At 35.2% G+C, this 68132-nt stretch overlaps 1 protein-coding gene, 1 long non-coding RNA gene and 1 other non-coding gene across 7 annotated transcripts in view; all 3 read left to right on the top strand.

Moving 5' to 3' along the window:
• Positions 1 to 24497: 24497 nt before the first annotated feature.
• On the top strand, positions 24498 to 54304 carry Kpna4 (karyopherin subunit alpha 4). 3 transcript variants are annotated; one of them, XM_033759452.1, is made up of 17 exons: positions 24498 to 24552; positions 25365 to 25454; positions 25567 to 25596; positions 25884 to 25936; positions 28742 to 28837; positions 29470 to 29555; positions 33558 to 33644; positions 35789 to 35958; positions 36133 to 36177; positions 39346 to 39477; positions 41826 to 41954; positions 43438 to 43542; positions 46958 to 47029; positions 48585 to 48747; positions 51096 to 51190; positions 52289 to 52427; positions 52492 to 54304. In XM_033759452.1, the coding sequence occupies exons 1-16, from the start codon at positions 24511 to 24513 to the stop codon at positions 52385 to 52387; spliced, it is 1494 nt and encodes a 497-aa protein (XP_033615343.1). In that variant the 5' UTR covers positions 24498 to 24510; the 3' UTR covers positions 52388 to 52427; positions 52492 to 54304. The 3 variants fall into 3 exon arrangements, with proteins under 3 accessions (XP_033615343.1, XP_010621481.1, XP_010621479.1); XM_010623179.2 differs by lacking the exon at positions 25884 to 25936 and adding an exon at positions 25684 to 25736 and having other exon boundaries at positions 52289 to 54304; XM_010623177.2 differs by having other exon boundaries at positions 52289 to 54304.
• LOC117284542 lies at positions 42203 to 42526 on the top strand. The gene has a single exon (XR_004515653.1).
• Positions 54305 to 55162: 858 nt separating the features above from the next.
• LOC104861659 overlaps positions 55163 to 68132 on the top strand; it is a 21159-nt gene continuing 8189 nt past the window's right edge. For 2 of the 3 annotated variants that reach the window (XR_004515524.1, XR_004515525.1), the window contains exon 1: positions 55163 to 56463. This is a non-coding gene — a long non-coding RNA (uncharacterized LOC104861659). Of the gene's footprint in view, positions 56464 to 58974; positions 59597 to 68132 lie in introns of those variants that run through there. The other variant, XR_780083.2, reaches the window with a different exon arrangement.

Raw genomic sequence — 68132 nt, forward strand, 5'->3', positions numbered from 1 at the left:
CGTGTGGCGCCGCGGGAAGGGGTTTGCGGGGACGAGCGTGCGGCGGCCGATTGGGGCTCGGAACTTCCTTAGCAAGGCCCGAGGCGTCTCCACTTAGAGGCAGAGGCGTTTTTCTCGTCCTCCGGGCTCCCGCTTTATCCCTGCCTCTCCGCAGTACCCAAACTAGGGGAGTCAGCTTCTCCATTGGAAAAAAATAAAAACAAAAACCCACCCCCGGGTGAGAGGCCAGCCTGATAATGCTAACAGTGCTTCCAGCGGCCTGTGTTTTACCCTGGACATAGCTGATTCTAGATGTGGCTCACGGTGTGCCCTCTTCCAGGCAAGCGAGACCCTTTATTTCAGCTTGTCCACAAATCTTCACCCTTTCCTAAGAGACCACCAGCTGCCTTCTGGAGAATAAAGTCCATAGGGTTATACAAAGCTGTCATCCTGTAGTCTACAGTATCCTTTCCCTCCACCTGCTGGGGTGGGGTGGGATATGGGATGGCACCATCACGCTTTATTATTTGGGGGATCCTGCATACAGCTCCTCAAGTTTTAGTCTAATAGGGTATATGTTAAAACACACACACACACCAGTGGGATTTTTTTTTTTGATGCAACACTTGCTCCTTTCAGCTTTTAAGAATTTGTTTTGTTTTTTTTTTTAATCCATTCTGAGTCAAGAATTTAGCTTTCGAGAGAAAGTGGTAGGTTTTTTTTTTTTTATGTTGATCCTTTGTACATTTTTATACTGTGATCTTCAAATTCCCGTGGTCTGTTTCTACACTTGAGCATGTGCTTGAAAAACTGTATGTCCATTGTTGTAGTTACTGTGATTTTTTAAAAGAGGTTTACATGTGATATCCTTGTCCTTTTTCTCATGAAAAAACTACCTTTATTGAAGTAATTCACATGCCAACCTTTTAAATACCCAATTTATGACTTTCAGTAAATTTATTTGCTTCTGCAACAATGTGATGAAAGATATTTTTAGTTAAGAGTCACTAGTTGCAAAATTTACCATACACGCCTGTAATCCCACCCCTCCTGTAATCCTACCAGAGGCAGGAGGATCACTCTTGAGTTCAAGGCCATCCTGCTCGCTACCCTAAAAAGGGAAGGAACCCTGTATCCAAAAAAAAAATTAATAAATACCACAGAATCCAGAAAAATAGTAATGAAGTACCTGTCAAACTCTATACCTTTTTTTCCCCTCTTTGCTTTACATTTCTAGTAACTTCACTGAGATTTTAATATACCACACAGTTCTCCCATTAAAATTAGCTTTGGCGTATTCATAGCTGCTCAGCCATTACCAAAATCAATCTTAGAACATTTTCACCACCCAAAGAGAAACTCTTGCTCATTACCAGTCAGTTATTTCCCAGCTACCTCAGCCCCAAGCAACACTTTTCCCTCTCTTTGGATTTGCCTTTTATGGACACTTCATATAAATGGAATTATACAAATGTATGATCTTTTATGACTGGCTTCTTTCAATATAGTATAATGTTTTCAGGGTTCATTCCTTTTGTAACATTGTGTCAATATTTCGTTTCTTCTGGATAAATGGTATTCAAACATAGGGATATACTGTATCACATTATCCATTCATCAGTCCATGAACATTTGCATTGTTAGTATTTTTTTAGCTACTATATACATAATGCTACTATGAACACTGAAGTATATGTTGTGTGGATGTGTGGGTCACATGGAAACTTTCTATTTTACCTTTATTGGATTTCCAGACTTTTTCTAAAGTTGCCCTTGTTTTTAAAATTGACCTTTTTCCCTTACTATGTATTTCTTGCCACATTAGTCAAAATCGGATTAAGTGCAAAGTCTATGTTAGAATACTATATGATTTTAAAATAAAAATAAAATTTTTCAAACTGTTTGACAGATGCTTTGGGCACCTTCTAGTGACTGATAGCCCTGTATATACATTAGGAATGTTTTCACTTTTCCATTTGAGGAAATGACATTTGATGCTAATGGAAAGTCATACTTTCTCCTCACTGTGACTTATTCAAAATCACATATACCAGGCATAGGTAGGTATCACATACATAGATAAGTGATAGAGTGCTTGCCTAGGGTGAAGGAAGCCCTGAGTTGGATTTCCAGCAATGAAAAAGAAAAAAAGCTATAAAATATACAGTACTTGTATTGAGACGGAAATATATCTTATTCTTGGAGAACAGAGAACACTATAATGGTCTGTTTTGAGTATGTGCATGCCTATTTCAAAACATTATTATTGTGTCCAGTTTCTCCCCCTCAAATACGGTTACTGCCTTGTGTTACAGTCATAATGTATGTGGAATACAACAAATTCTAGGAATATACTGCTTTTTTGGTTTAGGTATTATGATACCTGTTTCATTGGGAAGTCTTTGGAAGAAAGTATAGACCAGTGCTAAACAATGATTTTTGGCCCCCTTTACTGGAGAATGAACCCAGGGCCTTTGTCTTTAGCTGAATCCCGAGCCCTTAGGATTTGAGACAAGTTCTCTCCAAGTCACATAAGTTGCCCACATTGGGGTCAAACTTGGGATTCTTCTGCCTCCAGCCTCCCAGAGTGCTGGCATTACTGGTATGTGCTATCTTGCCTGGCTATACAATTAATTTTATAAATCCATCATACCATTATGACATGTAATCTGTGTTTTTAAAAAATCAATTTGATATATTATTTTCAAAATAAGTTTTCAGAGTCCAGTTTGTATTTTTATAATTACAGTCTGTCTGAACTGTTAAGCATTTTAAGTACGTAAAAGCTGCATATGGTTATGGCTGCCTTATTGGACAGCATATGTATAAAGTACAGCATACAGACTGAGGTAATTAGCAGATTTTTTTTTAAATGATGTTTGATTAGAAATGATGAGCACAGAGTCCTAGAGTTTAATCTGATCTTTAATTTTGTGTGCGACCTTGGAGGAAATTACTTAGTCTTACAATTCTTTCATCTCTAAAACTAGAAATGCTTGATGTATGCTTCATGAGAGTTGTGTAATAGGTTAGTGTTAGGGAGATGCCCGGCAATTCTCTGAGAATTTTGTCATCTTTAACTTTTCTTTTGGAGGGAGGGGAGCTAATTTAATAGGATTCAGTATAATTGATTTTTATTTCCTTATCTATAGTGAGCTGCAGTTGGGTCCCCCCCCCATGTGTATATATAACAAGTCACATTGAACTTTAACTTACATTGAACAATTAATGGTAATGCTTTTTAATATAAGGACATGCAGTTGCTTGTTGAAGGCAGTTTGGGCACATAGAATTAGTGACCCTTCTAAAGTCAGTTTCTGTTAAAGTTGAAACTGATTCATGACTTCCAATCTGGTATTCGTCACTTCCTTTGAATATACCCATTCTGGCTTCTCCAAAGTATGGTTATTGCTAACTTTCTGGAAAGACAAGTGTCAAAGGAAGTATGTGTGAATATCCATTTGAAATAATTTTCAGGAATTTTCAAATAATATCCATCAAAGCTTTGCTTCTTGCTGGGCGTTTAGCTCAGTGGTTCCACTGCCTGCCTCACAAGTGCAAGGACCTGGGTTCAATCCTTGGTACCAAAAAAAAAATAAAAAAATCCAAAAAAGCTTTGCTTCTGCCCAGCAGTGTGATAGAAGATCATCAATATTAGCTTGAAAATAGTGACAATAAAGTACACCATACAACACAGGAAATGGGTAGTGAGCAAACTTCCTATAAAATATTTGTCAAGATAATTAAGTTTATCTAAGTTTTTGTTTTCATAGTAAAAGGGAATTCAGTACAGTTACATTCATTATTGGGATCTTGAACCTTTACATGACAGGTCTTGGTTCTCATTTTATCCCCTTGTCCCTGCTGGACTTAAAAATAAATAAGGTTGCTTGGTTAGCAAAATTTAATAAAATTGATTGGCTCTTTTTTGTTGTTTAGATATAGCTGTAGTGATTTGTTACAGTGTACAGAGTGAAAAGCACTGTTAAGCTATTAAGCCTTGTTAACTTTTAGAGACTGACCTCTCTCATCACAAATCTTGGAACATATTTACTGTACTTAAAATAACTGCTGTCTAATTTTTCATATATTAGTCCAAGCATGTGACAAATGAAATATCTGATAGAAATATACTTAGTAATTAAGTGATTATTCATTTGCTTTTTGATAGCTTTTTTGGTTTTTGAGGTGATCAACTTCAGAATTGTTTCATTAGTAATTTTTCCATTAAGATGATTTATTTACTTCATTCTCTGAGCCAGATTCTTTTGTTCTTTTTTTTTTCACATGCACATAACACACACTTCCCCACCATCACCTCCCTTTTTCCATTTTCTCCTCTAGTTTCACGTATTTTGGAGGGTGAGTGGGTTTAGTGTCATTGATGGTTTTCTTAGAGACGTCAAGATGTTCTTGTTTCTAATAATCACTAATATGTTTAATGAATATACAAGATGCAGAACTACAGGCTAGTTTAAGTTTGAAAGTGTAAAACTACTTTGAAAAAATATATAGGTATTTCTCTGTGATAGTGGTGGTGGATCCTTACAAATGTTTTTAAATGTTTCCTTGGAACGTCTGTTCCAATTCATCAATCTGAGGCCTGTAATGATGAACTGAGAATGTGTTCTCAAATTTTAACGCAAGCTAGTATGTAGCTAGGTGGTAGAGCCCTTCACCAGTGTGCACAATCCCCTGGGTTCATTGTCTAGTTCTGTAAAAAAGTGAACCTTGATTCCTAATCTTAGTACTCTCTGGTTTAGTACTGGAACGGAGGAAGGAGTATGATTTGAGCACCTGCTGAACATGCTTTTAACTGTATTCTCATTCTCTCAGTCTTAAAAGTAGAAATTACTGAATTCATTTTAAAGAAGAAGTTCTTATGCTTCTGACTTATGAGTGTAACATTCAAGGGAATGATTTTAACTTAGGTGTGTCAAGTCTATACTTTTCAGACTTAACTGTGCTGCAGTACTTCCCTTTAACTTCTTTCAGCCTTAGTACAAATCTCAAATTTGATTAAAAGGTTTTATGAGAGAATACCTAGCATAGTCTATGCCAGTGATAAGGAAACCTTTTAGAGCTTTCAGTGGTACAAAGAGCCAGCGGTGGCATATTTACCATAGGTTTGCTACCACTGGTTTATGGGGTAAAATAAGTATCTACCATTTTCTTTGTTTTCCCAGAGATTTTTGAATTGTGTATCATTTGTGAACTTCAAACAGTAGAGAACACAATCTATTTTCTATGCTTTCTATTTATTTAGGTTTGGTAAAAAACAGGGTTAAAGGGGGCTCCCTTTCTCTATAGTTAAATACACAAACCATCATTTGACTCCTACAAAATAAGAACAGTATATAACTGTTTATAATAGCCTTAAATCAGAAGTTTTCAAAGATTTGGATCTCACTAAGGCCCTGAATTTTTGTTTGTGGATTTCTACTCATGTTTTCCATTTGGAAAATTAAAATTAAAAATTTTTTAAAAATATTTAAGCATATAAAAAAATTTTATATAAACATATTGTATTTATTTTTGTGGTGCTGGGAGTTGAACTCAGGGCCTCTGGAATGCTAGGCAGGGCACTGTGCCACTAAGCTACATCCCAGACCTTTATATTTTATTTTTTGAGACGGGAACTACCTAAATTGCCCAGGATACCCTCAAACTTGCGATCTTCCTTCCTCAGCCTGCTGAGTAGTTGGAATTACAGGCAAATAACTAGGATTATAAGCATGTACTGCTACACCCAACTAAACATAAAATTTTTGATGAAAAATAATTTATTTTTCAAAACCAAAAATAGGAAGAATGACTACATTTAACATTTTTTCAAGTTTCTAACATTTGGTTTAAGAGAAGACAGCTGAATTCTTACATCTATTTCTGAATTCAGTCTTCAGAGAGTGTTGAAGTATATGAAAAACAGGCATTTGAAAAATAACTGCATTTTCAGTATACTTAACGAAAATTATTTAGTACACCATAACTCTACAAAGATTAGTAGTAGTTTAATCTCAAGCCACTACAATGAACATTTCTTCACAGTTACATTAAAATACATAGGTCCGTAGACATTGGTCTGATTTTTTAACTTCACGTATATCTTTTTATTAAGTTTGTTGGTACTATTTAGATATACATAATGATTACATTCATCATAGGGAATTTGTACCTGTACATGGTATGTCTTGATTCTTGACATATATCTTTTGTTTTGTTCAATTCTGTGACACATTAGTGTATTTGGAAAACAATATGTCACTGAGAAAAGACTGATGTTACACAGGTCTTCCAAATGCTGACAGATTTTATCATACGATAAATAATTCACAATTATTATTCTCACCACACAGTTCAGAGAAATCTTTAGTATTGGAAATTTGTTAAGGCCACGGTGGTAGACAAAAGTTATCAAAAAATTCTGATTTTCATTTGAAAGTTCAAATTTTATCCTTGACAGTAGATACTAGAAATTGTTTTCCTTTAAGTCAAAGGCTTTCTTTGCTTATTTTTGTGAAAACATCTGCCAGACACTGTCTGAATAACCATGATTTCTCTGTTGTCCTTTGAAACAAAAATGGTGTTCCCCAAAAAAGTGGCCAGATAATTCACAATTCAGCTGTACAAGTACTTTTCCTTTGAGACTGTCATCCAGCTGTAGAAGTGGGTATGCAGAAGTAATTTATGTGTAATCATTGTTTTATCACAAAATTAGGGGGGAAAGGCCAGTATTTAATAAATGTAATTATTTTTTATTGTTTCATCAAGGCCATTCTTAAGTGAGCTTGCTTTCTTTTTAAACTATGAAATACAGTGACATGATTATAGCTGGGTGCTCTTGCCTTAATTCATGCTAAACTGGTAGCAGTTTTACTCCCTTTGCATCAAGTGCAAATGTTAATATGTCTGTGTCTGTGTGTGTGCACGTGCACATGCACAATTACTAATAGTAGTATTGGAAAATAGTTTGGATCTTCAGAACTGTCAGGAAAGACCTCAGGGCTCCCCATAATAGCCCATGGAGCACACTTTGAGAACTGTTGTAATCATCGTTGGTTCTGTTGCGAATGACTGTCACTTTTAAGATTACTAATATATGAGTTAAAAGAATCCAGAACATAAGAGTCACTTAGATCTGGGTTTGAATCCTAGTTCCTCCATTTAAATGTTATGAAAGTTATCATATCTCGACTAAGCCAACTTTATCATATATTAAATCCTAGTAAACATCCAGTAAATGTTAACTGTCAGAATAACATTTTGCTTGCAGTCCTTTTTACTGCTTTGTGTTTTAATCCTAATCACAAGAATCAGAAAAGGTTTTCCTTTCTTCCTCATTAAAAGTCTACTTTCTTCCACATGCTTCAGCCAAACTGTCAAAATTGCTAGCTTCTAACTTCTCTAATCCTGTGTTTTAAGTAAGTTAATAAATGTTTATGTAGATTTTGTAGCTGGTTTCCTACAAGATTCTAAATTTAACTAGAAAACAGCTCTAATTCATACTGTATAGCATCCATAATGATTTAAAGTCATTTATAGACATTTGCTGAAATACATTAGCCAGAATATTTTAAATGCTGTGTTTTTATATTATATTTATTCACTATTAAACATTTTTGAATTGTCACTTTTATCAAAAATTTAATTTATGTAAAACTTAATCGAATTTTGGCAATCTTAGAATTTTATTAAATTTTTATTAACAAGTAAAAATCCTGAGATAATGTTATTTTCTAATTTGATCACGGGCATATTTTCTAAGATTAGAAAGCAAATCATGTCCTATGGCCTATCTCAGTGTCTTGTTCTTCAGTCTAACACACTCAGTGAGCTACTTCAGCTGGCCTAGTGTTCCATTCTGTAATGAAAACTAGCTATTCATATCTGTTCTTAATACTTGTTCTTGTTTTTATGATATGTGTGTGATTCTTCAAAGTAGCAATTATGTAAATTTATTTAGTAGTTGTATCTTAAAAACCCTGCATTTGAGTGGTCTCTGCTTGGTTGTATTAAATGGTCCAATACTGTTTGCTATCCATCCTGCTTCTTTAACCCTGGTCTTCTTTTTTTTTTTTTTTTGGTACTGGGTATGGAACTCAGGTCCTTGTGCTTGTGAGGCATGCGCCAGAACCACTGAGCTAAATCTCTGGCCCTAACCCTGGTCTTCTTTAGCAACATCCAGCTGTTATGGTCCAGAAAAGTAAGCAAAATAATAGTCTTAAGATGTTCAGACAGTTGTTACATCATTCCTGGTGTTTGGAGGTAGATAGGAAACCTAAGTATTTTCTGGCTATATTTAGAATACCTAGTTTAAGAGTGCTATGGTCTTTTCTGATATTGTTAACATTGAAAGTTAAGTCTGAGTAGCTTACAGCAGAATGTACTGATTTTTATATGTTAATAGTTATGTTTTAGGGAACACAAATGCAGCTCAAATTAGTTTAGTCTTAATGAGAAGGGATCTTGACTCATAAGCTGGTAAACGCAGGACCATAATAGACATAAATTGTGCTACTAGTGCTAGTCAAAGTCCAGGGAAGGCTCTGATTGTCCAAGTTTTTATTTTGTTTTTGTTTTTTCTGGTACTGGGAATTGAATCCAGCACTTGACATGCTAGACAAGCACTTTTGCCACTTCGCAATATCCTGAAAGAACCCTTTTAATGTGAAGCATGGTCTCACTAAATTGCTCAGGCTGTCTTTGAACTTGTGATCCTTCTGCCTCAGGCTCCTGAGCAGCTGAGATTACAGGCATATATACTGCATGCCCAGTTGATCGTCCAGGTTTTATGTGATTACACATGAAGTAATCACTATTGACAGTGGAGTATCATTCTATGATTAGCCACTGTGAAGTCAGGTGTCTGTGTTGAAGATGAAGGGGTTGGTCCTTCCACTTAAACCACAGGTTTATCACAGAGTGAGGACAATGAAGAGGAAAGGAAGAAAAAACCTGTTGAAGACAAATTATAAAGCGCTACTAACCAGTAGAGATGTATACAGTTGGTTCTTTATTTTGTATTTGCATATTATATGGATACATTCATTATATTACAAGTGTAACTGTAGAAATGGGTTGGTGGTCAGCTCTTTTATCAAACAAAATGCCAAATATTTTCATTTTTCTTGTTTTCTCAAAGATTTTATCCTAATTTTCTTTTGTTCTCCAGCTGTAAAATAATGACATATTTACATGATGAAAAGCTTAAGATCAATAAACAAAGAAATATGGTTAATATCTTTAGTCATTAGAGAAGTGCACATCCAAAATGGAGATAGCACTTCATGCCCAGCAGGATGACAGTAACAAAATAGACAAACAAAAACAGTAATAATTGTTGATGATGATGTGAGAAAAGTGGAACCTTCCTACAGGCCTGATGGGAATATGAAATGGTGCAGGCATGGACTACGGTAAACCTCAGGGATATACCTCAGGAATGTGCCTGCCTAGCTTGCACAAGGCTGGATTTGCTGCTTAGCACTGCAAAGGGCAGGAGGAGTGCTGCTGCTTTGAAATGCAGTTTTGCAGTTCTTCAAAAAGTTAAAGCACTTAACATGTGATCCCGAAGTTTCATCCATTAACTCAAAAGAATTAAAACCATTTTCTGCACAAATACTCAAATGTGAATGTTCATAGCAATGTTATACATAACAACCCCAAATGTCTATCAGCAAATGAATGGATAAATAAAATGTGGTATATAACCGAGTATTATTCTACTAAACTGAAATATTGGTACAGGCAACAGTACAGAGGTGCCTTGAAATCATGTTACTTGTAAGAAACCAGTCAAAAATGATCACATATTATGTAACTTCATTTACATGTGAGAAGACATGATCCCCAAAAAAGCTGTTTTTCCTACTCTGTCCTTACAGTCACTCAACACTATACTTCTGACACTACGTAATTTGTTGCACACACACACCCAAGCACCAGTGTCTAAAGTGGACACCATCTGAGTGTGTTCTAATTGAATTTAATATAATACTGACACTATCAGAGACAGCGTCAGATCACAGTTGAGGGTGCAGTCCCACAGGGCTGCCCCTCACTTTCAGGTTCCAGTTACTTCTCACTGACCAACTATAAATTATGTCTCCCCTCTGCTGGATCAATTAATTTGTTAGATCTCACAGAGCTCAGGAAAACAGTTAAAGATATTATAGGGTAGGAGGATGTAGCTCAGTAGTAGAGCACTTGCCTAGCATGTCAGTCCTCTATACCACTTAAAAAAAAGAAAAAAAAAATGATAAAGATAGAACAGCCAGCCAGATAGAAGAGATGCATAGGGCAAGGTATATGGAAGAGGGCAGAGTGCTCTCTCCCATTATGCCACCTTCCAGGTACCATCATGTATTCAGCTACCAAAAAATTAAGTTTTTATGAGAGCTTCATTACATAGGTGTGATTAATTAATCATTGGCCATTGACAGCTTAAATATCAATCCTTGATTTTCACCATAGGTTGAGAAGTGAGGCTGGAAAAGCCTTGTTATTTTACCTGCCCTTAGGGTCCCCCAGTCACCAATCATTTCATTAACCTACACTCATCCCTCCACAATTGCCAAGGATATTAGGAACTGTGTGTCAGGGGACCAAATGTATATTTTATAATATCAAATGTGTGGCATAGGTAAATCCACGAAGACACTAAATTAGTGACTACCAAGCATTGTGACAAAGGGAAATGTGGAGTGACCGCTCCTGAGTGTGGAGCTCTTTTTTCTGTGTGTGTGGTGATAAAAGTCATCTGGAATTATTGGTGATCAGTGCACAAATTTATTACTCTAACCCCAGTGCATCGTATGCTTCAAATAATTGAACTATATGAGTTATATTTCAATAGTGCTGTTTTGATAGTTATAACAGATAAAGTTTAGTTAAGAGAACTGAGTGGGTCTGTGACAACTTTTACTGCCTTAGGGTCACAGTTGAACTTGTCCCAGTAGTTTTCGCTGGTTTCCCTTTCTACTCTTCCCTGTATTGAATTCATTTGTTCAGCTAATATAGAAAGTATTGTAACGAGTGAGGACAGAGCAGTAAATAAGAGGCTAAGTTCCTATTCTAGCAGGTCAAGACATCTATTTCCTAGTCTTAGCCTGATCTTGTGAAAATACTCAACCACTGTGAAGTAAGGATGTAAAGATTCTTTATTATATAAACAATATACTTTAAGTTTGAAGGGAAAGGAAAACCTAAATTTTGTATCTAATAATTCTTTGCTTGAGATCTGTAGGAAAAGCTTGATTTTTAGAATGGGAAGATATAGGGTTGCATCTCATTAGGTTCAATTTTTTTTTGGTCTTAATTTCTGCATTTATGAAATTAAAATCCCACTTCAGTGGGTGTTCATTTTGAATTAGGCTTTTAATAGTACAGAGAACATCTTTATTCAGACTAGGTGAAGTAGAGTGGGATGTTAGGGAATTTATGGAGCCAGTTCTCACACTATCCAAGGTAGTAGGAGAGGGTCTTGGTGGGAACTCATGGCCTGCTGGCTGCCAGGTCATCTACTATGTTTTATTTTTTTCTAGCTACTATTTCAGTCTTTGTGTAATTCTGTATTAAGTTACTAAGAGAGAATCTGACTGAGGTAATAAGCTTAACTTGAGCTAATGTAGTTTCTTTTTTTTTTAGCTGCTGTCCTGCTTATAGATGGACTGTCCCCGGGTTAGGTGCTTTCCTTTTTACTCCTAGCACAGTCAGCTCTGTTAGGGGGAAGCAGGGGTGTTTGGTAGGAAATGTCCTTTTTTCCTCAGAAGCATCCCTAGTAATAGAAGTATCTTTTAAACAAGGTTGTAAGTATGATATTATTTAATGTCATTTTCATTCTTTTCTGTTAACTTTCTGTTCAGTGTTACAATTTGGGGCAGATCATATTAATTACCTCATTATTGTCTTGTCTCCAAAATGATTGCTTTGTTTCTACTTTTGGCCTTTCTTAACTCATAAACAACCAGTGTAGTTCTTTTTAAAAAAACAAAATAGCCGGGGATTTAGCTCAGCGGTTCGGTGGCCTGCTTGCAAGCGCAAAGACCCGAGTTCAATCCCCGGTACCAAAAAAAAAAAAATCAAAACTTGGGCTGTAGCTTGGTAGTAGAATGCCTAGCACGTGCAAGACCCTGGGTTCAATTCCCAGCATTTGCCTCTGCCTCCCCACTGAAACAAGTAATGTTCTTCCTTTGCTTCAGTAGCTTCCACCACATTTAGCTTCCAGGCTCTTTCCTTTTAAAGGGCTCACCAAAGCGTCCTTGTCTGATTCTACCTCTTTCACCTCACTGTCTCCCTTAGTAACTATACTCATTTATCTTCTAACTCCTGTCACTCTTACACGTCCATCAGGGGCTCTTTCTTCAGGTCCTTCGCACATGCTGCTCTCTTCCCCATCCTTTCCTTTACTTGTCCTGTTACTTATCATCCCTTGAATCTCAGCTTCAGTGTCATTTACTCACAGAGGTTGTCCCTGAACAAGCTAACTGAAAGTTAAACCTCCATTTTTGAACTTTAAGGTAATTTTTTCCTCAGCATTATTTCCTCCCATCAGAATTGAAGTTCCTTCCTCTCCCCTCCCCCTTACCCCTCCCTCTTTTCCCTTCCCCTTTCAAGGCCCTTCCCTTCCTTCTTCCTCCCTTTCCTTTCGCCTCCTTTCCTCCCTCTCTTCTCCACTCCCTTTCCCCTCGCCCTCCCCCCCTAGAGACAAAGTTTTTACTGTTTTGCCAAAATTAACCTCACACTCCTAAACTAAATGATCCTACTGCCTAAGCCTCCTAAGTAGCTGAGACTATAGGTTCGTTACTAAACTTTTCATATAAATGACACTTAAGTAAATGTTTAAAGGAATTAAATGAAATATTTTTAAAAGAAAAAAAGGAAAGCACAAGTGTATTATTTGGGTTTTTTGTTTTGTTTCATTAGGAGGTACAGTATGAGGGAAGTTTACACCAAGGGCCTTGTGCATGCTAAGCAAGTGCTCTGCCGCTGAATAACATCCTCAACTCTTAAATGAGAATTTTTAAGTCAAGTTCATGTTTTGTTCATAATATTGCTTGGTAATTTAAAATAAATTTTGAGATACTTGAACCTAATTTGGGTTCTCATGAAAATAACTCATTAGAATACAGCTCTATTTCTCAGTTTTGGCACTATTATCTGTTATCAGGTCCAGATAATTTATTGGAAGAGGAGCTGTCTTGTGCAATATAGGTTGTTCAGCAGCATTCCTGATCTTTACCTACTAGATACTAGTAGCACATTCCTCCCCAGGAGTAAAAACCAAAATGGTCTCTAGAAATTGTCATATGTCCTGAGTGGCAAAATTGTCACAGATGAAAACAACTAGAATATGGTTAATTCCACAAACTCCTAGAACACCATTGCTGTTTTTTTCACTTTTCAGTTTAGGAATCTTCAGTGATTTCAAATTGTCTCTAAGATTTTCTTAATAAACTAAACTTTCAGTTCACTTTAACAGATATGTAAGTGTTTGATGGATAAATACTAATGAAAATGGAAGCACCAAATTTTTACATGTTTAGTTTAAAATTCTCCCTAGCCATGTAACTTCTTTGTCTTTCTGCTTTAGGGAAGTAAACTCATCTCATTTAACATGCATTTCAGCTTTTCTGTGGGTTTTTTGTATCCCTCTTAGAATTACCTTCTAGGTATCCCTTTGCCTTTCTGTTACTTACTGTTGCTTCCAGATTGAATTTAAATCTTCTGGCCTCAGTGAAGGTTTTCATTGATCATATCAATTTGTATTGATCATTCTTTTATCGAATTCTTAGTTATTCCTTGGCCCATATTTAGGTTATCTGTTATGTAACATAATGTTTTTACTTGTCATGGTTTTGTTGAGTATTGCAGTAGGATGAAGTGTATGTGAAATAGATACATTCTCCTCTTCCTCTCCTCCCCTCCCCTCCCCTTCCCGGACCTTGTGCTTGCAAAAGCAGGCAGTGGAACCACTGAGCTAAATCCCAGCCCCTGCATACAATCTGCCTATCAAGATTGAATCACAAAGAAATAGAAAATCTGTATAGACCTAAAACAAATAAGATTGAACCAATAATTTAAAAATTTTTCCCCAACAAAGAAACTCTGGGCACTACCAGGTGATTCATTCTGGTGAATACTGTTAAACATTCAAGAGTTCTTAAAGAATTGACACCAGTCCTCCTCAGAGTATTCCAAACCTCTGACGAGAATACTTTAAAACCCATAGGATGCAACTTTATTAGTTATTTTCACATCTCTGGGGTAAAATACCTGTTACCCACAACATAAAGAGGAGAGGTTTATTTTGGCTCATGTTTTCAGAGGATTCAGTCCATGGTTGGTTGGCTTTAAGGGGAAATGGAATGGCAGAATATTACTCTATCTCTGTGTCATTGTGGAAAAGGCAAAACTGCAGAGACAGTAAAATGATCAGTGGTTTGCCAGGGATTTGGGAGGGAGGAGAAAAAAATAAGAGTACAGAGGATTCTCAGGGCATTGAGATATTATATATGTCATTATACATTTGTGGAGACTTACAGAATGTACAGCATCAAAAGTGAACTCTTAGTTATTTCTTGGGATGATAACACTATGTAAATGTAGGTTCATCATTTGTAACAAATGTCCCACCCTGGTAATAGGATGTTGATGATGGGCAGGCTATGCATATGTAGGGGCAGAGAATATATAGGAACTATCTGTACTTTGTTTTAAATTTTCCTGTGAATGTAAAACTGCTCTGAAAAATAGTCTTAAAAAGGCTATGTATGGCATGATGACATTTATGTAAAAATGTGAATGTATGAAACTATTCTAAATATGGTTATATGCAATAAAAATGCCAAAATACCTTTTGGAATTAAACTAGTGAAATTCAGGTAAAGTAGTTACTTCTAGGCATAAAGAAAGGCTGAGAGGGTTGCAGATTTTAGTCTGTACCTTTCTTGAGCTCCAGACTCAGTTGACTGTTTGACATCTCATTTTGGTGCATTCAATATAAGTATTTTAGACTTGGTATATTAAAAAAAAAATCTTGGCATATTCATAGTGATATTATCCTTCCCCTCAAGCCCATTTATTATTGTCTATCCTATCTCACTTCCATCCTCAAGCTTCTTGAGCCAGAAACTTTGATGTCATCGTCTCCTCTCTTCCATAGTCCTATTCAGTATATTAGTAAATTTTGTACATTCAGTTTCCAAGATATATACAGACTTCATATATGTCTCTTGATCCCTGCTGTTACCACCCTGGTCCAAGGTATTATCTCTTGCCTGGATTACTGCAGTTACGGTATATTACCAAGAGCAGTTCAAATGATTCCGTTTTAAAGAAGAGTAAGTCTCTCCTCTGCTCAAAACTCACCCATAGATGGTTTCCTACATCAGAGCAAGTGCCAGAATCTACTGTGCTAGTCATTCTGCTTCTCTTTGCCTTCTGCGTGTTGGCCACCATGGACTCTTTACATTATTTTTTTCTTTCATGTCTGGGTATTTCTTACTTGTGAATTACTGTACCTTGAGTACTTTTTAACAAATATCTACATGACCCCATCAGTCACCTTCTTAAAGTCTTTGCTTAAAAGTATCCCTTTTCCATCCAGGTGTGGGGTCACATGCCTGTAATTTCTGCTCTTGGGAATATGAAGCAGGAGGATTGCCACTTTCTGGAGCAATTTTGGAAGTCTTTTGTGAGTGTTTTATGGAGTATGATAAAAAATAGAGTGAGTGCTGCTGTCATGTATCATCCAAGGCAGATTTAAGCCTATAAAAATTACCATGTGTCCTCGTCCACCTCATTCCCTGGCTTTTCCCCAAAATCAAAATGACCACGAAAGATAAACAATTTGAAACAAATCAGGATATCAAGGCAGCTAACTACAGACATGAGATTGGAACTCTGGAGAATAATTTAAGGCGGGCTTAGCTCAGAGTATTTTTTATTATAATTATTTTTTTATTTAAGCCTTCACTGTACTTTTGGATCACAGCATGTAATAGAAATAGACCTAGGATGAAAAGTAATGTGTAGTATAAAAGAACATTGCACCGGTGATTTAGCTCAGTGGTTCCACCGCTTGCCTTACACGCGTTAAGTTAAGGACCCAAGTCCGATCCCCAGTACCCCCCCGACAAAAAAAACTGTGTTCATAAAAGAACATTGGACTGATCCAGAACATATGAGCCAGGGAATGTCACTGGGCCTCAGTTTCTTTGAAAAATGAAATAGTTTAAGTGATTTCTATTCTTTTTAGTTTTTAAGATTTTTAGCCAAAATCCTTTAATGCTATTTTTTAAATTTCTCTGAAAAATACCATTAAAATTATGTTCATGGGAGGCAAGCATTCTTTAATGTCTTAATTTTCATAGTTTTAACATTGTTATATAAATGGAAAAACTTTTTTCCTCAGCTAAAAATGCATACATCAACAAAGAAATCAGAAAGTTTGGGTTCTCTTGAATTTCTTCGCTTGATTGTAGCTTGTTTCTTACCTTGTTCTTTTCTTTCTTTCTTTTTGATACCGAGGATCAAACTCTGGTCCTTGTGCTTGCAAAGCAGGCGCAGAACCACTGAGCTAAATCCCCAGCCCCTGTACCTTGTTCTTCCTCAGTAATTTCCCCAGGTCTTTTCCCATGTATTGAGTTATCACTCATGAGGTTCCTGAAATTTTAATTCTTCAGTTACAAACTCGAAAAGTTGGAAAAGATATGATTTTTCTTGCCAGCATTTGATCAGTCCCTTTATAAGCTATTTACTCAGATAAAAAATATAAAAGCTGGAGATGTAGCTTAATGGTAGGGAACTTGCCTAGCATGAACAAGGCCTAAGGTTCAATCTTCAACACCAGGAGAAAAAAATTTAAGTAGTATATGTATTTTTTATTACAATGGATTTTATATATTGTCATCAATTACAAATTATTCTGAAAGTTTATCTTGTAACATTTTCCATTTCTGAGAGATTGTGTATTTCAGCAAACCTGTGATCTTTTCTAATCCCCCGAATACAGTGTTTGCCTATGCACACATAAAGATTATACTTATTAACTATCTCAGCTACCACAAGTAGCTATTGAAAGCCCAATGATTTCTGTATACTTTTGGCGTTGCAACATAATTTAAGGCAAGAAAAGTACAAGATAGGAAAACTCAGTGAACTATCACAGAGCCACAATAGTTCTTCAATGTTTGCATTTTTGGCCTTTTTTTTTCTCTCTCTCTGTGATTCTTAACATAGAAACTGTATTGCCATGTTTGGTAGGTAACTTGTACAAATGAAAATGAGATGCTTTGGCATTGTTTCTGAAGTTGATAAAATTGATGCAAGATTTTGAGTATAAAAGATCTTAGATACCTGTTGAATTCACTTTACAGATAAGGGAATAAAAGTGGTGACTTACTTATGATTGCATTAATTAGAGGCTGACCTGGGGCTGGTAGCCATTGCTAGTAGAGTAGTAGAACCATTTACTAGTAAACCATCTTGGGAAATTAATGTATGTATTTTCCTCCCCTATCTTATGTAAGCTCTTGCACAAGAAAAGTGAGTATAAAAAACTCTGGAAATTTAGATTTTCTCTTCTTTATCTGTAACTTTTCCCAATAAACATATATAACTTTTGTGTTTAATAAATTTATCTGTATATTTAAATGCATTGAATACATTTCCCTGTTTGAATGTTGAAGAGATAGTCAACTCTAATTCCATTTCTTTATGTTATTTTAACTAATTCATGAAAGGGCCATAATTTGTATGTCTTGTTGCTGGGTGGCTTGAACCGCCAGTGGTTCATGCATGACTGTCCCATCTGGCAGCATTTTATTAATTTCGTTAGCCAAAAGACCAGTAAAAGTGATTAGATCCATTTGTGCCACCAGTCTTATAAGCTGCCTGATGGGCCAGTCATATAAATTAAAATTATTTTTTTTTAAATACAATAACTGGGGGCTGAGGATTTAGCTCAGTGGTTCTGCTGCTTGCTTCGCAAGTGCAAGGTCCCGAGTTTGATCCCCAGTACCAAAAAAATAAAACAATAACTGCTATTATTTCTGAAACTACTCTGATAGCTTTGTGTAGTTTAAATCTGTCTCCTACCCTGAATTTCTTTCAAACTCCACTTATGCTCAGTCTCCATTCATCTTTTCACTTTGAACCTATTGCCTACCACAAGTAGTACTAATTAAATGTTTCTCTAATCCTATTAATAAATGTAATTTGTGAGAAATAAATGCAGTTTAAAATTATAACTAAATTTATTCCTTTAAAAAAATTTAGTAGGAAGTGAAATAAATAAGGCACACATATGCAAATACCGAACAGTATCTCTAGTGTGAAAAACTATAATAGTACTCAAGATCCTAACGGGACACTTAGCAAATAGGAAGAAAAGGACCAAAGGTGTAGGGACAGTGAGAAGGATAGGGAAGGGGGAATAAGGGAAAAGGAAAAAAATATGAGAAAATGTAAAAATGGAATTAAAGTGTTTGAAGGAGGGGAGGGGAGGGTGAAGGGAGGGTGGGGACAAGGGGAAAAAATGAGAACCAAGACCTGGCATGTAAAGGTACAAGATCCCAGTAATGAATGTAACTGCACTGTCTACCTATAATGTACCAATAAATTAAATTTAAAAAAATTTTAGTAGGTATTAATCATTGAACCACCTGAGTAAACATTTAACATGATTACGCATTAAAATTTCATTTTCATTGCTATAAATGTTAACAAGTTGGCAACTGGACAGGAAAGGAGAGATAAGTAGAGGAATAGGAAAATAAACTGCTGTCTTAGTGGATTTTTTTGTTTTTTGTTTTGGTGGGTGTATGGTTTGGTTTAGTTTGTTTTAGACTTTTGTTGCTGGTGGTAGGAGCAAACCCAGAGACTATGTGCACAAAATGTATTGTACTTCTGAACTACTCCCCACCTTTGGTTCACCATTAATCATCTGCGGGGTTTTTTTTTGTTTTGTTTTGTTTTGTACCAGGGATCAAACTCTGGGTCCTTGTGCTTGCAAGGCAGGTGCTAGAAACTATGAGTTAAATCCCCAGCCCAGTCATCTGAGTTGAAGGCAGCAGTAATGCAGATTTCCCCAAAAAGTGTGGCTTGACTTTTCATGACAAACAAGGTTGACTTGACTCCTTGTTTACCTTTCTAATTTTCTGCACATGCCATTTTTGGCAGTCTTTTTTTTTTTTTTTTTTTTTTTTTTTTTGGTGCCAGGGATCAAACTCAGGTAGCAGAACCACTGAGCTAAATCCCCAGCCCTACAGTCTTCTATTTCTTAGCTGAAATGCCTGTCTTTATATACATTTGTGGTTTTTTGTTATTGTTGGATTGATCAGTTGAAACAGAATCTTGCAGTGTTGCCCATACTGGCCTCAAATGTGGGATTCTCCTGCCTTAGCTAAGTGACTGGGATTACTGGTACACACCACAATGCCCAGATCCTTTTCTTATCTTTTTAAAAAAATTTTTATGTTTTAACACGTGTATTAAATGAGTAAAGTCAAGTAGCATGTTTAGAATGTTTATTGATATTTGCTTGATGTTAGGCCTTCTTACTATTCTATTAAATTCTATTTCTTTGTCATAAGAGTATTACCTCCTTAAGGTCGTGGATATTCTAAAGATATTAAGTATATGAATAACTAAACAAATGCCTTCCAGTGAGTTCTAAATAATGTTGGCCTGTGGGAGGGGGCAATATATAGTATGTTCTGTCACATACACTAGACCTTTTGCTCTATAAATTTTAAAAGTTTTATTTTCTTTTATTAATAACCCAATTACCTAAGTATTAATCTTCCTAAGGTTTGCATGACAGACACGATGGAATAAAACCAAAGTATTATTTTCCTTACCCTTAATATAGTTAACTTGAGAAAGAATTTTATTCAAATTTTTCTCTAGTGAAAGTAAATCCTAATCTAAATTCTTTGCGCTCAATAAAATTTAAAATAATCATGTTTTACAGTATGTTAATATGTAATAAATTTATAATTTTTAGAATTTTAAATAACAGTGCTTTGGATAAAATTGACTTGAAAATTAACAAGTTAAATTAGCTACTAATTGGGAATTAAGAAACTATTTATTACAATAAAGTACTATACTAGGCCATAGCTATACCTCATAAGAGCAAGGAGCATATTTAATCCCTGGCCTTAGTACAGTGATGTACATGTAGTAAATATTTGTTAAATTAAAAAAATTACTTTAGAAGTAGCATTCTGTGTTCTGTAAGATTCAGTTATTTGAAAACAATTCTTGGGAATTTCTTGACCCTTTTTCTTGAATTTAAGATTTCATAAGTATATGGAAAAGAAATATAAAGACTGAGTGATTTGCCTAAACTCTTATCCTCACCCTCCCCACCTCCTACCCCTTGTCGCCTGTCCTGTCCTACTGTATTCATGGCCTTTGTCTTTTGCATAGCCCTATGGGTTATAAATAAACCTTTAACCAATTTGGCAGCTTTTTAAAAATTCCAATTGATTATACTCTTCACTATACTAGTATAAACTATATAAATTCCCAAGTAGTGTTGTTATACAGTATGTAACAGGCAAAATATGCTAATACTGAGAAAAAGCTTAATTGTGTACTACTTTCATGGGACCTCACAAATAAAAATCCTTCATTTGATTTGGGGTTATAAATGAAAATGTCTCAATATCTAATACCATTTTTAAGGCATTGGTTTTTTGCAGTGAAAAACATGGTAATGTTGCCAGGCTGACATACGTAGTGCTTCCTACCAATTCATTTATGGTCTTTACTTTGAAATTGGAAACTCTTGCCCAAGAGTAAAGGGATTGTCAAATCTTTTAGAATTGCTGTGGGTAGCTATAGTACTACTCTTACATTTTTACTGTATTGATAAATTGGTAGCTCTTCTTTAGTTTTAAGTTATCAAAAATTCTAAATTTAATAAAGAAAATGTACCATAATGGAAGGACTTAGTTTGCTCTTATGAAAAAAAAGTTCTTTAAACCTCATTCCTGCTATTTAATTGTAGTGTTTACTAATAAAAACTCTTTTTAGGCTAGAAGTACCTCTGTCCCATAGAAGTCTGTCCTATTAAGTTTATTGAACAATCTTTTACCATATCTTACAAATTATATTCCGTATGTGAGAAATGGGCCATAGATTTTTATTATCCATTATTATTAAAATTATTTATTCTTGTATTATGATATATAGAGCCCATTTGTCTTGGTAATACAATTTGAGAATCTCTTATTCAAAATGTTTTGAACTCTTGAGTATTGTATTTTCAGATGTTCAAATATTTTCTTATGCAAGTCTATCTTGGTGATATGTTGCTACAAAATTCATTTATATTTCATATATACCTATATAGCCTGAAGTTATATAGTATTTTTAATAATCTTGTGCATGAAACAAAGTTTCATGGCGTAAAATTTTTCACCTGGGGCATGTGTCTGCTTAAAAAGTCTTTTTTGTTTGTTTTTGTTTGTTTGTTTTTAGCAGTGTTACAGTTGAGTCATGATGTTTTAAAAATCCATGTGTACCAAAGCTGTGAAGATTGCCAAATCTCCATCTGAGCAAACAATAAATTCGCCTGGTCAAAAAGTTAGGAGAATTTTTCTGTATATGTAAGATTAGCCAAGACACATTAAGAAGAAATAATGTTAATTCTTCATTGTTCCTTAGGCAAGTCAAATTGTATATGCAGTATGGTAGAATGTGCTAAATGTTATGGAGAAAAATAAGACAAGGAAGAGATAAAGTGCCCAGATAGAAAATTGTTAGGGGACCAGAAAAGGGAAGCAGTGTACATGGTGAGGAAGAGCGTTTCTGCCTCAGGAAATAGCAGTAAAAGTAATAAGCTAACACATGTACTCCTGTTTAAGTACTTACATATATTGATTTATTTAAACCTTAAAGTAAACCTATAAAGTAGGTCTATGATTGTTCTTATTTTATAGATTTAAAAAATGGGGGACAGAGTAAGTGGCGTGACTAAAAAACAAAACTCAAGCAATTTGGATCTAGAAATTACCTTTTTAGGGGCCGGGGGTTTGGCTCTGTGTTTCTACCCCCTGCCTTGCAAGCACCAGGGCCCGAGTTTAATCCCTGGTACCAAATAAATAAATGAATGAATGAATGTGTGTATGTTTCAGGAATTACTGTAGTATATTTGTTAAGACCATGAGGCAAGAGAATTCCCAGTGTGTTGGGGGTGTAGCAAGATTGGTGTGGGAGCAGGAGAATGAATGGAGAGAACAGCAGGGACTGACATTGCAGAAGGGATGAAGTGGGAAGATGTGACTGGATTTAAGTCATGGAAAGACCGGACTTTTACTCTGAAGGGACAAGTCATTTATGGGATAGTTTTGAAAAGGGAAGTGGCATGGTCTGATTGACTTTTTAGAAAGTAGTTCTTTTTGTGGTGTTTGTTTGTTTGAGACAGGGTCTCACTATGTAGTTGAGACTGCCCTGGAACTCACTGTGGAGCCCAGGCTGGTTTTGAACTCACATGGATCCTCCTGCCTCAGCCTCCAAGTGCTGAGATTACAGGCATGTGCCACCACACCCGGTTTAGAAAGTAGTTCTTTATTGACAGCCTTTGGACCCTCTGGATTCTGCAGGTAGAATTCAGGAGGCCTAGGCACATGCAGGGAGAAAAAACTTACAAATTTACTTTCCTTAACTTTTAACTGAACCAGTATTTCTTGCACTTAATAATATAGTCAGTAAATGACAGGTAGTTGTGACTTTGTCACCTCTGATAAAATTCACGTTACTATTGCAGATACATTGAGATGCCATTTATGGTCATTGTTAACAGCTATTAGATCCACTGTAGATCACAATGCAATAATGAATCTTACAATTTGTTATTTCATGTTTTCGTCTTTTTTCATAATTATGTATCAGTATATTTTGTTTCTCTTGATAATCGATAACCAGCTGCCACAGGTGCCTGTGGCACACAAAATTTAAACTTCCTATGGAAATTACTCTGGTTCCTCTGTTGAGGACTAGCCTGGGAAAGAAGGGATGGAGGGCATGAGCAGGAGGGGTACACGCTAGGGGTTTCTCGGTAATCTAGGTGAGAGATGATGAGTTGGACGAGTAGAAAGTGACGTGGTGGAATTTGGCTTGTGTTTTCAAGGTTGAATTGATGGAATTTGCTAAGAGAGTGAGTACATAATAGAAGAATACAAAAAATTAAGAATGGCTTCAAGGTTTTGGATTTCTGCACACAGAAGGGTAGACCTGCCATTTGCTGAGATGGGGGTGGAGTATGTTTGTTAAAGATCAAAAAGTTCAGTTTTGGATAAGCTTGAAAGATCACTTCTCGGCTTTTGGCTAAGATCAAGTGTGAATAAGCTTGAGATACTTCTTACATATTAAGTACTTCTTTGTGACTTAGTGTTTCCACTTACTGTGTCTTGACATGTGCATTTATTAGAGTGAGGTGAGCCTGTGTGTAGAAACAGTTTGAATTTATTTCTGAATATTTGACTTTTACAATGAAAATTTATCTATGTAAGATGTGCCTTTAATACTGGGGAAAGAGGCCGGGCCTGGTGGCGCACGCCTGTAATCCCAGCACTCGGGAGGCTGAGGCAGGAGGATCGCTGTGAGTTTGAGACCAGCCTGGGCTACATAGTGAGTTCCAGGTCAGTCTCAACTACATAGTGAGACCTTGTCTCAAAAAAAACAAAAAAAAACTGGGGAAAGAAAAAATGGGGGCCAGGGATTTAGCTCAGTGGTTCCAGTACCTGCCTGTCAAGCACAAGGGCCAAGTTTGATCACTGATACCAAAAAAAACCAACCTGATAAAAAAATAAGAGAATGGCCACAGAATGTGATAAAATAGTTATTTGATCATTAGGAAGACAAAAGATCTGTAAATGCCGCCATGGAAAATCTCTAAGATCTATATAAATAAAGTAAACTGAAATAGTAAATGTAATACTGTTTACTTTTAGAGAGACTGGGTGGGCAGGAAGACGGTCCCTGTCCCTCCCCCTTCCTTAGCAGTTGAATTTACTAGCCTTTTACATACAGTACTGACTTTTTAAAATGTCACTGATTCACATGGGGAGTGAGATTATAGGCTCTTTTATTCTTTGTACTTTTTTTTTTTCTTTTAATTCCAGACTGACCTGGAACTATGTAGCCCAGGCTGGTCTTGAACTCACAGCTGTCCTCCTGCCTCAGCCTCCCCAGTGCTGGGATTAAAGGCGTGTGACACCACACCCAGCTTGTACTTCTATTTTTTTAATAAACCTTATGTTATAGTTTTTTTAAATCATGATATGTCTAGTGTTCTAGGTATAATAATTTCAAAGAGACTAATATTTTGGAATATAAATTGAGCTGAAGGTAGAAAATCATCTATATAGTATGATAATATATTATGAGAGTACATATATATGTGACTTGAAGAAAAGTTAGAGATATACATTAAAATGTTAATAATTGGGGTTTGTTTTTTTTTACATGATGGAGTTTTAGGTGGTTAAAAAAAATTTTTTTACTCTATTTTAGACTATGAGAAGACAGCGAAATGAAGTTGTAGTTGAATTACGGAAGGTGAGTTTGATTAGTGTTGGTACTTCCAGGTACCAAGATTATGGCATATGTAGTAAATATCAAATCTATATTGTATGTAAAATATGTAATTTGCTATATAACTGAATTTTACTTACTGAATATAGTTAAGGTCTTTTCAGTCTCAAACATTCAGCATTTCTTTGAAAGAAGAAAACTTGTACTGAATTTAAAAAGCTATTGTCAGGATACAACTTGTCCACTAAGAATATAAACAACTTAGCAGATATTTTTGTAATTTTACTTTAAAAGGGTGATAGAGATAGTTATAGTTCTGTTAAAATGGGACAGTACTTATGTCTTGAAAAGAACGTGGTACTTGGAAATTTCACCTACTTTTCGAGTTGAGAATGTACTTGTAAATTTGCCCCAAATTTTGTAAGTGAAACTCGAAGGGCATTTGATTTTTGTAAAGCATTGTTGATTTTTGATTAATTTTGAACTGCCTGATTTTTAAAGTGATAAAGAGAATCTCCCAGATGATATGTAAAGTAGCTTAGTACTTTTAAGTAAAAATATATATAGTTGGTCCTGGCTTAACTATCTTTTTTAGTCCACCGTTTTGTTTTGTTTTATATAGTTCACAGCTCATTGGAAATGTAATATCTGTGGTTTAGGACTCAAATGAGTGTCAGTTAAGTGTTGAATTCACAATTTGATTTAAATTCTGCATTTGAGTGTTACACTAAAAGGTGCTTCATATTTTTTTTATCTAGGCACACACTTGCCTAACTTTATATGACAGTGTTTAGTTTTTTTTAACAAAACTGAAATTCTTTGACTTTTTTTTAAAGAATAAAAGAGATGAACATCTCTTAAAGAGAAGGAATGTACCACATGAAGATATCTGCGAAGATTCTGATATAGATGGAGATTATAGAGTGGTAAGTTATTATTATTCTGGTAACTTAAAACTACCAGTGAAAGATTTCACATAAATACAGCATTTTAAGGTGACTGTTTAACTTAATTTTCTGTGTAATTTTTTTTTCTCAGCAAAATACCTCTCTAGAAGCTATTGTTCAAGTAAGTTGAATTTTTATCCCTCTTCACATTTGTTGTACTCAACTGATTATTGTGTAGCTACATCACAAGCTGTTTTATTTTTTATAGAATGCTTCAAGTGATAACCAAGGAATTCAATTAAGTGCAGTTCAAGCTGCTAGGTAAGTTAAATTTTGAGGACGTTTAAATTTTATATTTTGCACAGTTTTTATTTTGAGTATGGTATAGGAATTCTGCTAATAAAATTTAACTTCAAAAAAAAAGAAAATAGGGCTGGGGATTTAGCTCAACCGTTCGGTTTTTTATAGAATGCTTCAAGTGATAACCAAGGAATTCAATTAAGTGCAGTTCAAGCTGCTAGGTAAGTTAAATTTTGAGGACGTTTAAATTTTATATTTTGCACAGTTTTTATTGAGAGTATGGTATAGGAATTCTGCTAATAAAATTTAACTTCAAAAAAAAAGAAAATAGGGCTGGGGATTTAGCTCAACCGTTCGGTGGCCTGCCTCGCAAGCGCAAGGACCCGAGTTCAATCCCTGTTCAAAAAAAAAAAAAAACTTAACTTCAATGGCCAACAATAAGGAAGTCAGTTTATTTAAAAAAAAAGTTCTCTGCATTTACAGTATAAAAATTGATAGCAATTTAAAGACTCGTGAGTTTAAATACATGTAACTGTACTCTTAAGCTCACAAAAGTTTGATGTGAAAGTCATGATTTAAATACACTGAAGCATTCATGTACCTAATACATAAACATATTAGGGAAAAGTTGATATAACAAGTTAGTGTTGTGGAGTAATAAAAAGGCATTATTTATAAAGCTTTCCCTGTTACTAGTTTATAGGCTTTATTTTATACAATTCATTTACTGGATGTGGTAGCGCATACCTATAATCCCAGCCCTCAGGAGGCTGAGGAAGGAAGATTGCCATGAGTTCAAGGCCACCATGGATACACAGACCCTGTCTCCAAAAAACACACACAAAAAAAGTCAGATTCTTCAAACCCTTACCAAGATAGCTAATTTTGACAATTCTCATATTGATCAAATATTAAATCGAGTTACATATTTTAAGGAAAAAGCCATAAAAACATATTACTGAAACATTTGTATTAATAGCTAGGTTGAGCCAGGCGTGGTGGCACACGTCTGTAATCCCAGCACTCGAAGGCTGAGGCGGGAGGATTACTGTGAGTTTGAGACCAGCCTGGGATACATAGTGAGTTCCAGGTCAGTCTCAACTACATAGTGAGACCCTGTCTCAAAAAACCAAAAAAAAAAAAAAAAAGCTAGGTTTGAGAAGGCTAAAAGTACCATACTACATTATAGCAGTTTTTTGTATATTTGTGAGAATAAAAATAACACCGTATATTATGATCATTAGTGGAAAAGGGACACTTAAGCAAGAAATTGCTCATAGTTAGAATTTCAAAGTGGGAAAAATTTCACAGGTCCATCCAATATCTTACCCATTGTGTAAATCCTTTTTATAACAGTATTATACTTTTCCTATTTTGTGTGTTCTTAAATAACCTAGAACAAATTATAGAATTTCAGGCTTATATTATATGGGTAAAAGAACTTCTTACAGAGGAGTTTGGTACATAGGGAAAGAACAGTGGAACTATTCACAGCTCAAAATTATAATCAGCTCTTTTTAAAATTGTCCTTAGTGAAGCTGTAAATTTTTTTTCTTCACCACCAGTGATCTCTCAAAACCTTGACTGAGGAAGACTAGCTTGATACTTTATTTTTAAACTTTAAAAATTTTCCACTTGTAAGATCTGTGCCATGTGTTATGGAAAATAGTGTGAAAATACTATGAGATACAATTTTCCCTTAAGTTTAGAATCTGAGTACAGAATTACATTTTTTAAAAAGTGATACTCTATATGACTATATATGTATGACTAGTATATCTATATGAGTATGTATGACTATATAGTGTTAGCCACTCTTAGAATTCAAAGATAGTATTATATAAAACAGAACTCAAAATGGACTTTAAAGAGGTAAGAGTTTGTCTAGATGGAAGACAAGATCTTCCTAATATAAAGGATATGAAGGGAAGGGCTTAGAAATGAGACAAATGGTATGACAACTGAGTGTTGAGTTATAGAGAATAAGATTAATTAGGGTAGGTGGAGCCAGCCTGTGGAACAGTTTATAAGTTAGCTCATAGAGTTTGTATTCATAAGGTAAAAAATAAGCAATGCTCAGTTTATGTGGTAGAATGATGTAGTTAAGTGTTCTTAAAATTTACCTTTAAATAGCAGTGCAGGGGATTCCATTGGGTGAAAATTTGTTAGACTATACTGAAGACTTACTAAACCTACAGTCTCCCATCTGTGAAAATAGGCACTGTTTTGTTTTCATCCTGTAAGCTCCATGAGAACAGAGATGCTCTCTATCTTGTTCACCTCAGTATCTCAAGCATCTCTTTAGATATTTTCTTGTTTATTGAAGTTACTCCATTTCTCTTTAGTTTCTAAGTTGAAAGTATTGTTGGGCTTTTATGGCTTTTCAGTGTGTAGAGTAAGAAAAAGAATTGAATACTAGTATCAGCTATAAATGTATACCATCAATATGCCTACTCTTATCTTTTGACTGAGTTGAGACCTAGTAAAAAAATTCTGGCTATTTTGGTGACTTCTTAATTTCTTTCTTAGCAAAATAAATATTATGTTAAAGAAGTTTGCGCACTTGTCATTTTATAAGCCATATTCAGAATTTTATTGAGAGAATTAATATTACGCTAACAAAGCTGGTAAAATGCCTATCATGCTTTTTAAAATTATTGGACATATCTGAAAATCTATTTTGTAAATTAATCTTTTTATAGAGAAAATGTTGCATTATGTAAATTATGAAAAGTAACTCTCAAATATAGTATTTATGCCAAATATTCAGATCTACAATAATATACATCAAATGCAAATTTGATCTTTGGTGGCACATGCCTATAATCACAGCACTTAAGAGGCTGAAACAGGAGTATACCTAGTTTAAGGTCACCCTGAACTACATAGCAAGGTGAGCCTGAACTACACAATGAGACCCCATCTAAAACAATTTTTATATATTTATGTGTGTGTGTGTGTGTGTGTGTTTGAATATCATTATAATAGTATATGCCATTGTTTCACAAGAAGTGTATACCTTACAGGAAACTTTTGTCCAGTGATCGAAATCCACCAATTGATGACTTAATAAAATCTGGAATATTGCCTATTTTAGTCCATTGTCTTGAAAGAGATGACAAGTAAGTACTTTTTTAAAATTTAGAATGTGTCCTTTGAAGCAGTTTCGTCCTTAGGAAGGGACCAAGGGATAGGATTAAAAAGTCAAAGTGAAAAGCGGTACAAAGTATGCTAATACCAAGAAATGAAGGATGGAGCAAAGAAGAATTTCAGAATGCTAAATTTAATGTGTAATAACCAGGTGTGGTGTTGCACACTTGTAATCCTGGCTCTTTGGAAGCTGAGGCGGGAGGATTATCACCAGTTTGAGGCCAGCCAGAGCTACATAATTAATTCAAGGCTAGCCTAAACTGCATAGCAAGCCCCTGTCTCAAAATAATACTAATCTTAACACTACTACTAATAATGTGTAAGCTTTGGAAATTACCAAGAACTAGCTTGATCAAATAGGTGCTTGTCCAGAACTGTTTGAAAATATTAATAAAAAGATGTTACTAAAAATAAAGAAATATTGAAGGTTTTTAGGCTGAATAAATTTTGTGGTTGGTCTAACCCCCGCCTCTTTTTTTTTTTAACCCCTAATGTTGAACGGATAGAACAGAATATTTAATACATGCTAGAAGAAGAAATGAGTGGCAGATACTTGGGCCGTTGTAAAAATCTTTATTGTTGAAAATAATTTGTTATTTTGTAGTCCTTCTTTACAGTTTGAAGCTGCATGGGCTTTGACAAACATTGCATCTGGAACCTCTGAACAAACTCAAGCAGTGGTTCAGTCTAGTAAGTTGGTTATTAATATGATCTTTTAAGTCAATATGTAATTCTCCCAAAGCAATGTAACTATACTATAAAATAATAACTACCCAGTAATATGTAGGGATATTGAATTAGCTAATTTAATTATGTTATTTTAATCATTGTGTTCCAGTGACTGACATTTTCTATTTTGAAAAATTTATTTGGTTACAGTCTAAAACCAAGAACATTTCCTGTTTATAGTAACAGATTACATTATTATTATATTTCATTTTATCTGTAGGGCATCAGTAGAAATAAAAGGAGTTGTACCTATTGTTATACTACTTCTCAACCTTTTTTAATGAAATATCTATCATAATATTTGGAAATCTGTGAAGTAGTCCTATTGAAAAAATGGTTTGAAAGTTTCTTGTTATTATAATAAAACTGCTTTTTTTGTTTTTTGATAACTTGACAGTATCATTATGTTATACTATTTCATTCTTCCACCAAAGAAATTAATAGTTTTAAGGAAGATACTTTTAAAATCTTTTTTAAATGTAAGCAGTGTATTGGTCTAAACTTGTTAAAATCACAAGCAGTAAATTACTTACGATTTGGCAGAGGACAGGAATTTTATCCAATTAATAAGCATTTTATATTTTAATGTATGTGTTCTATTACTTAGAAAAGAAAGCTACCTTAAGCACTTAACATTTTACCACAAGTATAACTCAGGAGCTCATTTGCTTATGTCCTGACTATCCTGAGTGGTGTTCAGGCAGGTATCGCTTCAACCAGTTGATTCTTGTTTGTGTGAGATACACTTGTATGTCTGTTTATTTGGTCTCTATCGACAATTTTTTGCGTATGTTTCTACTTAGAATGTTGTACTTGCCTTTAATGTTTGTTTCTAGTGAAATCTAATAATGAGTTCTGGTTATTTTCTTTTACTAATTTGTTTTGATTTTATTTGTGAAAAATAAATTTTGTGCTGCAATTTATAAAAACTTACTGTAATTAGCTATAATTCTCATACTTCTCTAGAACTCAGTGGTACTGTTTTACTATACAAAATGGACACATTTGAGACACTGAGACTGAATAGAAAGGAAGTGCCAAAAGATCTGCAAAATAAAAACTGAAAAAGGGAGAAGTGTTGGCTTATCAAATAGGAATAGTCTGTTACGAAATGCAAAGACAAAAAAGGTGTGTCCTTACTGTACACTATTCATAATACAGAAATGATAGAACATGAAAGAAAATTTCCAGTAACAGCCAATGATTATAATAATTCTATGGGTGGTGTTGATAAGAGTTAACTAACATCTGTCAAGCTATCCTGTAATCAAAGAGCAAGAAAAAATAATATAAAATATTTATGTAACTTCTGGACCAAACAATATGGAACTCGCTATTTACAATTTAGATTAGGTCTAATAAGCTAAATTGAAAATTAGATAGGGAAATGCCAATCAGGATGTCCATTATCAATGTCAGCACCATTATTTTAGTGGGTAGACATTTGAAATTATGCCACCCACAGAAAAAAGAGGAAAGACCCACATGACAATGTAAAATGTGTTGTTCGAAGAAACACAATAATGGAAAAAAGATAATATTGTCCAGATTGTAACATTGCTTTATGTGTTGAATGCTTTAAGATACACCATGCACAGGAAAATTACTGAGTAAATTTAATAAAATTGTTTTTAGATTTCCTTTATCTTAAAAAAACAAAAAAAAGATATGCAATTTTTGTTCACCTGTATTTAAGTAATTGGACTCGTAAGTTATTAAACCCTACTAAAACTTTTAGTTTTGGATTCAGGTATATTTGTGTGCACATGCGTGTGTTTTAGTTTTGTGTGGTTGATCATTAGGTAACTTATGATTTCATGATGACATCTTATTTTCATTCTCTCCTGTCTTATGTGATCCTTAAAGATTAGAAAAAGGCTTCAACTCTCCTTCTTCTTCCTCCTCTCTCTCTGCTCTCTCTGCTCTTTCTCTCTGCTCTCTCTCTCTACTCCCACCCCTTGAATAAAATAAAATAAAATAAAATAAAATAAAATAAAATAAAATAAAATAAAGAAAAAGCCTTCAAATGTATCACTCTTAGCCTCTCTTTAATATGCCAAAAATAATAGATAATTAAATTACTGTTTATTTAAATAAGCCCGATTGGTCAGCATACACCTAAATTTTATTCCTCAGAAACAGTAAACAGGCTGGAAGAGAGATTAGGTGGAACTCTCAAAGACACTGGTGTAGGAAAAGATTTTATGAAGAAAAACCTCAGTTGCCTGTGAACTACCAAAATCAACAAGTAGGATGTCTTCTTATTAAAAAGTTCCTGCACAGCAAGAGAAACCACCAGTAGTGTGAAGAGACAACCCATAAAGTGGGAAAAAATTTTTATGAGTTGTTCCTCAGACAAAGATCTATATCTAGAATACATAAAGAACTTTAAAAAAATCAGATCCCCAAAATTTAAAGACCGAATCCAAAAATGGAAATCTGAAATGAACAGGCGTGTCTCCAACAGAAACATAGAAATAGCAAATAAACATATAAAAAAATGTTCAATGTCACTGGTTATTTGAGAGATGCAAATGAAAACATTACTGTGATTCCATCTAAATGTTCAATGTCACTGGTTATTTGAGAGATGCAAATGAAAACATTACTGTGATTCCATCTCACCCCAGAAAGAGTGGCTGCTATCATGAAATCAACCAATAACAAATGCTGGTGGGCTGTGGGGAAAGAGGAACCCTCCTCCACTGATGGTGGGAGTGTAGACTGGTGCAACTACTGTGGAAATCATTATGGAGATTCCTCAGAGAACTATGATTGGAAGTCCCATTTGACCCAGCTGTCCCTCTGCTGGGTATCTTCACCAAAGAATTAAAAGAATCATACCACAGAGATATGTGTGCACCCATGTTCATAGCAGCACAGTTTGTAATCGCTAAAACTTGGAAGCTGCCCAATTGCTTGGAGACTGGATAAAGAAGATGTGTTTGTTTTATAAAATGTAGTACTACTCAGTCATAAAGAATGAAAAACTAGAGACATTTATGGCTAAATGAATGCACATTGAGGCAATACTCTTAAAGTGAAGTAAAGAGGACACATGTAAATACCAAATAGTTCTCTATTGTGAAGAACTGAACGTATAAAGAAGAACTAAAAGATACAATAGACTATGTGAAATAGGAAGGAAAGGGGAAGGAGAGGAGAAATGAAAGAAGGGAATGAAATTAATATGAGAAAATGAAAAATAATGGAAACAGTCTTTGTAGCTAGGGAGGGCAGGGAAATGGGGAAAAAATAAAACGAAACAAGATGGATTATGTAAAGGTACAAATTTCCAATGATAAGTGTCTTATACTGTATCCATTAAATGTAACAATAAAATTAATTTTTTAAAAAAACTTTATTGCTTAAGGTAATGTCAGAAGAAAGAAGAGTCATTCGTTCAGTGAATTGTTAATCTGTTCAGATACAGACCTGCTCCCATCCTTGTTAAGCAACAGAAATCATATTTTAATTCACAAGGTTTCATGTGACTCAGGAATCACCAGCCTGTTTACCCATGTGGTGTTAATTTAAATTTTCATACTCAAAAGTTATTTAAACAGTTGGACTTTTACACTCGAAACTTGAGGATAATACTCTATAAAGAAGTACAATTGAAATGAAGTTGGAGGTAGGGGTATAGATTAATGGTAGTGAATGTGCTTAGCATATACAAGGCCTGGGGTTCAATCTCCAGTGTAACCCCTCCAAAATTTGTAATTAAGTCCAGGTTTAATTGTGAATGAAATTTTACGATCCTAATTTGACATTTGTCTGTATATTATTTTGATACTAAATAAGTAGTGTACTAGTCAAAATTCTTCTAATAATGCTATCCTGATAATCATTTAATGAGGATATACTTTCAGTATTTTTTGATAGTCCTCTTATTTTTGAAGTCTTAGCAATTTTGATTCACAGTATAGATCTTCAGCCTTAAGTATTAACTTCTTCTTTCAGATGCTGTGCCACTTTTCTTGAGGCTTCTCCATTCTCCCCATCAGAATGTCTGTGAGCAAGCTGTGTGGGCACTGGGAAATATCATAGGTTTGTGTAAAACTTTTAATCCAGCAGTTGTTATAATCATATATTAGATAATAAAAACAACTACTAGTAGTCCAAAAGGAAAAAGTTTGTCTTAATTACTAGTTTTTGTGAAGTAGCTTATAGAAATTTTAAAACCATGTAACTATATAAGTATAAAGCAATAATAACAAGGACATTTTTGTTGCTTAGATGCCATTTTTTGAAAAAGAATACTAATTATTTGAAGAATTAAGAAATGTGTATGGTTTAGATCTTCTGTTTTATACGGGATCCCTTTTATTTCTCAACTTTCTGTATCAGAGAACATTAAGAAAAAAGAGGAGGCAAAACTTAAACCAATAATTTCCCCATAATGGCAGTTCTGAAAAGAATCCAAAATGAAAATTTGTTTTGCAAACTTTTGTAAATTAAAATTTGTTAATATATAAAATATAATCCCTAATTATGAATCAAAACGAAGTGTATGTAGTCTATTGATGGTCTAAATATTGTCACAGTTACTGTATCTTCCAGATTTTCTCTGTATTATAGGAAGAATAAATACAGTTCTTAGAGTTGTTTTTTAGTAAGAGTCTAACTTAATCCAAACTTAGAAATTCAAAGTGGAATATCATGGATCACTGATACAGCTGATACAGCTAGAAGAACTAGCTACAAAGGGTATGATAAAAGTTGCAGTGCTTTTTCTAGAGGTCTGATTTGGTAAAGGAGAATTTTTAATTTAGATGTGTTTGCTGTGCTGGGGATTGAACCCAGGACCTTCACATTGAGCAACATCCCCAGCCCCTTTTTCCTCTTTTTTTAAGTTTTTACCCTATATTATGATTGACTGACACTTTAATTAATCTAATATCCTCCTTTTTCTCTTGTGACAGTTTTTTTCATATTATGTGAGAATTTTTTTGCTTTGTTTTGGTCTCTTCAGTAGTTGAATTCAAACCCAGGACGAGACACATCTTCCCTTTTTTATTTTTTATTCTGAAACAAGGTTTCACTAATTGCTAAATTGCCCAGACCACACTCAAACTTGCCATCCTTTTTTCTTAGCCTCCCAGAATACTAGGACAAGGATGCACCCTATACCTGGCTTGCTGTACATTATTGTTCTTGGGTAGAAGTAGTTAGTATTGCTTTGATATACTACTTTATTGCCCATTCACTGGGCCAACATGGAAGATGGGATGATTAGGAGTTTTTATGAGAGGATTTCTTTATAAACTGTTTCAGGCATAGGGTATACTGCTATTACGAATTATATTGCATGTGTATCCCAAGTCTCCTTTGTTTATATACCAAGTTTTAGAATCAGTTCAAATATGTAGATGTAAAAAAATTAAGTGTCTTATCTCTGGATGTGATAGTCTAAGGAAAAATGTTCTTACTTATCCCGACATGTAGATACAAACTTTAGTATGCTATCAGTTATGTGGAGAGCTTTTTAAAACAGAATCCTGGCTCCAAAACCTTTCTGCTTTAATAAAACAGCTTAAGCCCCCAAAAAATCACATTGGAAATCATTACTCTGGTAGCGTTTAGTTCTTTTTTTCTGAATATACACAATAATTTACAGTCCATATTTTTTTATATTCTCGTGAGACTATAAGTCAAATTCTACACATACTTTTTCTTCATTTTTTTATCATACAAAAGTTTTAACAGTACCATTCAGACAGAAAAATAGCAGTTCTCAAGGCACAGTATTTTTTTATTTGAAACTATGTAATCAAACCAATGCAGATATATTAGGTAATTAAAACAGTGTTACCCCTGTACAAATGGAAAAAAATTGTTTAACATTTCTAGATCAATATGACTAATTTTTGTACAATGTCAATTCAACCACACATTATTGTAAAGAATTCTTAGGCTTCCAGAGTTTAAATGACATGTACATTTCATAAGTAGGCAGTTTATAAAACTGAAGATATAAATTGTATGCAGAAAAATACCTTAGCACCAAATGTACTTCTCTTAGCTCAAAGACCTAGAATGTGAACTTAATTGTTAACATTCCTAAAGCTTTAATATAAAACTAAATATATAGTCTGAATCAAATACCAGAAACAGCATAGTGTACCCAGTGCTTTGTGTTTTCTGAAAATGCTTACCGTTGATATGGTTTATTGAACTGATTCGTTTTACAGGTGATGGACCCCAGTGTAGAGATTATGTCATAAGTCTTGGAGTTGTGAAGCCTTTACTTTCATTTATAAGTCCATCTATTCCTATAACATTCTTAAGAAATGTTACTTGGGTTATGGTCAATTTATGTCGCCACAAAGACCCACCACCACCAATGGAAACCATTCAGGAGGTAAATGCATTTTTGAGAATAGATAATTGTATGTGTGTGTGTGTGTGTGTGTTTTCCAGTAACAGGGTTCAAAATCAGGACCTTGCACTTGCCAGGCACGCTCACACAGTACTGCTGAGCTACATCCTTGGCCCCCTTTATGTGTGTTTTAAATCTGTGTGTTTTTCTTTTCAGATTCTTCCAGCCCTTTGTGTTTTAATTCATCACACAGACGTAAATGTGAGTAAATATGTCTCTTCTATTTATATATATATATGTATATATACATATATGTGTGTGTGTGTGTGTGTGTATGTTCATGTATAGGGCTCCTCCTATGACATACAAATATATAAATATAATTTTAGTAAAGCCTGTACAAAGTTGCCAATTAATTTCTCTCACTAAGGTCTGTTTTTAATTGTTGAGGTTTTTTTTTGTGGCAGCTTATTTTGGCAGCTTTGCTATTGAGAGCATATACACATAGTGATGTTTTTGTGTGAGATAATGAAATATTTGACTATATATTATATATGAAATTGTATTCATATGCATAACCATGAAAATCAGTTGCCCTTTAATTTCATTTTTTTATTTCTCCAAATTATAAGGACTTTTCGGCTTTACTTAATATAAAGACAGCTCTTGATTATACAAACAACATGGGGGGAAAAATCAATACTGACCAGATTTTAACATCACAAATATATCTTGCTTATTCTTATTAATGCAGATGACAAAGGAAAACGTAACCCAAGGAGTGAAATCAGTTGCCCTTTAATTTCATTTTTTTATTTCTCCAAATTATAAGGACTTTTCGGCTTTACTTAATATAAAGACAGCTCTTGATTATACAAACAACATGGGGGGAAAAATCAATACTGACCAGATTTTAACATCACAAATATATCTTGCTTATTCTTATTAATGCAGATGACAAAGGAAAACGTAACCCAAGGAGTGAATGAAGTAGAAAACTTCCCTGATTGCTTATAAAAGCCAGACTAGCCTTTAATATGTTTTGTTTTGTTTTTTTTAAACTGACAATATGGGCTAGGGCTATATGTCAGTAGTAGAGCCTTTGTCTGGCATGAACGCTACCAGTCAGAAACTTTAAATTTTTTTGGTCCCGGGATAGAAAGAACTCAGGACCTTGCACTTCTGAGGCCAGCATTGAGCCACTGAGCTAAATCCCTGGCCCTACCAGCCAGAAACTTGTATGGTTCTTTAAAAATAGTTTAACAGCTGTGAGCAGCTTGTATGCTGTAGTTTCAGTCACTAAGAAGACTGAGCTTTGAGGATCTCTTGAGTCCAACAGTTTGAGACAAGCCTGGCAACATAGCAAGACCTTGTCTTAAAAAAATTGCTGTGGTCCCCAGTGTTTGAGCTGTTGTATTTCTTTAGTTTCTAGGCCCCTAGTTCTCTGATGGAATCCCTTAATGAGTATGTAGTTCCAAATAACCTAGTATCTTAAGTGTGCATGAGCAATTTTTGGTTTGGACTCCTGATAGTGGAACTATGTGATTAAACTATAAATTTTAACATTTTGCATTTGAAAGATTTTCGGGAGAGATTAATCTCAAAGCTTATATCTCTACTGGCAAATCACATATCTTGGTTGACTCCTCAGAAGTGTGTTCTGTCTGTCCCTATATAGAAGAGATTATTACTCTTATTTTCTTACCTTTGAAGTAGCTTGAAGAATTTCTCAGATTGCATTATTCTTTTCAGTAACATCTTTAGTAAATAATATTGTTTATTAAATGATGTTTAAAAGTAAAATCTTAGATAAGCAGTAGTAGCAAATTCTTAAATCAGGTCATCAAAAAAATTCTTAAAAATCAAAATACTATTGACATAACGTAAGTGAAATGCTGATATTACACTGTACTTAGAAAACTTGCCATAGAATATAAATTTTATCTGATACACAAGGTATAAGAGAGATCTAGTTTGTTTTCAGGTATAATTTGGATCTAGGCTCATTAATGACTTACTTAGCAATGGGCCTTTTAAAAAATACATTCAGTTTTTATGATTGTCATAAGTAACTCGAGGGATTGGGAGTTAAGGCTCAGTGGTGAACACTTGCCTAGCATGTGTGAGACCCTGGGTTCCATCCTTAGCACCACGAAAATAGCAATAAAAACCATACGTGACTTGATGCTTTATGCCTGTGCCAACAAATTTTAGCATACTTGAATACTACAGAAAAAGAACTAGTTCTATTAGAAGTTTGAAATTCAGTTGTTTTATGTAATATATCTACTTTGTGTGAAGTCTTTCTTTTGACATCTTTTTACATTAAAAATACCTTTAGAGCTTTGTTGAATTTCTGAAAGAACAGTAATAAAGTACTATTTTGCCTTCATATAGTGTGTGTTCCAAAAAGGCTTTGGAAGTAAAGTTCCAGGCACAGTTATTCTGTGGGTTTTGTCAGTAATTATATTATTTAAATATAGCAGTAAAATAATTTTCATACTATCTTTTGGCCATAACTTGTAACTAGGATTTAAATCCAAAGATGACTTGCTGTACTTGAAAATATAATCATTAAAAGATTGTAGGCTATTTTTGGTTTAAGTTACAGAGGGTTCTTTTCTCTTTCTTTTTTTTTTGATACAGGGTTCTCACTAAGTTGCCCAGGCTGGGCTCAAACTTAGGGGATCCTCCTGCCTCAGCCTCCCAGGGTGCTGAGATTGATTGTGTGCCACCACACTCAGCTTGCCTCCAATTTTATAAGGCAAGGCAAACTGGTTGGAGAAGATGAAACTACCGTAATACTGATACTGGTTTAGTCCTTAGGTATACTTGAATGGTACTGTTGATAGGGATTTCCTTGAATATAGTCCAGATAATTTAAACCACTGTATGTATTATATACATAATAGTCTTTCCAACCATATACATTAGTCATGAAGTCATAGACCTATTATACCTCAACCTGAGCATTTGAGAGAAAAGATTTTTTTTCTGTCCTGTTTCATATGCTATGTAGTGTGTGTAGCTTAATAACTAAAGATTGAATACCAGTCTGGGACTAGAACCATAATTAATCAAAAGTTCAGTGAATTGAGGTAAGAGAAAAAAATGAAGAAAGAAGATAGCAAAACAATCTTAGAGTGGTTGTATGTTTAAGAATTATTGGGCTGGGGATTTAGTTCGGTGGCTCTGGTGCCTGCCTCGCAAGTGCAAGGTCCTGAGTTTGAATTCTGGTACCAAAACAAAAAGAATTATTGAAATAAGAGGGCACATGAAAAGGATTAATATGGGTTATGTATGTGTACCAACTCCCCACAATGAATGTAATCATTATGTACTACAAACCTATACTAATAAAATTTTTAAAAGACAATTTAAATTGAGGAAATATTGAAGCATTATTTGAATTTTCATTTTTCTTACCAGATATTGGTAGATACAGTCTGGGCCCTGTCTTACCTTACTGATGCTGGCAACGAACAGATACAGATGGTAATAGACTCTGGAATAGTTCCTCATTTGGTTCCTCTACTCAGCCACCAGGAAGTTAAAGTGCAGGTAAGTTTGTTCTTAATAAGTTTTTCTTACCACTAGTTGCTTTTAGCATGGTTTTCAAAAAGGGACAATTTCAATAATTGAAAATATATTCTTAATATTATAACATCTGAGATGAAAATCCCTGTTCTAAAAAAAAAAAAAAGTAGAGCGCTGCAGTTCAATAAGAATCTTTCGGGCCAGGGTTTTAAGCTCTGTGGTGCTTACCACCTACCTCAAGTGCAAGGTCCTAAGTTCAATCCCTGGTTCCAAAAAAACAAAAACCAAAGAAATCTTTTTTCCCCTGCCAAGAAAGTGAGGGGGGGTTGCTCCATGCAGAGTATTGATTCCTGATGTACTCTATACAGCAACATGGGTGACATCTGAAATGAGTGCTGGCTTTTTCGTCTCTGACTCCCCCACACCTCTCAATTATTTAATTTTTTCTAATTGTATTCTTTTATTTTTAAATCCTATATAAAATATTCCACATAGTATTTATTAGTAATATTTATTAGAATAATATTTTAAGGACTTTCATCCAGTAAAAGCTAGAAAGAAGTGAAAATTCCAGCCAGCTCTCACTACTTTCATAAGGTAGTATATTTTCATTGATAATGGCTCAGAGTTTATAAAGTAAAATAATAGCATAAGGAAAACTGTTAACCTACGTCACAATGCTGTTTGGATATCAGAATCAGTTGTGGAACTTAAAGAAAATATGTAATAAAATTTTCCTTGCTCAACCCCTAAAAGTTCTATATTTTAGTAAAAGCATGCTATTTCCTAGAAATAGAGTTTAAAAAGCTCTTCAGGGCTGTCATGGTAGTATATATCTGTAATCCCAGCACTCTAGGAGGTTGAACAGGAGGGTCACAAGTTGGTTCCCAGTCTGGGAAACTTCATGAGACCCTGTCTCAAAAACAAAACACAAAAAAATTTTTTTTTTAAAGGTTGAGGATGTAGCTCAATGTGAAGGCCCTAGGTTCAATTCCTAGTACCACTGAACAAACAAAAAGTTCCTGGGTGATAAGGAATTGAAAACACTTTAAAGACAGAGTGAGCACTTAACTAAACTTAAAAAGTTAATTAATAGAACAGTTTGTTATTTAGAGGTATTTGTGACTTAAGCATTCTTGCTATATGTTTATATTGAGTTTGCATTTCTCAGATTTGTTACTTAAATCTCAGTATAGGGTTTGGGATGGTTTTTTGTTTTGCTTTCATAGTGTATCTTCAGGTTTAATACAGGACTTGGAATTAGGGCTTGAGAAAATAGCTTAGAATTTTTCTTTAGGTAGTGCCCAGTGAATTTAACATTCTCTAGATTATAATAAGAGCCAACAAGCAATTCCACCTCTATGTGTATATGCAAGAAAACCAAAAACACATGGCAACACAAAAAGTTGTACATAAATATTCATACAAGCCTTATTCCTAATATCCAAAAAGTAGAAACAGTTCATATGTGGATTACCTAATGAATGATTAAATAAAATGACACAGCCACAGAGTAGAATGCTATTTAACCATGAAGAGAAATGAAGTACTGTACTGATGCATAACATGAATTTGTTTCTGTTCTGTAGAATGCCCAGGATACACAAATCCGTAGACATAGGCATAGTGGTTGTCAAAGACCTGGGGTGAGGACAGTGAGGGTAACAGCTAATAGATGTGTGTATTTTGGAGATGATGAAAATGTTTTGGAATTAAATATTGATAATGGTTGTGCAACTTTTATTTCACCAAAAATAGAATTGTACTGTAAAAAGGTGTGTTTTTGGAAAACGCCTGGGTTATTTGTCTTGTAGAGTGAAAAATTAGAAGAAAAGCTTTAACTTAGAAAATTACTTAGTGCAACCTAGAAAAATAAGTCAAATTTTATGATACTGAAACCTTAAAATTTCTATTTTTAATTTTTTAAAATTAATCTATCTTATTTTTTGAAGGGGGCACTAATTGCTATCTGTCTTTATCCTTTGTCATTTGTCTTCTCTTACAGTAATTTAACTATGTCAAGTTTAATTCCTGTGGTGTCTCTAACCACATTTACTCTGGAAGCTAGGGCAAGAGGATCACAAGTTCAAGGCCAGCCCAAACAGTTTAGCAGGACTCTCTTTCAGAATAAAGAATTGAGCATGTAGCCCTTACCTAGTGTATACAAGACCCTGGGTTCAATCCATGCTACCATAAATAATAAAAGCTATTTAAATCTACAATTTGTATCTTATGTCTCTGTTCTTAAATCAGTGTCTGACACAAAGTAAGTGTTCAGAAAGGATAGGTATGTTAGAATGTCCCAATATAACTGTTTTAATAATGAGTACTTCACAGTAAACAACAGCTCATTAAATTGTTTTACGTTTCAGACTGCTGCACTTCGAGCTGTGGGTAACATTGTTACAGGAACTGATGAGCAAACACAAGTAGTTTTGAACTGTGATGCTCTTTCACACTTTCCAGCACTCTTGACACATCCCAAAGAGAAAATTAATAAAGTAAGTATTTGTAAAATTAAGGTCCCAAAAAATGTCTGAGAGATTGAGATTGAAAAAATAAAATAGTTTGCTCTTTATAACAAAGATTGGTATATGACTTTTCCATATATAAAACAAATCAAGTACAAAGTACTTTATTTTTATTAATTTGGCATTGCTGGGGATCTAACCCAGAACCTCATGCATGCTAAACATGTGATACATTGCTGTGTTACACTCTGATCTGTGCAATACATTTTTGGCTCTCTTGGAAATGATGAAATAGAGATATGTGGGTGTCGAATGTTGCATGACTGAAAATTTTAATAGTCTGTTAAGTAATTCTTTTAGTTAATATTTTATAGTTAGTTAATAGAGTGTGTGTGCATGTGTGTGTGCTTGAGGTGGTTAGGAAAGGGGGCACTGAATGGTGATGCTGATATTGGAGTGCATCTGAGGCTGTTGTAGAAATAACATGGGTTGTTGATTACAACATTGCCAGTGATTATAACCCAAGAACAGCTCACCTAACTAGCCTAGCACCCCAAAATCTCTAACAGGTTCATTAAACGTGGTCCTGTGATCTGATCCAAAAGAGCCTACCTAGTGTACCCTAGCCAATACTGATTTTTTTTAGAGTAAAACTTCTTTTACCAGTTTTAGAAATAGAAAAAATGTTGCCTTTTAGTAAATTGGTAAATTCTAATAATATCCTGCATAGCATGTTTGGGAGATACTGTCTTGTTTCTTGCTAACTGTGGCTTCAGTAGCGCATTTATTAACTTTGAAACTTGAGAAACACTTGGGACTGCCATCGTCTTGGAAAAAGTTCAGCTCTGTTGTGGTGTAAAGGATAGCATTAAAAGATCATTAGGACAGACCAAGAAAGCAGTCAAGCACTGGTTACATTTTAGCTCTTGAGAGAAATGGTGCAGCTAAATAGTACGCATGCTAGCACGGCGCAGTGATGGTGAAGGTTGCAAGTACTCAAAGGAAAAGGAAGGAGAATTACAAGTTCAGGGTCATTGTGAGCAACATAGCAAGATCTCATCTCAAAACACAAATTACAATTATACTAAAACAACTCACTTTCTTTTTTGATGTCTCCATTGTCTTGATAATTGAGTACTACTTTGGCTATAATTCTTAATTGGGGTAGGATATAGAGAATAAAGCCCTTTACTATATATGAGAGAGAAGGGCACTGTATCTCATTTATATCACAACTCATCAATTCCTCAGTATTATTTCAGCCAAGGTGCTTTTGAGTTTGGAACCTTCCCCTTTAAACATTCTTTCAGCATTAATTCATATGATTTGAATTAGGAACATTAGTAATTTGTCCCAAGAAATAATGGAAAAGGGGGCATAAGGATTAAGATTTTTATTATGGAACTTGGTTAGTAATAAAAATTATTTGGACACTGTAGTGAATACTTTTTTTCTTAGCTTAAATACAGATTTACTTTTTAATGAGAAATATTGAAAGGATCTTATTCTACAGGAAGCAGTTTGGTTCCTATCTAACATCACTGCAGGAAATCAGCAGCAGGTTCAGGCTGTAATTGATGCCAATCTTGTACCAATGATAATACACCTTTTGGATAAGGTAAGAAAATTATCTTGTATGTATCTGAGTAAGGGGAAGGAATGTGACAAATTATGTGAATGTAACTTTAAAGTACTTTACAAAATTGCCTCACATAATTTAAACTTGTACGATTAAGGATTATCTCCATTTGACTGATGAAGAAACTGATAAGGCAAATAAATTACCTAACAAGTAGCAAGTTAAGTATGCATTAATTGTATACTATATATCTCGTGCACATATTAACATTTTGAGAGATAATTTACAGTCAATCACATGAGAATTTCTTCTGAATGACTGTAATTGAAGAAATATTTCTGTGTCTTCTATTTTTCTGTATTTCCTGTAAATTAATAGATGAAATTTACTATTTTAAGCAAGAATATTTTGTTTACTGCTCCATATTTCTTGATGAGTCACATCAAGTGTAATGTCCTATATCCATTAAGATTGAGTGATCTCAGATATTTTCAACTTACTATACCAGATGATTGGAAAGTCCTAACCATCATTCTTAGTGTTTTGTTTTTGTTTTTTGGTACTGGGGGTTGAACTCGGGACTTTGTGCTTGCAAGGCAGTCAGCAAAACCACTGAGCTACATCCCTAGCCCTGTTTTTAGGTAATTATTGATAGTCCTTGCCTGGATCCCTTATTTTACTAGGACTTTCTAATTGCATCATTCTTTGTATATTGTTCATGATACTTTAATAAAGAGCTTTTTTTTATGAGCTGTTGCTTACTCTAAAATATAGTTAGCATAAAAATGGCAAGACAGGCACTATAGGAGGCTAAGGTAGGAGGATTGCAAGTTCAAGCCCATCCTGGGAAACTTATGGACTTAGCAAGACCCTACTTCAAAGTAAAATATTAACAAAAAGGCTTAAAATATAGTTAAGTGTGAAGGCCCTGGGTTCAATCCCCAGTACTGCAAAAAGAGAAGTAAGAGGAAGAAAAGGAAGTGGGGCAAGACAAAGGTTTCTTTTTTTTTATCAGTTATTTTTTCAGTCTCTGTGATGTGGTTTCCTAACAACCTCAAAAGGAGACCAGAATGAATTTTTTTAGTGTCGTTAGGAAATTGAGTTTTTAATACATGTTTTTCATGTCTCATTTCACTCCCCTTTTGACATACAGATTGTCCCTGATCAGTGGGAATTTCTTAAAGTTTGTACCTGTGTCTTTTTTATGTTACATGATAATTTTTTAGAGCTTCCTATCTTTTTAGTATGACATGATTACCAGGCTTACCTTGTATACAGTATTTTTAGACCTAGTTCAGTAATTAACTATTTCTCTACGGTTTGATTCTTTTTTAAAGAGTATAGTATTAAAGGATCATAGTTCAGGTGAGAAGGAAATCGTTAAAAGTTGTCATTATTTCTAAGTTTGAGTAAATAAATGCTAAGTATTTCTGTAGAACATGAAAGATAAATAATGAGTTCATGAACATAAGGTTTCATAAGTGAACTGTTAGTGAAAAAAAGCCATTAAAAATATAGGATGCTTATAATAACAGGATTATCTTACATATTTTTAAGTATATCATGATAAGTATCCTAAAGGACAAAATAAAACCTGCTCATTTTCAGCCTAAAAGATGCAAATCTAAATACTGTATATCATTTTATATATCTAAATTATTTTATCAAAATAAGACCACATTGCTACTAACAATGTGACTAACAAAAATAACTTTTTAAGGTTTCTTTGAGAGCTTTTTTTTTTTTTCTTTTCTTAAACTGATTCTCTGTTGTCATCAACTGCACACTCAAGTTATTTCTTTTTGTTTCTTTGAGGGGATAACTGGTTTATTTTAATTTTTGTTAACCTTGTGTACCTTGTTGCAAGACACATGCAAAAATTTGATTTCAACTTTTGCCCCTTCCTGTTGTCTTTCTAGTTACAGAATCATTATTAGTTTTTGGTTTAGCCTTCCATTGTTTTTTTGTTTTGTTTTGAAAATAAAAGCAAATCTATATGTAAATGCTTGTTTCCACTCTTTCTTAGACAGAAAACAGCATACTCTGTTTTACCACATTTTTTTTTTTTTTTAGCATATCCTGGAGATCACTCCCATAGCAATGACTAGAGAACATTATTCCATTTCTGTTTTTATCTCTTTCATCCTAGTTATATTACTGCATTGAATGGATGTGCTATAATCAGTCAATCTATTACTGGTGACATTTGAAACATTCTAGTGTTTTGCTCTTGCTGTTAAAAATAGTGCTGCTTTAAAGAATAGCTTAGGGTTTTTTTCCAGGTTATATTTAGGATTCTTGGATCTACAAATTAACGTGTAAATTTTACTGTGTCATACTAGTTCCCCTCTGAAGGATTTTACTCTGCACTTCTGCCTGCCTTACTGACATGTATTTGGATTTTCTCAATCTGATAAATATGAAATGGTATCTCACTACTGCTTTAATTTGTATTGCTCTTATTTATACGTATGGGGTTTTTTTGTTGTTGCTGTTTTGGGGTTGTTTTGTTTTGCTTTGTTTTTGGTACCAGGGATCAAACTCAGGACTGTGCTTGCAAGGCAGGTGGCAAAACCACTGAGCTAAATCCCTGGCCTTGTATTTTTTTCTTAATATAACATTTTTCCAGATTGCTAATCTTTTCAGTTATTAATAGCTGCTTATTATTTTACTTATTAGTTTTTAGTTATGCCTCTTATTACTGAGAATTTTAGTTGCCTTTATTTTTTACTGTTGTGGTGCTTCTATGACCATGTAAAGAAAGATGTAATATTACTTTAAAAGCAAATTCTTTTCTAAATTCTCAAAGGGAAGTTACTAAAATCATACATGTATATTATACACACAGACACACACACACACCTTCTAAAATTATTTTCAGCTAGATTCAGTGGCACACATAGTGTGATCCAGATCATCCTCAGGCAGCTTCAGCAGGAAGATTCTATGTTCAAGGCTGGCCTTTGCAAATTAGTGAGACCCTATCTCCAAAAATGATAGAAACAACAAAAAGCCCCAAAGTATTGACAAATAAATAAATTAAATATTTTTAAATGTCTTTTATTTATAAATGTATTTAAATATTTACTTTAAAATATTTTAATGTGTACTTTGTAATGAAATTATGGATTTTTTTCCAAATTTGTTCTACTAATTTTATTTTTTTATTGTCAATTTCACTTAACCTGATAATATTTATCAGTAATATCAAGTCTATTTTCAAGAGACTTCACAAAGAAAGAGTTTATATGTGTTTGGTGTACAGTGTGTGTAGATCAAGATTTACCATAGCTAAATGTATGCGTGTGTGTGTGTGTGTGTGTGTGTGTGTGTGTGTGTGTGTGTAAAAGCTAGAAGGAAAATGGAAAGTAAAGTGTTGTAAAATCATCTCAATACATTTTTTTCCAGTTTATCTTGTATTACAATTATAAGCCTTTGCTTTGTTTTTTTGCAGGGGGATTTTGGAACTCAGAAAGAAGCTGCTTGGGCCATAAGTAACTTAACAATTAGTGGAAGGAAAGATCAGGTAAGTTTAGCTTTTACTTCTCAAAACTGGTAAAATACAGTACTGATAATTATAATGTTTAGATATAGATTAAATTGTAGTTTAAAATAACAGCAGGATAACTTTCTATGATTTTTTTTTTTCCTTAAGATGGGAGTTGTTTTTCACATAGAACTATCACCTTGATTTTCTGTAGTTGTATTTTATAGAAGATAGGTATCCTTTTTTCTACCTTCATTTAATGGTAAGGATTGAACCTAAGATCTCATGTATGCCATCTAAATACTCTTACTACTGAGTAAAACCATCAAGACCCCCTGCAAGAATTCTCTAATCTGTGGCAAGATCATAAAGCCTATGGTCAGAGTTTTTGTTGTTTAAGTTCACCTGGGCAACTCTGCTCAAGAATCTATCTCAAAATAAAAAATTGGAAAGTGTTAAGGTGTAGCTCAGTGGTAATATGCCCCTTGGGTCAACCCTCCAGTGCTATCAAAAAATTAAAATTAAAAAATCAGCACAGCAAAAAATTCACTAGCAGCAAAAGAAGTGAGAGAGCCAGGATTTAGCTGAGTGGCACTGGCCGTGCCTCACAATCTCAAGGTCCTGAGTTTCATCCCCAGTACCCTCCCCCACAGAAAAAACTCAACCAGACAGCTGGGAATAAATAGGACATAGAGTGAACCTGAGATGCTTAGGGTATAAAATTTAAAGAGGCATTCGCTCTTGGGGCCATACAAGGGGCAAAACTTAAATATTGTGCCAAATGGCTTAGACCTTTTCACAGAGCAGGTGGATTTGGAGCTTTGTGTCAGTCAGTTCAAAACTTGTCACAAAAAAGCTGTGGACTAATGGTAAGCAGTAACTTGATTTAAATATGAATACAAAGCATAATTGAAGTGAATCCCTGGAAATAATTAACAAAATATTTAAATGATTAGAAAATGCAACAGTATTAAACCGAAAGAATAGTGAAGTAAGAGGTGGCCAAGCATCTTAGTGTGCTGAAAGTTACAGCAAATACTCAGTAGACACTGTCACATTGAACTCTCAGGTTTGTACATTCATTTACTTAGGTACTGGGGATTGAACTCAGGACCTTGCACTTGCCAGGCAGGCATGGAACCACTGAGCTAAATCCCCAGCCCAAACTATCAGTTTCTTAAAAACAGCCTTCTGCCTCTTAACTAATCTCATCATTTGTTACTCTTAAGGGGAAAGGAAGTATTCCTTGTGATGAAAAAATGTTGAAGTTGAGTGATTCCTTCATTTTTCACTTTAGTTTTTCCCTAAATTCAAGAAAAATACACTTACTATAATTTTTTTAAAAAGGAAGCTCTGGGGCTGGGGATTTAGCTCAGTGGTGCCGCACCTGCCTCACAAGTACAAGATCCTGAGTTTGATTTCTGGTACCAGAATGAATGAATTGAGAAGTTCCATTAATAATGTAGTCTGCTGTTGTGGAAGAAAGGAGATCGTGTTTTCATATACAAAATTTCAAAGTCAGAATTACTCTATTGAAATATTATGTTGCAGAAAGGTGACCCACATTTTATTATTTCATATTTTTATTCTCCAGGTGGCCTACCTTATCCAGCAAAATGTTATCCCACCTTTTTGCAACTTGTTGACTGTAAAAGATGCACAAGTTGTGCAAGTAGTACTAGATGGACTAAGTAATATATTAAAAATGGCTGAAGATGAGGCAGAAACCATAGCCAATCTTATAGAAGAATGTGGAGGTAAGTCACTAGCTATTATGCAACATTTTAATATTCTTTTTTAGTAACTACATTTATTTTCTGACAACTACAGCAGTTCTGTATTTTTCTGTCTTTGACAATCAAGTAATAGAATAATATATTCTAAATATAGTTTTGCCCAGTCACTTGCATGTGCTTAGGTAACTGGATTGCTGCCATATATGGAACAGGTACTGTGGTGAGGCACTAGGAGACAGTGGTAAAGAAAACAGTCCTTTCCCTCAAGGCATGTAGTTTAGTCTTGAAATTAAATATGAACTGATTTAATGTGCTGATTGCCCTAATAGAAATGTACAACAAAATGAGATACCTAATCCATCCTGGAAGAAGCAGAAAATGACATCTGAGCTGGATTTTGAGATGAATAAGGATTATTAAAGTAAAAAGGGATGAAAGGTGTTCCAGGCAGAGAGAACACCATGAGCAAAGTCTGAGGTGAGATATAGCATTCAGCAAATTATAAAAGTAGTTCAGTGTTGCTGAATCATAAAGTATGGGGTAGAAACTGCTAAGAGATGAAGCTGGAGAAGCAGCCAATAACCAGACCCCCTGAAGTCTTACAAGCTTTGTAGCACAGCACATACTTCATTCTGTACGGTAGTAGTTAACAAGTCTGTCTACCAGAGCCAACCAGAGTATAACACATAATAATTTTCAACTCTTAATGTTAATATATAGGCAAAATATGGAAGTCCCAAATGTGGCTATTTAAGAGAATATAAATGTTATCCACCAATATAAGTATAAAAGTAAAGGTATTTCTGACAGAATTCACAAAGCAAATGAAGAGAGAGGTAGCTAAAAGAGTAGAACTTGAATCAACTAATAAGTAGGGGAGTCAGGAGACCTGAAAATCAATCTAACAAGGAATAGGTATTCATAAAGTTACTGAAGTAAGAAATGGAACAACAAAAAGTGATGTATCACTGTCAAGTTAGGAACAAGAGATGGGGAATAGCATTAGGGAATTAATTAAGGACTATAGTATATATTAGCAAAATAACAGATCTAGTTATTTTTTATTGCTAGATTTTTTTACTATTTTATTTATTTTGATTACTAAAATATTTTTGTATATTAACATAAAAATACAAGTCTTTAATCGCTGCCTACCTCACTAAAAGTAAGACCAAGGGGGAAAATTTATTTTATATAAATAAACACACACACATACACACGCGGTAAACTCCTTAGTGGATTCTGCCATAAGAGTATGACAAGCCATGGGAGGATTTCATCTAGGGTAGTTATATGTTGAGATAGGTCCACAGGTATCTGGGGAATTGGGTCTTTGGAACAAAAGGCAGGGAGACCAACAGTCTCCCACTGTCTCCCAGTATATAATGGTCTGCCCACAATAAATGAAGGTAGTAATATTAGAGACAAAGAGAAGTTTTTGAGATTTGATTGAAGGAAAAGGAAAAAGGCTTTCTCAGATTTCAAGTTATTGCTGGTTGTCAACAAGTAAGAACCATAGGTCAGTTTAAATGAAGTTAGCAAATAATTGAGTTTTGAATACAGTTTTAGAAATTTGTGTTATAAACTTGTGGAATTATATACACATTTGGATTTTGTGCTTGTGATGGTCTGAAAAAAAATAAAGCTACAGATTATAAGTCCTTCTGTGTCATAAATTTTTTTAATGAAGAATCATCGTAAGGGGAGTATTTAGAATAAGAAATGAGTCCCTTGCTTGCATTCCTCATCGATAGAAGATATCTCATGAAGAAACGCTTTATTTCAGAGTTCTAAAAATTATTCCTATAAAGTAGAACAAGACTCAGGTTGTATATTAAGTATGTAGGGTCTTTTTAGTGCTTCTGTGTACAATTTATTAAACTCCTCAGTGTTCACAGGAAAAATTGCCTTTTCTCCTGAAATACTGTGGTTGATCTTGATCATTTTTTTAATACACTTAGCACATATCTTGGGCATCATATTTATTAATTGCCAGTATCTTCAGTTTCTGTTTCATACTTATTCACCAGAAAAATTTGGAAATGCTAGAACTTAAGGGAAGTTTTGTTTTTTTAACAAAACAATTTCACATATCTTTATAAATATTGGTTGCATATGATTATGCTTAATAGATACTTGTCCCATGACACATTTATATGTTGTAGATACTCAGAAAATCTTTTTTGGACAAATACACTTTGGTATTAAATCTTTGTATATTTATGATTTACCTATAGAATAGATTCCCCAAAATTCTAATCCAACAGTTGTGCAAGGCAGAAATTAGATTATCTGTTCCAAGATTATTATAATTTGTCACTGCACTTTTTAAACATTACCATTATTTCACTCCATAAAATTTCTTTCAGGACTGGAGAAGATTGAACAACTTCAAAATCATGAAAATGAAGACATCTACAAATTGGCCTATGAGATCATTGATCAGTTCTTCTCTTCAGATGATGTATTTAATATTTTTGTAGTTTTCTTAGTTTTATGTATAAGTTTGGATAAATTCTTTTGCTAGTTTATATACCTACATGTATTTTTTGTGGAAAATCAAATTAGATATGTGTCGTCTCTGCTACGAACAGTCACTTTCCAAACCAATGTCACTTACTTTGGTAATATAAATATTTCAGTATGTTAAAATCCTTTAAGAATGTTTTAGCTTTAATAACAAATGTTAAGGAATTTTTTTTTTTAGCTGGATGAGTCAGGCTTATTTTTACTTGAGTTCTTTATAGTTCTCATGTTTTTAGATTGATACTAGCATATCATTTATAAATTTAAAAAACAGTGATACAGCATATCCTGTAAATCCTTTATGACAGTAATTAGTCCACATTTGCATGTTACCATAATATTTTTATTTGGTGATCAAAACAAATATAAAGACTATATAAATGAAAGTAATAAAAAAGATAAGGCACTGTATATTATGAGGTAAAATATACAAAATATCTTTAGATTGTTACAGTATATGTCATTGAAATTAAAGAATTACTTTTAATATTATCTTTTTGGAAAAATCTAAAATCTCCTGCTCCTTAAAACATAATGTGCTGTAGATTTGTGATTTTGTGAAGTTTTGGGGAAAATGAGATATAAATTAGTAGAGCTATAATTTTACTATTTTAAGTCCTTACACCATTTGTTTCTACTTACTGTTAAAAGATTAACCAGAGGATAATGGCATAGCTTAGTGGTAGAATATTTGCCTAGTATGTACAAGGCCCCAGATTCAGTCCCCAGAACAAACAGAAAAAAGATTAGCTTAAGATTGCACTTACTTTTCTAGTTATCAGGAAAACTGTTGTGGGATATGGGATCATCTGCACTTTATTACTGCTACTTCATTCTTTGAAATCCTTTATCTTGTCTATTCTCTTAATTCTCTTTAGTTGTCTCTAAGAAAAAGACTTAAAATATTTCAGCTTTCTAAAGGATTATGGTGCATTGTTGACATCATCTAGAGCTTTCTTAAAGGGTAATGAGATTACTATAATGCTATTTATGTACACATTAAAGTTAATCCTCACATTCTTCTCTTTTTCCCTAGATTGATGAAGATCCTAGCATTGTTCCAGAGGCAATTCAAGGTGGAACATTTGGTTTCAATTCATCTGCCAATGTACCAACAGAAGGGTTCCAGTTTTAGAAAGATGTTGTGGAAGTTAGGTACAATGCAGCACTGAGACATATATATATATATGTGTGTGTGTGTGTATATGTGTGTGTGTATATATATATATATATACACACATATATATAAAAAGGTTTGATCCATCCAGCTTGGCTCATGGGATCTGCTGCTGCATTAAATCGGGAAAGAAAATGTGAAGATTTCATTTGGAATCACCGAAAATGCCCGAATGAGGTCAAGATGGCGAGTGGGTGCGAGTGAGAATGAGTGGCAAATGTAATGAAAACTTTACATGGATGCTTATTTAGGTTGTTCAAAGTAAAAAGGGCTACAGGTCACAGATCTCCAGTGCCTGAGAAGGAACATTGACTTACTCTATATCAATTGAGGGGAAAGTGAAGTACTGTCATCTTTAAGCCTTGTAAGCATAAAAGAAAACAGAATGCCCATATAAGTCAAGGAAATGAGCCCAGGCCTTGCTATGAAGCAGTGTGTGAATGGACGATGTTGAATGAATGTCTGGCTCAGTGAGAGAGCCAGGTTCATCTTTCAAATCTAGGGCTCTTCACTCATGAAGCAGACTCCCTAGTCCTGGAGTGACTGTGTACGAGAGAGTGTTTGTGGTGCTGTATGTGAACGCATGCAAGCTTGATTCGCCTGCAGGGGCTGATAACAAACCTAGTAAATCATCAAAATGAGATCACAGGTGTTAATGTACACTGGACATGAAAAAAAAAAAAAAGACCGGTTTAGCAGCAGACATTGGTTTACTCTGCAGCCTGTGTTTTCTATTTTCCCTCTCCTTCCCTACCCCACTCCCTTTTCTTTTCTTCAGTTTTTATTTACTTTACCTAGTATGGCTTTTTTAGTTGTTTCTCAAGTCAGAAAACTTCAGGAAGGTTTCCCTGTGCATTTGCACCAGATGAATGTTTGATGCTATGAAAAGCTTTCCATATCATCAAAACTAATTTGTGTAGATTTTTGCATGAAAAAAATCATAAATTTCCCTCAAAATAGACTGTGTTGCAGTACACAAGTTGCCATAATAGTATAAAACAATAAAATGTGCTTAAAAGGCCATCCTTTTCATTTTCAGAGTTAACATAAAGATCTTTGCATGAGATAAATCTACAGCATAGTTCATTTTTAGATTTTGTTGAATCCTGTAACGAAGAAGAAAAAGTTTCAGTTGTGATAGAATACCGTGCTGTGTTTAAATGTTACTTGTTTTCAAACTTTGTTTTCTATGAAAATGATATGGAAACTTCTAAAATGGAATTTGGTGCATATGTACTGCTGAATAAAGACCGGTGAAGAGGTTTGAGTACATGTACAAATCAAGTAATGGTTTGAACAACTTTAATAATATGCCTAATCTGTTCAGTTGTTTTAGAATCTTTTTATCTTAGATGTAGGCAGCCATGAACAATCTATTTTGAGCCACTTTAGGGAGAAAACTTTGTATTTTTAAAACTTGCATAAAAGTTATGCAAGTGTTTTTTATAAATTGGAATAATGCCTCAGTTTTGAGGTTATGCACACTAAATTAAATGTGACATAAATTAATTTGTAAAAATAAAAACTCTTTATAAGGTGGCTCATTGTAGGAAATCCTGTGCCTTCCCCTTTGAGCACAAGTGTTGCATGAACAACAGTTTGCTATAAGAAACATACCGGATTAGCCACCATTAGCATCTATATCTACTTTGTGTTTAAAAATCAACTGGTAATTCTGAAACACTGTAGAATGGATAAAAATTATTTTGTGATCATAACTCTTTGTTGAACTAGAGTATTTTTGCAGCATTCCTTGTCATCAAAAACATGGTTAAAGTTTAAAACTAGAAGCAGCAGAAAACTAGCTTGTAAATTTATCCAAGTAGAGTGCAGGCTAGGCTGTCTTGGGGAAATAAACATTAAAACTTAAAGCAATGTTTTACATGGGGTGTGTGTGTGATGTGTGGATTTTTTTAAGTTACTTTTAAGTTAGAGGATAACTCAATGGCTTCTGTTAACTTATTTTTTCTTAAGCTTTTACCTAGAACCAACATAACAATTTCATAAGGTCTGTAATTTCAGTATAGATACATAAGTATTTCAGCTTACTGAAACGAATTGGTTGACACCATCTCTACTTGTGCGTTCTTCCTGTTCCAGCCAAGGTTTTAGCCTCCACTGTCCGGCCAATCAGCGGAAGAGAGACAACGAGCCATATGTTAAATATCAGTGTAATTTCAACGTATGGCTCCAAGTAACAGATTGTGTACAAAGCAAGGTTTAGAGAAGGCTTTAATCACTGAAAAGTCCATTTTTGCCTAATTCCTCTTTTTCTGTACAGCTGGTGCAGAGTAAGCCGATGAGCTTGTGGTAGGCCAAATTATTTTACAGGATACTTGCATTTAAATAGGATTGATACATCTCTAAGTACAAGGGCTACCCGCTCTTACAGGGCATTGATTTTCTAGTTTCAAAATAGGCTAGTTTCAGTACAGTTTGCCTCAGTTAACTGATTTAAACAACTTTTTAAAAATTATTTAGTGATCTAGGAAATGGGCTCATTTTTGGCACAGGCCTTTACATCTCATGAGGGAAAAATCGAGTAATCTAAATATTCTTGACTTTTCATATCAAACTGCCTTTTTTGAACCCTGAGTGCTTATCAGGTACTATGAAAATAAGATTATTAAAGTGTGTTAGAAGTTCTAATCTAAAATATAACATTAAAATACTGTTTCTGGTGCTGGGAATGTAGCTCAGTGGCATCACACCTGCCTGGCAAGCACAGGGCCCTGAGTTCAATCCCTGGTACCAAATAAAAAAATAAATAGAACTGTTTCTTATTTTCAAAAACTTAAGTATTCGGTATGATGAAATTAGTACTTTCCACGTTGCTCTGGACCAGAGCTGGAGCATTTCCTGTAGATGAGACTATCAGCCAGTCATTAAAAGTACATCTGGAAGAGGTTGGGGCTAGGGAATATCATAGGTTGTTTTGTGTGTAACTATTGTAAAATTACAAGTTTATTGTAGCATTGATGTAATATATGGAAGACCTTCCAATTTTTCATTGCCTCAGTTCCTTCAAGAAAAGAGTTACAGAAATTAGCCTGGCCTGGTGGTGCATGCCTGTAATCCCAGCCCTCAGCAGGCTCAGGCAGGAAGATCTCCATGAAGTTCAAGGCCAGTCTGAATTTCATAGTGAGTCTGTCTCAAAACAAAAGGATTACAGAAATTTAAGTTTTGGCTTTAAGGCTTAATTACTATAAAGCAAATTACCTCAAACATGACATATTTGTTATCTCCGTTTCTGTGAGTGAAGAGTTCAGTAACAGCTTATCTAGATCCGTGCTCGGGGCCCAGCAAGGATACAGTCAAGGTGTCAGCCAGAGCTGCAGTTTCATTGGAATCTGGGGACCTTCGTGCCTGTATGGCAGAATCCGTTTCCTTGTAGCTGTAGAACTCAGCAGCTTACTTTTTCCAAGGCCAGCAGGAAAGTTTCTGATCTCAGGGATGGTCCAAACCCTTTTAAAAGGCTCAGCTGAGTAGCTCAGGACCTTCATCCCCAGGATAATTTCCCTCTTGATTAACCCAAAGCCAAACTAGGTACCTTAATTATACCTGCAGAATTTCTTCACCTTAACCTACATTCCAGTCTGATCACAGGTCTTAATTATATTCGTAGATTTTGCTCACATTCAAAGAAGGGCATTATATGGGGTATGTATACCAGGGAATCTTGGGAACTGCTAGTGTTTATGACATGAGGGAACATAAGTATTTAGAACTGGGGTGGTAACCAAGTTACCTGTGAGAACCCAATGAAAACTCTGGACCAGCTCCCCTCCAAAAGTGCATAGACAAGGGCCAGGGGTGTCGCTCAGCAGCACCTTGCCTGCCTGGCAAGTGCAAGGTCCTGAGTTTGATACCCAATACTGGGGAAAAAATGCATACATACAGTTTCCATCGAATTTCATTAAGGAGTTTATGGGAGTCTATAGATTACGGAGTATAAATGACCTGTCCCAGCCTTCCCCTTCAAATGACAGTGGTCAAGGTAATTCGCTCAAGGTCACACGTCTGTGAAGGGCCAGGTAAGGCGCACAAATCTCTTCCCATACCATTCAGTGCTTCCACGTAACTGTTCTAGAGCTAATTTAAATTTGTGAACCAATGCAAAAAATAGTTTATGTAGCTTTCTCTATCTTACAGGCTTATTTCCCTTTATTAGTCAAAGGGAGTTACCTAAGTTTGTTTAGTTAATTTCGACTAGAATTACTGTTTTATTTTGAAGGCCTAGATACAATTATTTGTATGCCTATTTTACTTCTTTACTACTTATTCATGGGCAAAATTAATTAAATGGAAACCAGTAGTTTAATAGGATGGGGGGGAATTTTCACCTGTATATCTGATAAAATCAAAATACTAGCAAAATTATGCCTGTGACACTTTGAGCATGTAAAGAAAACTTTTAAATATATTAGTAAAGTTTTTTTAGGGATGAGAACATAGCTCAGAGTACTTGCCTAGCATGCGTGAGACCGTCAGTTCAATCAAGCGCCTCCAAAAAAAAGTATTTAAAAATACAGTAGTAAGGATGCATGTGGCACACACCTGTAATTCCACTGGGATTGGAAGATTTTGAGTTGAAGCCAGCCAGGACAATAGTGAGACCCTGTCTCAAAAATAAAATTTGGAATTACTAAAAGTTACTGTATAAGTCAGCTGCCTGCCTCAAGTGCAAGGTCCTGAGTTGGAGCCCTGGTACCAAAAAATAAGTAAATGTCTAAGTCAAACCAATATACACATTAATAGCTATTAGGCTTTTTTGAGGTCTCACTTGCCCAAGGTGACCTCCAACTACCTCAAGTGAGTCTACCTCAGCCTCCCAGGAGCCGGGACTACAGACATGTGCCACACATCTGGCTCCTTAAAAAAGATGTAAAAATATGACAACGACCACTCTGTTTAAGAGCAGCTAAGTGTGAAGAAAAGTAAACGTCTGCAGGTTCTCATATGACCTCCCTCCTGCCGTAGGACTGCAGCATTCCTTTATCACTTACGTTCTCTTTGCCCCCATGGATCTTATCTCTACGCTGCTTACTCCAGGTACTTAGCTTTTCCAGACAGTTCTTCCAATTTTATTCTTCGTAAAGATATTTTTATCCACTTAACATCTTCCTGTTACTCTTCAGACATGAATCCTGCTTTTCCTTGACCATATTTCACTTCTGCTTTGTATAGCTGTGTTCTGTTTTGGTGTTGCTGTTGCTAATTGAATGCCTCAGAAGTTTATGTGGGGCTCAGAGTTCTGGATCAAGGTCAAGGTGCCACACCTGGTGATGGCCTTTCTGGCAGAGTTCTGTGGTGGCCCAGAGCATCACAAGGCAAAAGTGTGTGTGTGTGTGTGTGTGTGTTTGTGTCCATCTAATCTCTCTCCCTCTTAGGAATTTGGGCATGGGGGCTCCACTCTAGATAGATAGGTAGATAGATAGGTAGATAGATAGATAGGTAGGTAGATATCCCCCACCCCCGTACCGGGGGTTGAACTCAGGTCCTTGAGCTTGCAGAGTATGCAGCAGACCCTCTGAGGTGAATTCCCAGCCTCTAGTGATGTTGTCTGTTCAGTACTAAGCGTTCCCATATTGCTGCCCCCACAATACTATAATCAGATTAAGGTTCCACCCTCTTAATACCTCAGATAAAGTACAGCTCGTGAAGCCCTGGGCAGCATTCAACCCATATCAGACCATAGCAATAGCTGACTGATTTCTTGACCTTGGTTACACTCTTAATTTCACTCAATTTCCTCCAACCTGTTTATACTCTGTTTAAAGCGAGTAATCATAGAATTCCAGCACTCTGGGAGAATTGCAAGTTCAAGCCCAGTCTGGATGGCTTAGCAAGACCCTGTCTCAAATAGCTAGGGATGTATCTCAGAGTGAAGACACTGGGTTCAATCCCCAGTGCAGGGGTAGAGAACACTCCACTTGATCTTCACTTTCCTTCCAGATAATGCCCTCAGTATCCTGTTGTCTCCATTGTGCTTAAGTTTTGACCTCTGAGTCACGTTTGGCACGTACTTTGTTCGTAGTTGCCTTTGTATGTGTGTGCATGCCCACAGAATAACCCTAGGTACAAAGTGTATCGTCTAAGGGAAATTGCCCTTTAAGGTTGCTGCAAGTAAAAGCAGAAGGTTTAGTCATTTCTACATGCAACAGTATTTTAGAACTTACATTGGGGTAGGGATTAAGCTAGGAGTTTAGGAAAACAAAATCAATTAAAATATAATTGGCTTTTTCCATACTAAGCACTCACTACTCAGAGCTACAATCCAAACCCTCCTTTTGACTCATGAGGACCAGTGATAGGACCCAATTCAGTCTTGGCCAAAGAGGGAGTTCTCTTAAGAAACATTTTGACTCATAATTGGGGGTGGGATCAGAATAATCCTTCCCACAGTGACCATATTCTTGTTCCTTAACTGTTGTCCACCCATTCACCTCAACATAAAATGTACCTGTAGCTGGGCGTCATGGCACATGTCTGTAATCCCAGCACTTGGGAGGCTGAGGCAGGAGGATTGCTGTGAGTCTGAGGCCAGCCTGAGCTACATAGTTCAAGGCCAGCCTGAACTACACAGCAAGATCTTGTCTCAACCAAAAAAAAAAGTTGCCTTTATTTACTTATACTGGGTGTTTCCTGCCTCTAGCCATTTCCTTTTGGATTTGCCAATGTGGTGCCTCCATAAACAGGTGTATTCTGCACAAATATACAGCTCCCATTGGAGTGTTCAAGATGCACTACCTATGTAACTAGGAATTCTCCCACATCTTTATTGTATCCAGACAGGGTGTCTTTAACATAATGGACGATTTGGGGCGTCTTAATGTTGTAGTTTAAGCTTTGTAGGTGTGCACAGAACTGGTACAGAGAAACTTACCTTTGCCCCTTTTGAACTAGTTTAGGATTGTCTACAGCAAGTTACCTAAACAGTGGCTTTGTCCTGGTCAGTCAATCCAGACATGCAAAAACAGTACTGCAACGTTTGTTTCCCCGTTACCTGTGTCCCATCTTCCTCATACTCCCAGCTGCAGGGAGCCAAGAAGGAGGTAGCAGAAAGTGTCTTGTTTTCATCCTGGTTTTTCTCAACTTCATAGGTCCTTTGAACACTAGATATCTTTCAAGAAATAAGGAATATATCTAAGACTATCGGCCATCCCCGTAAGTAAGCCTCATTTTGCAGGATATCTTTTCCATTTATGGAATATTTTCAGTCTCTAGTGTCTGTTTGCTCATTGCACTATCACTGCGTTTCTCCATCTTTCCACTAGATTGTAAGCTCCTTAAAGGGCAAGGTCAGCATATAAGCCAAGCTCTGTAAACACCATAAAGGTGCAATAAGTTCTATGGGCACTCAATAAACGTTTGTGATAATGATGCAACTTCTCAGACGAACTGATTGTAATGACTACCTAGAAAAGTCTTTTTATTATTTGAAATTTTCTTCATTGCATCTGAGGTTTAAAAGACCACTAGGAATGAATTTCTTGCAGGTTAATGCACCTTATTTTTCCTCACTTTTAATATTTTACTCCATCAGATCTGAGTATCTAACATCTGTAAAATGTGGAAATAGGTCCTTATATGTTCTCTAACGGTTTTTAAAACTGTGAAGCAGAGATAAGAAAGTCTCCTAATAGTACTGATACAGTTCACTTTGGGGGATTACATCATTTACTGAAATGATTATATTAATAAATGATTCCACAAAGAAAATATGCAAACCATAAAGGTAAGTTATGTTGTTTTAGTCAGTCAGCTGTAGTATGAAATTAGTAGCATACTTTGGTTTATTCGTGTTGCAGTGTTCATTGATTTAGATAACCACATAACTGTGTAAGTTTTCTTCTGCCTAAAAATGATTACACATTTTAGTTTCTCAAGATAATTGGAAGTAACAAGACACGCCCTCCTTGGTTTTGTTTAGTTCCATTCTAAGCAATATAATCACTATGGTTTTATCCATTCTTTTGGTTGTTGGAGAGGCTGTACTACAAGTCATACAGTGACCCTTTGAACTGTCTTCAAATCTTGGCTCTGCTGCTTAAGTCCTGTGGGACTGTATGAAGTTATTTCACCTCTGTGTACTTTAGTTTCTCCATTTGAAGAAAAGCAATCAGTAGTACCTACCTCAGTGGGTTATTCTGTGGCTTAAACGTGGTCAGTAAAGCATACCGAATCATCCTAGGTACAGAGTAAACATGTAGCATCTAAAGGAAATTCCTTTTAAAGTTTGCTGCAAGTAAATATAGAAGTTTGATTCATTTTTACAGTTGTCAATATTTGTAGACCCATGTGACCCACATTGGGTCAGCATTTAAGTCAGGAGTTTAGGGAAACAGCCAATTAAAATGTACTTGCTTTCAGTTTAGTTTACTGGGAGCAGCACGGTCATTAGTGGATAAATAAAAAACTGATAAAAAAGCAAGTGAAAGAAATGCTAAATACATGCTAACTGAGGTTAAACTCCTCAAAAAATTTGACTTAATACTGTGTTTCTAAATTCATTATCTCCATCTTCAGACTTCAAGCATTCAGACTTTCATTGGTTTTAGACCTCTAATTACTTACATTCATTTCACTGTTAGTAAATATTTCCTACTTCACTGAGAAGAGCCTAGAAAAACAACTTCAACTCATTTCCTGCTTAGAACCTGATAAAGCATTTACCCTGTTGCTGTTCCATTAGAAGATGTATCTTTTCCTCATAACTAAGGCAGCCATGTCTTAATTCCTATCTCCTGCTGCTTCTCAGGAATCCCATACTATGAGTTACAGCTCTTCTCATATGCTTCTATTCCCTTTCAATCTGATCTTCCTCTAACATTTAAACATGCTTAGGATTTTTTCAATTTAAGGAAGCTGAAGTCTCCCATTCCAGTTTCTGCCCCATCTTCCTCTTAACCACCACGGGCAAAGCTCTTACAAGTTTGGTGGTTTTCTTCAATTGCTCAAGTCCTGTTCAACTCAACCCCTTATGGTCCTTAATTTGCCCCATTATTCTATAAAGCTCTTGAAAAATTATATCACTAAGTTAAGTAGGTAATGATTATTATAACTCAGAAACATTACAAGACTTAACCATTCTAATTTTTCACACCATATTCTCTGACTACTGCACCTCCCGTTACGCCTAGAAATTTACCCAATATTTTGTCTTGTTTCTAGTGCATCTTTGTCCCTGGTCATTAAGTCTCAGCCCAAGATTCTCTTCTCAAACTAAACTCCCTTTATGCAAAAATAAAATGAACACACTTCAATGATTGTCTATGACATACCACTAGCCCCCAGTTGAGTAATGGCTTTTCTAAAATAGTCATTACTTCCTTCTTGAAATTCCCACGTGGATGTTTGAAAAACGACCACAACGCAACTTGTCCAGACACAAGCCAGTGGTCTTCTCCTTCCCTCCTCAAACATGGGCCTCTTGCATTGTTCCCTGCCTCCATGAATGTCACCGCCTGATGTTCTCAAGAATGGCTCTTGCATACATTCACTTATTTCCTTTTCTGCTTCCTTAGTGTGACTTCCACATCTTTTCTGGAACCATTGTGAAATTCTGTTAAGATAACCTCCAGCCTTTCTGGCCCTTTCCAATTTGATCTCTACTTTGAAGGCAGAATAATCTTTCCAAAGTCAAGTCTGAGGTGCCAGCATTTTTACTTTTCACGTCTTCTCACTGCTCCTAGGATAAAAACGTATCTTTTTTTTCTTTTCGATTTAATTATTCAGAATCTCAAGCATTGCTAAATTGGGCGTGGGGGATTCTGTAGGCATTACCCGGTTTCAACCACCATGAACACATAGTGAATCTTGTTTTATCTCTGGCCCGCCCACCTTTCTTATCTCTCTTGGATTATTTTGAAGCCAATCTCAAACATTTCACTATATACCTCTGTAAAATTTTAAGGTTTGTTTAGCATAACTAAAGTAGTATTATCACCTTCCTTTAAGAAATAATTATTGCTAGATGTGGTAGTGTATGCTTGTAATCCAAGCACTTGGGAAGCTGAGGCAGGAGGATCATGAGTTCCAGGCTAGCCTGGGCCCTGTCTCAAAACATTTTTAAAAAAATGAATTCCTTCAGGGAAATATTTAGCATTCCTTGGTTTAAGATGAAATTGCTAATACGGCCATGATGTCTGCCTCCTCCTGCAGCTATTTCTCATATACATTACACTCCTCTGTGTTTCCGATGCCGTGGCACGTCAGCCACTTTTTATATCATTTCCCCATTAAAAGTTCTCAGTTGAAAAAAGAAAATGTTGGTCTGGGGAGTAGCTCAGTAAAATTCTTCGCAGGTGCAAGAGCCTGAGTTTCATCCCCAGAACCACAAAGCAAAACAAAGACATAGAATTCCATTCTTTGTCATTAGAGCACAATGAAATTCACAATTAAAATTCCCCACTACTAAACCATAGCAGCAAGCGCATAACACTTTGCCTGGAATGAAGTGCAAATATTATTTAATAGATACATGGATTTCTGAGAGGAAAAAGGACTGATGTCCTCAAGAGAGAAGAATTTTTAGGAAAGTCTCCTGGAAGAAGTAGGACCTCTTCTTAGGAATCTTCAGTGGGAGAATATGATTGTCAATTTGGGCTTGTAAATAAATTTTGTTGAAGATAAATTTCAGGGAGACAAGTAGAGGCAGGGTAACCAGTTAGGAAGATTTTGGACCTGAGCTGAGGACAGATCCTGAAGTCTGTAATGGAAAAGAGGAGGCAGCCTAAAAACGCTCAGCCGTGTGCCCGTGATCAGTTTACTGTCCCAAAGCACCAGGCCCGCTCTTCTTTGCCATACTTTGTGGCACTAGAAATGAACTATGTAAAAAGGGTGTTAAGCTTTGTCATTCGCACGGTAGTGACGACACAGTACTATTGGGCTGGAAAACCCTCCTGGGCTCTACTAGCCATTTCTGTAATTCAGCACGGGGACCCAGTGGCCTTGGGGACCAGGTCCTACGGTGTTTTCGGACCTTGCTCTCCTAATGTACAACTGCGTCAGAGCAGTTCCAACAAGCCACTTCCAGAGGAGTGTATATATGTGTATTTCATGTAGAAGATATGAAAATCACTTACAATAGAAGTTTTATCCAAGGAATAACTTCCTAAGAAATGTTCCTGAATAGGATAGAAAATAAACACTACAGCAGGAAATCAATGTAATCTCTCTGACTCTGTCTTATTGCCTCTGTCTCTCCCTTCCCTCTCCACCTCTTCCTTTTTTTTTGAACAGTGCTGGGAATCTGTCCTCGCATCTCCTGGGCAAGTGCTCTTATCGCTGAGCTGTATCTCCAACCTCAAAGTAATCTCAATACATACATTCTCAAAATTTGGCAACTAGAAAACAACCCAATTTAAAGTGAATGAAGTTTTGCACACACACATACATCTGGACATAGTGGCACATATCTATTAACCCTAGCTACTCAGGAGGCTGAGGCAGGAGAATTGTACATTTTAGGATAGCCTAGGCAACTTAGCAAAATAAAATTTTAAAAGGGCTGGCAATGTAACTGAGGCAGTATGTAGGTGGCAAATGTATTTTTCCTATGTTTCTATGATGCTCATCATCATAATCATGACAGAAATAGAGATAAAATTATGAGATACCACTATGCATCTACATTAGAATGGCTTAGATTTTTTGAAGTGACAATTCCAAGTGCTGCCAGAGATGCAGAGCAACTGGAATTCTCATACGTTCCTAGTGGGAAGGCAAAAAGGCCCAGCCTCTTAGGAAAGTAATTTTGCAATTTCTCGTCAAATGAAGCATGTGCTTTATCCTGCATCCAGCAATACAAATCCTAGATATTTACTTGAGTGAAATGAAAACTTTGTCTATGTGATGACCTGTCTATGAACGCTTACAGCTGCACTACTTGTAATCATTCCAACAGGAAACAAAGTTCTTTCAATTGGTGAGTGAATAAACTAGTACATCCATCCAATGGATTATTTATCAATAAAAAAGCTGATACAACACGAATGCATTCAAATGCATTGTATTAGCAATAATAAGCCAGATTTTAAAATTTCACACAATATGATTCCATTTATATGACAATCTGGAATAGGGAAAATCAGAAAGTTACCCAGTATTGCAAAATAATTAAAATACTACTATTTAACACAACTGGAGATTGAAATTAAAACTTACACCAGCCGGATGTGGTGGCGCACGCCTGTAATCCCAGCACTCGGGAGGCTGAGGCAGGAGGATCGCTATGAGTTTGAGACCAGCCTGGGCTACATAGTGAGTTCCAGTTCAGTCTCAACTACATAGTGAGACCCTGTCTCAAAAAACAACAACAACAAAAAGTTACACAATTTTCTTAAATAAGACATTTAATAAATAGATTAGTTCTCCCAAGTTGAACTTTAAAAAGAAAAAAAAATGAAAAGAAATATTCATGAAAATTCTGAAAAAGAGCTTTGTCAGACTTTAAAATATAAATCAATAATTAAAACGGTAGAATTGGCTCAATAAATAGTTTGCTGGAGTGTGTGTGTGTGTGTGTGTGTGTGTGTAGGCAGTATGTACATCTGAGCTACACCCTCAGTCCTAGAGACATGTTCTTTAATTGAGGAGACCCAAACAATTGTAGGGACATAATATATATTAGAGGTAACATCTCAGATAACTGGGAAAGATGAGTTATTCAGGAAATCAAAGAGATGAAAGTCAGACCAGCCATCCAGAAAGAAAATTGGCTTCATATCTCATACCTTTATATCAGGAAGAAATCCAATGAATAAAGATAAAAATGAACATTAAATCTGGCTGTGGTGGCACATGCCTGTTATTCCAGCACTTAAGAGGCTGAGGCAGTAGGATCACTGCAAGTTCAAGGCCAACTTGGGCTACAGAGTTTGAGTTTAAGGCCAGCCTGAACTACATACAAAATCCTGTCTCAAAAAACAAAAATGAACACTAAATCTATAAAAGTATTAATGGAAAGCCCTAGTTGTTATAAAACAGCAAAGTGGGGAAAGATCTTTCTGGATATATGTAAAACTCAGAGGATAGAAATAAGAAATTGATAAATTCCCTAGCATAAAAAAATAAAATTATTTGTGCAGGAAAATCTTCATGAGGGAAGAACTAAGAAAATTATGTGTGTGGGGGTGCTGGGGATTAAACCCAGGACTTCATGTATAGTAGGCAAACACTTTATCACTGACCTGCACCCAACCCAAGAAAAGTATTTCTAATCATTTAATACAAAAGGCCAATTTTTCTAACATAAGAAAATTCCTGCAAATCCGTTTTTAAGAGACTCAGTTCAGAACTAGATAAAATATATACTGTTAACAGTTTAAAAGTGGCTCTCTTGTTGAAGTTTTAACCCTCAGGATGTAACTTTATTTGGAAGTAGTATTTAGAATGATGATCAAGTCACAATGAAATCAGTAGAGTGGGCCCAAATCCTATATGACTGATGTCCTTAGAAAAGGGAGAGATTTGGAAACACACACACACAGAGGAAGAATGCCATGTAAATGTAAAGATGGAGTTGGGAATCACAGTGGTTTTTCTGTAAGCCAAGGAAAGCCACCAGTTGCCAACAACCTGTCAGAAACTGAGGGAAGTGCGGATCACTGTGGTTACACAACCACAGCTGTCAGAGATCAAGATACCTTAATCTCAGACTTCTGAGCTCCAGAACTGTGACCGTTTTCTGTTATGTGTAAACCGTGGTGTTTGCAGTATTTTGTTTCAGTAGCCCAAGCAAACTAATATAGTCTGTACATCTGAAAACCTTCAATCTCAGTAATATGTGAAATCCAAATTAAAACTACAAGAAACAAATTTGTAGTCTAGTAGACTGACAAAGTTCAAGAATCTGGTTAACAAAATGTCATTAGTTTTGATCCCCGGTACCCCCCCAAAAAAAAACCCTGTCATTAGTGTGAGAGAACAGTGCTCTCACAACTTGCTGTTTGGAGCGCCGAACAGTCAGGCTCACCAGGGCAGATAGGTTTTCCTCCCTTCTCTCTCTCTCCCCTCCCCACCTCGCCCCTTCCCCTCCTGTGAGGTACTGAGAATTGGCACTGAGATACATCCCCAGCCACTTTCACTCACTTTAGGGCAAGGTCTCACCAAGTCCCTACATTGCCCAGCCTGGGCTGGAACTTGCATTCTCCTGCCTCCACTTCCCAGCTGGTGGAAGTAAATTGAACAAAATCTATCAGAGTTATTTTTAAAAGTATCCTTCTCAAAATACTTGAAATACCATACGTGCAAATTTGTTCATTGCAACATCATATAGCAAATGGAAAAACCAGAACTATCAGAAGTAGGTGTTTTATAATCAACATGCATGCAATGGATTATTTTACACCTATCTTCAAAACAAAAAGACCTTTTGTGTATTGTTAAAGAATAATGTTAGTAAAGTAATAAAGCAAAATTCACGATTATATATGGTATTTTAACATTTGTATTTAAAAGGATGTGCATATACACATTTACTTGATTATGCTTAAAATATCTCTGAGAGAGTATACTAAAGAAATTAACATTGGATTCTCCATAGAAGTAAATCAGATTTGAAAAGCACAAGATTGGAGAGACTCTTTTATCACATGATGTTTAAGAAAATACTTTTGAATTTTGAGCCACATAAATAATATAAAAATATAACTTTTTACATAAAATTTGTTTTTTGCTGCCACATGGTGGCAGTATTCAAGGCTTTATGGAACATAATATATATTTTTTACATAAATTTTTGTATTCGTCCTGTATCTTTCACAGATTCAATAAACAACTGAAAATATTTCAAATTTATTTTCATGTAAGATAGCATATTTTGGGAAAGATATATTTTTCCTTTATTTCCATAATTTTATAATCATAGTCTCTTTTGTTCTGGTTTTGCTTTCATTAAAGTACTACAGGCTATAGTAAGAAAAAAAAAAAATAGTACAGGGTCAGGGATTTAGCTCAGTGGTGCCACTGCCTAACTTGCAAGCGGAAGGTCCTGAGTTCAATCCCAGGCACCAATAAAAAAGGAAAAAAAAAAATAGTACAAAAGGACCTTTTCATTAAAGGACTAAAATGTTAGTCTTCATCCTACTTCCATACTAAATGAATTACCTCATTGTTAATGAAGTTATGTTCAAAATCTTGATATTATATATCTCTAATTTCAATTTACCCACTTTAAATAAAATATACCACTTATGACAGACAAGGGCTTAGCTCACTAATACTTCTTCCCACTTCTATTCTTTGACGCCTCCCCATGGTACTGAGGACCAAAACCAGGTGTGCACTACCTCTGAACTACATCCTCAGATTTTTACATTTTTATTCTGAGACAGAGTCTCACTCAGTTTCCTAGGCTGTTGTCAGACTTGCAATACTCCTGCATCAGCCTCCCAAGTAGCTAGAATTCCAGGCACGTTCTGAATTTTTGATGTTGTTTTAAAAATATTTCTATTAGTTACGTTAATACCTTGGGGTGCTGGGGATCAAACCCAGGGTCCTGTGCGTTCTAGGCAAGCAGTGTACCACTTAGCTATATCCCAGCCCCTGTACTTAAATGAGATGTTTAATCCTTCATTTCTCCTTTTGTTTTCGACATTATATAAGATATATAAGATAGTGTATTGCTTTCTTTCTTCTTTTTCCCTCTGCTCAGTTTTTCACCTCCTAAATTTATTAGCTTTTTCAAAACAGCCTTAGT

This window comes from Fukomys damarensis, unplaced genomic scaffold (assembly GCF_012274545.1).
Source record: "Fukomys damarensis isolate Sample0158 unplaced genomic scaffold, DMR_v1.0_HiC HiC_scaffold_37, whole genome shotgun sequence".
Lineage (NCBI taxonomy): Eukaryota > Metazoa > Chordata > Mammalia > Rodentia > Bathyergidae > Fukomys > Fukomys damarensis.

Coding starts and splice junctions, on each gene's coding strand:
- Kpna4 (XM_010623179.2), top strand. CDS start 24,511: ATGAGAAGACAGCGAAATGAAGTTGTAGTTGAATTACGGAAG. Junction 29,556..33,557: donor TCAAGCAGTGGTTCAGTCTA/GTAAGTTGGTTA, acceptor TTCTTCTTTCAG/ATGCTGTGCCACTTTTCTTG. Junction 39,478..41,825: donor ACCAGGAAGTTAAAGTGCAG/GTAAGTTTGTTC, acceptor TTTACGTTTCAG/ACTGCTGCACTTCGAGCTGT.